The sequence below is a fragment of the Salmo salar genome, chromosome ssa17 (genome assembly GCF_905237065.1).
Source record: "Salmo salar chromosome ssa17, Ssal_v3.1, whole genome shotgun sequence".
NCBI lineage: Eukaryota > Metazoa > Chordata > Actinopteri > Salmoniformes > Salmonidae > Salmo > Salmo salar.
In genome coordinates, this window is record NC_059458.1 from 62410190 (window position 1) to 62482278 (window position 72089).

Sequence of the window (72089 nt, forward strand, 5' to 3'; positions counted from 1 at the left end):
GTCGTTCTCCAGAACCCTGGGACTGGCCTCCTGGATCTTGCTAGTCCCGTCCACTTTCCAGCTCATGGTCCAGTCTGAGGGGAAGCCCTTGTTGGCCAGACACGTCAGTGTGGGTGTTGTTGTACTGGACAGCTCCTCACTAGAGGGGGGCAGGACGGTGAGGGTGGGGACACTGTTACCTGGAACAAACAGAACACATCAATTACATCAAAGAAAACACTTTGGAAATTACTTCTAAAACTGTATATGAATATAAAAGTTAGATTTCTAAAAGATTTGAAGAAAACACAAACAGTAATATTATATAATGCAGAGTACAAGTATACAAGTAGAAAGCATTCAAGTATGCACCTACTGGGCAAAACTGGTTGAATCAACGTTGTTTCCACATCATTTCAACCCCAAAAATCTATGTGATGACATTGAATTAACATGGAAAACTGATTGGCTTTGCCAAAAGTCGTCAACGTAAAGGCAGTTCGTTTTTTTTAACCAGACTTTTAACTTAAATCCAATGACATTTTTGGTTGATTTCACATAGATTTTTCTTTAGTTTACAACTCAAACAAATTTATATCAAAACTAAACGTTGAACTGACGTCTGTACCCAGTGGGAAATGTTTAACTCTACCGTTACAAGTCATACAGATAATTTTAGGAATGTATCTGATCAGAATAACCTCATATTTATAGTATTTTACAGAATCCACATTAATAGTGTAGGCTATCATGAGACGACTACAATACATCATTACTTCATACTATAGTTATCATACCAGAATAAGAGTTATATAGTCTGCAATCATTCAAATCAAACATGCAAATAAATGGCTACAATTTAACAATTTGATTCAATAAACTGTTGAAACAAGGCACAGTCAAAGCAATATAGAACAATATTTTGGGGAAAGTAAAATATCTCAAATATAAATCTTTTAATAGAGATGAAAGAGTAAAAAAAATTGGAATCAGACAAACATCAAGAAACTTACTTCCAACATCTAGTCTGGTGCCACTACCAAAAGTGCACCACAGTGATACAATCCCTATTACTGCTCGTACAAAACCTCCTACTCATTGGGCAAGTTGAACACTTAATGAATTTTTTTATAAATCATGAACTCGTATGAATACTTGCCAAATATAACATTAGATTCTTTATTTTAAATCGTTTTTTGATTAAATTAAAAACAAATAGTATTATAATAAAATATTAATTTATTAAAAATAAGAATTGTTCAACATGTCACACAATTTACAGATACATTTGAGTAATATCAAAAAGTGAAAAAAGTTCTTAATTTTGGTGTTTACTTACTTCCAACATCTAGTCTGGTGCCACTACCAAAAGTGCACCACAGTGATACAATCCCTATTACTGCTCGTACAAAACCTCCTACTCATTGGGCAAGTTGAACACTTAATGAATTTTTTTATAAATCATGAACTCGTATGAATACTTGCCAAATATAACATTAGATTCTTTATTTTAAATAGTTTTTTGATTAAATTAAAAACAAATAGTTTTATAATAAAATATTAATTTATTAAAAATAAGAATTGTTCAACATGTCACACAATTTACAGATACATTTGAGTAATATCAAAAAGTGAAAAAAGTTCTTAATTTTGGTGTTTACTTACTTCCAACATCTAGTCTGGTGCCGCTACCAAAAGTCCAGCACAGTGATACAATCCCTTTTACCACTCATACAAAAACCTCTCTGTGATGTGATGCTGCAGCTGTAACAGTGAAGATCACTCATTCAGAATCATAATCAACACAAATACCATTTAACAACACAAATACCATTTAACAAGGTAGAAGAAACACTTCATATGAGCTGTTTATACAATTCATAAAACATATGAATTGCATTTTAAATAAAGATATTTGTCTTTTATATTTCTTCTGGGTGTCAGTTATCCTCTTAGGAACAGAACAGTCAGTGTTCAACATTAAATCTTACATTTGTGTTCCTCCATTTTGTCCATGTGAAATAGAGGAGCAAAAGCAACAGCAGTAATATTGATTCATGTTGTGTATATTCCTTGTTTATCTCAGATATATCTCTGGTTGTAAAGTCACAGAGAACAGACACCACTACCAGAGGAATCCTACCAGCTTTAGTTTAGAGAAGTGTTCACTAAATGATTTGAGGAACTTACATACGAGTCCAAGCATGATTGAACTGACAGTTAGGGCTGTATTCAATCTGTATCGCTGAAGACTTTACATTTTATTTGGGCTTTTGCGCTGAACTTCAGCAATACGGATTGAATAGAGCCCTTGATCTGATATAAAATTCGGAATGGTGTGGCCTAAATATTGTCATATACAATATAAACTCAGCAAAAAAAGAAACGTCCTCTCACTGTCAACTGCATTTATTTTCAGCAAACTTAACATGTGTAAATATTTGTATAAACATAAGATTCAACAACTGAGACAAACTGAACAAGTTTCACAGACATGTGACTAACAGAAATTGAATAATGTGTCCCTGAACAAACGAGGGTCAAAATCAAAAGTAACAGTCAGTATCTGGTGTAGCCACCAGCTACACCAGCTACACCAGTGCATTTCCTCCTCATGGACTGCACCAGATCTGACAGTTCTTGTTGTGAGATGTTACCGCACTCTTCCAACAAGGCATCTGAAAGTTCCCGGACATTTCTGGGGGGAATGGACTTAGCCCTCACCCTCCGATCCAACAGGTCCCAGACGTGCTCAATGGGATTGAGATCCGGGATCTTCGCTGGCCATGGCAGAACACTGACATTCCTGTCTTGCAGGAAATCAAACACAGAACGAGCAGTATGGCTGGTGGCATTGTCATGCTGGTCTGTCATGTCAGGATGAGCCTGCAGGAAGGGTACCACATGAGGGAGGAGGATGTCTTCCCTGTAACGAACAGCATTGAGATTGCCTGCAATGACAACAAGCTCAGTCCGATGATGCTGTAACACACCGCCCCAGACCATGACGGACCCTCCACCTCCAAATTGATCCCGCTCCAGTGTACAGGCCTCGATGTGACGCTCATTCCTTCAACGAGAAACGCAAATCCGACCATCACCCCTGGTGAGACAAAACCGCGATTCGTCAGTGAAGAGCACTTTTTGCCAGTACTGTCTTGTCCAGAGATGGTGGGTTTCTGCCCATAGGCGACGTTGTTGCCAGTGAGGTCTGGTGAGGACCTGCCTTACAACAGGCCTACAAGCCCTCAGTCCAGCCTCTCTCAGCCTATTGTGGACAGTCTGAGCACTGATGGAGGGATTGTGGGTTCCTGGTGTAACTTGGGCAGTTGTTGTTGCCATCCTGTACCTGTTCCGCAGGTGTGATGTTCGGATGTACCGATCCTGTGCAGCTGTTGTTACACGTGGTCTGCCACTGCAAGGACTATCAGCTGTCCGTCCTGTCTCCCTGCAGCGCTGTCTTAGGCGTCTCACAGCACGCACATTGCAATTTATTGCTCTGGCCACATCTGCAGTCCTCATGCCTCATTGCAACATCGTTCACGCAGATGAGCAGGGACCCTGGGCATCTTTCTTTTGGTGTTTTTCAAAGTCAGTAGAAAGGCCTCTTTAGTGTCCTAAGTTTTCATAACTGTGACCTTAATTGCCTCCCGTCTGTAAGCTGTTAGTGTCTTAACGACCGTTCCACAGGTGCATGTTCATTAATTGTTTATGGTTCATTGAACAAGCATGGGAAACAGTGTTTAGAGGTTTACAACCCTTTACAATGAAGATCTGTGAAGTTATTTGGATTTTTACGAATTATCTTTGAAAGACAGGGTCCTGAAAAAGGGGCGTTTATTTCAGTTTACAGTTTAGTCATTTAGCAGACGCTCTTATCCAGAGCGACTTACAGTAGTGAATGCATACATTTCATGTCTTTTTGACAGCTTTTTCCTGTTTGTTGTTATAAAAGCTAACATGTGCAGGATAAAATAAAATATGTTGTTCACTAGTTTACTCCAATTAGGGGAAGGGTGGTAGGGTTAGAAAGCAATAAGGGAAAATATATATATTTTTAAGATATGTATATACAGTGGGGAGAACAAGTATATGATACACTGACGATTTTGCAGGTTTTCCTACTTACAAAGCATGTAGAGGTCTGTAATTTTTATCATAGGTACACTTCAACTGTGAGAGACGGAATCTAAAATAAAAATCCAGAAAATCACATTGTATGATTTTTAAGTAATTCATTTGCATTTTAAACAGCGTTACACAGGCTGTGTAAGGACTATTTGATAAAGAAGGAGAGTGATGGATTGCTGCATCAGATTACCTGGCCTCCACAATCACCTGACCTCAACCCAATTGAGATGTTTTGGGATGAGTTGGATTGCAGAGTGAAGGAAAAGCATCCAACAAGTGCTCAGCAACTTCTTCAAGACTGTTGGAAAAACATTCCAGGTGAAGCTGGTTGAGAGAATGCCAAGAGTGTGCAAAGCTGTCATCAAGGCAAAGGGTGGCTACTTGAAGAATCTCAAATATAAAATATTTTTGGATTTGTTTAACACTTTTGTGGTTACTACGTGATTCCATATGTGTTATTTCATAGTTTTGATGTCTTCACTATTATTCTCCAACGTAGAAAATAGTAAAAATAAAGAAAAACCCTTGAATGAGTAGGTGTGTCCAAACTTTTGACTAGTACTGTATGTGGTAAGGGTCGTACAGCCCGTTCATTCATGCTCAAAGATTTGCCTAGTGAAAGTACACCCCAAGGGGCAACGTGAAAGCACTGTCAAGCTGTACGCTATACTAGACAACCAGAGCAACCGCTCATTGGCAAGACCAGACTTCTTCAATCTGTTCAGTATTCAGGGCAACCCATCTCCCTACTCTCTGAGAACCTGCGCTGGAGTCACGGAAACGTCAGGAAGAAAGGTGGACGACTTCCAGATCGATGCAGTGAATGGGGTAGTAAGCCTACCCTTCCTTCACTCATTGAGTGCAATGAGATCCTCAATAACAGATCAGAGACAATGACATGCCAAAAGGCATAATTGAGTAATGGATGAAGGTCCACGTCTTCGGTAACAGCCCATCTCCTGCCGTCGCCATCTACAGGCTCAGTCGAGCCACTCAAGAAGGTGAGCAATACCACAGAGCAGACACTTAACAGTTTGTGGAGAGAGATTTCTATGTGGATGATGGGCTCAAGTCTCTGCCCACAGAACACAGCACGCCGACCAAGGTTGGTTCAGTTTCCCAGCTCACCAGTACATCAATGTTTACGGGACCAGCGTTCTGTGACAAACCTAACCAAGCTCACCCAGAGATGCAAGTTCCCTTCGAAATGGTCAGTCCAGACTTGGATTGTGAAACCCGTCCCGCAGGTGACAAGCTACATCCCTCAAGTCAAAGACACACCACTTACCTCAGAGCACTTCAAACGCTTCTCCTCCTGGAAATCCCTACTGAGAGCTGTCGCATTCATCATCCAAGTTGCTTGCACTCTCAAGCCAGACCCCACGGGCCAGCCGAACAAACGCAGAGGTTGGTATCAGTGCAGCAAACTCCACACTCCAACAGAGCTGTCTCAAACCAATAATCTAATCATCAGGTCAGTTCAAAGAGAAGCCTATCCTGAGGTGTTCACTGCACACAAAGTGAAAATAAACATTTCTAAGAGCAGTTCATTTTCAAAGCTGAATCGCATCTCGAATGAAGGTCTCATTAAAATAGGAGGCCGTCTAAAGCATGCATGGCTGAACAGTGGCGAGAATAATCCACTTATCCTACCACGAGCAGGTGAAACACCAAGGCCGCCACTTCACAGAAGGAGCCGCTCATCAGCTCTGTCCTACACATGTGCTTCACATGCCAGAAAATCTGTGGGAAACAGGAAGAACAGAAAATGGCAGACATGCCACCCGAACGCCTCAGCACATTCCCCTCCCTTCACGTATGTGGGCTTGGATATCTTTGGCCCTTGGACAGTCAGTACTCGCCATACCAGAGGAGGTCAAGCTCAAAGCAAATGCTCGGCAGTGCTCTTCATCTACATGAGCACTCGGGCAGTGCACATTGAAGTCATAAAGTCCATGGACACCTCCAGCTGCATCAGGAGGATCGTCGCCATTCGTGGACCAGCAAAAAAGCTAAGATCAGATTGTGGAACAAACTTCATAGGAGCCTGTAAGGAGTTGGAACTCGGAAACGAGCAGTGTCAGAGGTCTAGAGTCCAGAGCTACCTAAGTGAACAAGGTTGCACATGGGAATTCAACCCTCCTCACTCTTCAAACATGGGAGGTGCCAAGGAGAGCATGATTGGAGTGGCACACAGAATCCTTGACTCCATGCTGCTACAGAACAAGTCTCCTTTCACATTAAGATAATTGTTATGTATTTTGTGAACGTTTATGCTGAGTAATTTAGTAAATTCACCGGAAGTTTTTGGTGTGTATGCTAGTTCTGAACATCACATGCTAATGCAAAAAGCTACCCCCTCCAGGTGTCTCCCATCTTCCCTATTTTCCCCAGTGTATTTATACCTGTGTTCTCTGTTTGTCTGTTGCCAGTTCGTCTTGTCAAGATTACCAGAGTTTTCTGAGTTCCTGTTTTTCCTAGTCTCTGTTTTTTTCTTGTCCTCCTGGATTTGACCTCTTGCCTGCCCTGACACGAAGCCCGCCTGCCTGACCATTCAGCCTGCCCTGACCTCGAGCCTGGCTGCAGCCCTGTACAATTTGGACTCTGACCTGGTCTATGAACTTTTGCCTGTCCTTGACCTGCCTCTTGCCTGCCCCTTGTTGTACAATAAATATCAGAGACTCAAACCATCTGCCTCCCGTGTCTGCATCTTAGGCTCGCCCTGTGTCGTTATAAGGTTTGCATCGGAGGGAGTTTGGTGACATTACCATGTGGCAAATTGGTTAATAGACCGATAACAGAGTTCCAAGTCTCTCTGCCAATAACAGCTAGTTTTTCATTTTCCCCTCTCAACTCAGACCACTCCCAGACAGTCTGTGCAAAATTCTTTAAAAAAGATAGGGGCGTGGATCAGAAAACCAGTCAGTATCTGGTGTGACCATCACTTGCCTCATGCTGTGCGACACATCTCCTTTGCATAAAGTTGATCAGGCTGTTGATTGTAGCCTGTGGAAGGTTGTCCCACTCCTCTTCAATGACTGTGCAAAGTTGTTGGATATTGGCGGGAACTGGAACACACTATCGTACACATTGATCCAGAGCATTCCAAACATGCTCAATGGATGACATGTCTGGTGAGTATGCAGGCCAGGAAGAACTGGGACTTTTTTAGCTTCCAGTAATTCTGTACAGATCCTTGCGACATAGGGCCGTGCATTATCATGCTGAAACATGAAGTGATGGCGGTGGATGTATGGCACGCCAATTGGCCTCAGGATCTAATCACGGTATCTCTGTGCATTCAAATTGCCATCAATAAAATGCAATTGTGTTAGTTGTCCGTACCTTATGCCTGCCTGCATACCATAACCCCACGGCACTCTGTTCACAACGTTGACATCAACAAACTGCTCACCCACACAACGCCATTCACATTGTCTGCAGTTGTGTGGCCGGTTGGACGTACTACCAAATTCTCTAAAATGACAATGGAGGCAGCTTATAGAGAAATTAACATTAAATTCTCGGGCAACAGCTCTGGTGGACATTTCTGCAGTCAGCATTTCAATTGTAAGCTCCCTCAAAACTTGACGCATCTGTGGCATTGTGTTGTGTGACATAACTGCAGATTTTGGAGTGGCCTTTTATTGTCCCTAGCACAGCTTCTTGATATGCCACACCTGTCAGGTGGATGAATGTTACGTTCCCCAGTTTCTGTGTTGTTTTGGGTTTGTATGTGTTTGGATGTGTATATGTTTCAGGATGACTTCCTGGATTCCAAGCAGCTGATTGGTCAGCCCCATTGCAGATTGGAGCTCTGACCCCGCCCTCTCGTCAGGAGATACAGCTGTCTGCAATTACAGACTCCTTCTGTAGCTTTAAAAGCCTGTGTTCCTTTGTTAGGAGAGAGAGAGCTTCTTTGTATGTCCTGTGTTGGTTGTTGATCTGGTAAAGTTGTTGTAAAGTATTTTGTAGCCTCTCCTGCAGAGGTATGTGTTTGCTATAGTACCTAGTGTTTTTGGTTTATTCAAATTGTTCACGGAGTTTGACTTATTCTGTTTCATTTGTTCCCAGGGGGGAAGGGGAAGGCACCTTGGGAGTGTTTAGGGAAGAGGCCTGCGGGCATACATATACCCGTAGTATGTACTCTGTCTATGCACCCTAGGTAAGACCTGGGCGGGTCACCCACTGTATTTTGGTTAGCGTGCCAGGTGGCGTTAAGAATAAGTAGTGGGTAGGTAGGAGGGGGGACTCTAACTTTTACTTTCTTTGCTTTGGTTCTGTCCAGAGCCTTTTCCCAACCTTTACCGTGTTAAGGGAATGAATTCCCTGTTAATTAACGGTAATATTCTCTACCTCTGTCATTCTTACCCGCACCTTCAATCCCATACCTTTTTCACTCCACAGGGAGTTGAGTTGTAGTGGGGTGTTGTGTTCCCTCCACCAAGAGGCGTACGTAATCCGTTATCTTGGAAAAGGAGAAATGCTCACAAACAGGGAGGTAAATGAATTTGTACAAAACATTTGATAGAAATAAGCTTTTTCTGCATGTGGAACATTTCTGGGATCTTTTATTTATTTCCCCAGGTAGTTGCTGTAAATGAGAATGTGTTCACAGTGGACTTACCTGGTAAAATAAGGGATAAATAAATGCATATTTCAGCTCATGAAACACGGGAACCAACACTTTACCTGTTGCGTTTATATATCTGTTCAGTATATTTCAATCTCACTTTGTAATGCAACAAAATGTGACACGTCAACGGGAGGTAGACTTTCTATAGGCTCTATAGCAGTGATGCTGACAATATGTCAAGTCATCCACCCTTATGTCAAAGCACTCCTAAAGTGAAAAGATGTCCTGGACAGTTAGACTTTATTAATAATTGCATCATTATTTTAATTGCTTTGAATGCAAATACTGCCTTAGCATGTCACACAATAAGTTGAATGAACTCCATCTGTTTAATTAAGCAATAAGGCACGAGGGGGTGTGGTATATGGCCAATATACCACGGCTAAACCCTGTTCTTAGGCACAACGCATAGCGGTGTGCCTGGACAGAACTTAGCCATGGTATATTGGCCATATACCACAAACCCCTGAGGTTCCTTATTGCTATTATAAACGTGTTATCAATGTAATTAAGCAGTAAAAATAACTGTTTTGTCATACCTGTGGTATACGATCTGATATACCACGGCTGTCAGCCAATCAGCATTTAGGGCTCTAACCATCCAGTTTATTTTTTATTTATTTTACCTTTAACTAGGCAAGTCAGTTAAAAACAAATTCTTATTTTCAATGACGGCCTAGGAACAGTGGGTTAACTGCCTGTTAACTATAATAGTAGATATAACATGATTATAACCCCCTAAAAGGTCCTGAGGTTTTGTCAATGTAAAATCTCTCTCCTGCATGCCACGCCATGATAGAACCGTCCAGCACCTTCCCAGCCTTTAATTGAGCTCTGCTGAGGTTCGTCAGTCTTTTACCAATCAAGGACATGGTAAGGCTCACCCTTTTAAAATGTTACTAATTATTATTTCTGAGCTCTGGAGATCTCCCACTTATAACAGAGTCGGGGGCGGCAGGGTAGCCTAGTGTTTAGAGCGTTGGGCTAGTAACTGAAAGGTTGCAAGTTCAAATCCCCGAGCTGACAAGGTACAAATCTGTCGTTCTGCCCCTGAACAAGGCAGTTAACCCACTGTTCCTAGGCCGTCATTGAAAATAAGAATTTGTTCTTAACTGACTTGCCTAGTAAAATAAAGGTAAAATAAAAACAGAAAGAAAAAAAAAAGTCGTCAGCATCACAGGCCACAGACAGACTGCAGTTACTGACCCTGACCAATGGAGGGAGACAGAAAGAAGATATTATCTGGTCTGATAACACTATTAATTATATGCTCCATTTGTAGATGTCTATAATCAATATATCAGTCCCCATTCAGCACTCATATCAGAAACCATTTCAGTGATTACATAGCTATCATGTTTCTACATCACATCAGTCTGACTGTCCAGGAAGACTATTTACATATTGGACTATTTCCATATAGAACACTTTGCATTGGTAACACATGCTTCAGTGGTCTGGGAGTGTTTATAGCCCTGAGTTTAACACTTCATGACTGAGAGCTGTCCTTCATGACAACAGAACCCACAACAACCATGACTTCTATCACCATCTTCATCTGGATATTCACCCTCTGTCTCCAAGGTAACATATTTTCATAGACAATTAAATCGACCATTGCAATATTAGGCTATATAACCTCATTACAGTTTGTTAATATGCTCTGAGGACAAATCAATGAACAATTGAATGCTAATACTACATGCCATCTCTGTTTCAGAGTCCAGAGGCCAGATCACTGTAACTCAGACTCCTGCAGTGAAAACTGTTTCAGTGGGTCACTCAGTCAGTCTCAGCTGTAAGACCAGCAGTGCTGTATTCAGTAACAGCAATGGACATTTTCTAGCCTGGTATCAACAGAAACCTGGAGGAGCTCCTCAACTCCTTATTTACTATGCTAAAACACTTCAGTCTGGGATTCCATCTAGATTCAGTGGCAGTGGAACTCGGAGTGACTTCACTCTGACCATCAGTGGAGTCCAGGCTGAAGATGCAGGAGATTACTACTGTCAGAGTGTACACTACTTAAGTCCCTGGGTGTTCACACAGTGATACAGAGCCGTACAAAAACCTCCCTCAGACTGCGCAGTCACTCTACTGTTAGAGCTGGGACTTACTCCAGGTGCTGAGGGAGAAGACAGTGACATGGAACACTGATCAGTAGAGGAGGTCAACTTAGAATAGGGTTAGAAAGCATCATTCAGATCACATGTTCTCCATCATCATCATGGCTGTAACTTGTTATATTGGTCATGAACTGAAAGTGTATATAAAAGTTATTTGTAGTTTTGGAACACATTACCAGTCCATATGTAGAGTAAGATCTACTGATGTTAAATCTGCATCAGCCCCCCCAAACCAAATCCCTACCTGCACTTCACAACCAATTACTGGTCATCATCTAGCATGTTTTAACCCTTTTCATGAGCTGTTAGATCTGTGAATGGACATGATGTTGGGCTCAAACCTGAGACGCATTTACCTAGAGACATACGCTACACACTATTATCATAATGTATAATATCTGTTTTATCTTTCATTAATTACATGGTTGCATATCTGTTATGTCTCCCTCTCTGAATCCCCCATAGAGGTTAAACCAGTCCACTCCCTCATATCTGGCCCAGTCCAGGGTATTTCTGGCAGCGAAACTGTTGAACTTCTAGACTGGTAGATTTCGGAGTGAAATTTGAGATTTTCATAGACAGGGCTGGGTGGTTCTGCTTGTTCCAGAATAGAGCAGCACTGTCACCAGATATTCACCAGGGGAAATATAATGAAGTGTAGACAACACATTGTTGAAAACCATTGCAAAACTATCTAATTTAATAAAATCATATTAGAAATTAAACATGATAAATATATATATGTTATGGAAAGCAACTGTTTAGCAGTGTGAGTTCTGAGAGCAGATCTTAGAGGTGTATTGTTTATTATTGCTACATAAGCTTGGTGGTATTCTCTCACTTCGATGACTCTGTCCTCTACTAATCTACCAATCTGTCCACATAAATCTCTAGAAAAGACATAGCCTGAAAGTCTTTCCTCTGGAGAAGATGATAACATCTCATGATGTTGTTCAATAGATTACTTTTTTTTTTGTAACAGTATCTTTATTGGAATTTCACAATTTTCTCCCATATTAAGTGATACAGTAACAAAGATAAAATAAGAATAACAAAGAAACAAAAAGCGTACAGAAATGAATAACAAAAGCTCAGTTTAAATGAAAGAACTAGGTCCAACACATGGAACGCACAGAGTAATCCTGAGTAAACAACCACTATTCTAAATAAATCCAGCATAACTGCTGATATATCAGGTTCTAGGTCATTTAAATAAGGTTTCCACACTTTGTAAAACTGATCTGTTTTAGAATGTAATGTACCTGTCAGATATTCTAAGATTCATTTTTTAAAACATTTTTTATGAGAGAATATACAAATATACTTATATTTCAGCACCAGTTTTGTGGCACTTCCAAAAGTGTACCACAAGGATTCATTCAAGTCCTTCACATAAGAGTGAGCACCTTCACTCACAGAGCACTCTCAGTACCACCCTAATAGTTCTGAAATACGAGTATAATACAATAGGGACTGATAATACTGAAGTACTAGTATAATACAATAGGGATTGATAGTATTGAAGTACAAGTATATTACAATAGGAACTGATAGTACTAGTACAATACAATAGGGACTGATACTATTGAAGTATTAGTATAATACAATAGGGACTGATAGTATAAATCAATAGAGACTGATATAGACCAGGTGTACTAGTACAGTACAATAGGGACTGACAGTTCTGAAGTACTAGTATAGTAAAATAGGGACTGATAGTACTGAAGTACTAGTATAATACAATAGGGACGATATCACTGAAATACTAGTATAAGGCAATAGGGACTGATAGTACTGAAGTACTAGTATAATACAATATGGACTGATAGTCCTGGTTTATGAGTATAATCCAATGAAGAACGCAGATAATAAAGTTTTCATTTTGGACCAATGGTTTACAGTAAAAGGTATTTAAAACATGATAAAATAATGTGTATAATCTGTATCATAGTTAACAGTTATAAATGTGGGTGCTAACCAGGAAGATGATTTACTTTTTTGATTATTCTGGAAAATACCAGAAGCTTATTTGCATAGTGATGATGCTCTGCATAGACAGCACATGCTTCAGTGGTCTGGGAGTGTTTATATTTTTTATCCGAGGCCCCTGTCCCCGCAGGAGGCCTTTTGGTAGGCCATCATTGTAAATAAGAATTTGTTCTTAACTGACTTGCCTAGTTAAAGAAAGGTTAAAGAAAATAAAAACTTTTTAAAAAGACTTCAAGACCACTGTATGAGTAAGAAAGGACTGGGAAGAAACTCAACCTAGCATATCTGATTTATTCTTTGATATTTGTAAGGAGGAGTCAACAATGGTTTAGGGATACGGGTGAGTGGATGGTTTGGGATTGGGCCAATCTTTCTCACATACTCTTTCCCCTTGACTCTGATCCATCCAGAGGCTGCGGTGGGCCTGCCAGAGGACAGGAAGAAGATCCCCTGGGTGGACGGCGAGACGATGATCCTCCTGGAGCTCTGGGGAGACGACTCAGTGCAGCAGGACTTGAAGCACTGCCCATACAACAGTCACATATACTCAGAGATTTCAGGAAAAGCTCAACTTCCATGGTTATTACAGAACTGCAGAGCAGTGCCACACCAGGATAAAGCGCTTGAAAGCCAGCTATCGGCAGTGTCAGGAAACAATCTGGTAATCATTGCGTTTCAGTTTCTGTTATTGATACATTTGTAACTTAGCTAATGTGAATTGGATTACAGATTGATTATACTTTTGTGATCTTTCTCTACCTGTGCTCTTCCTAGTTCATCTGGGTCTGAGCAGGTTGATTTGAAGTTATACGATATTTTGAAGCAAATACTTGAGAGGCAGCCTCCCTCCAGCACAGTGGTGATAGACTTGACAAATTACATATCAGAGGAATCAAACAGGTAAAAGGTAAAAGTTCAGCTAATTTCAAACTATGCAAACTTTCTAATGACACCCTGCATGGGTATGTCAGATTGAACCCTGTTTGTTATATCAAATTTATCTACGGGTTCTACTGTAGGTGCCGTCCCCTCAAAACAAGTACCTTTGCCAAGTCTAAACAGGGAAACGTTCTTGTTATTGAGCTGTTTTGTATTTAGAGTCTACAGAACTGGACAACAACACCACTTCTGAGAGGATCACACCAGGCTCATGGTCGGATCCTGAGACCCTGGCCCTCATTGACATCTGGGGGGAGGACGAGGTTCAGAGGGTGCTGAGAGACTTTATCCACAACGGCCCCGTCTACATGGACATATCAGAAAAGATTTATGACCAAGGGTACTCCAAGACCCCAGATCAGTGTCGTTGGAAAGTCAAGTCCATGAGGAACATTTTTCATCAGTGCTACGACAGGAAAATGTATGACTGTGCCCCACAGGTTTAAATTTGACACTTTCCAATGTTTATTTTATATTTAACTAGGCAAGTCAGTTAAGAACAAATTCTTATTTTCAATGACAGCCCAGGAACAGTGGGTTAACTGCCTTGTTCAGGGGTAGAATGACACATTTTTTCCTTGTCAAGGGGATTCGATCTTGCAATCTTTTGGTTACTAGTCCAACGCTCTAAACACAAGGCTACCTGTCACGTCCTGGCCAGTATATAAGGTTAATTGTTTTGTAGTTTGGTCAGGGCGTGGCAGGGGGTATTTGTTTTCTGTGGTTCGGGGTGGTGTGTTTGTGTAAAGGGTGTTTAATTTAGTAATTCCGGGTTTTGGTTTATGTTTAGTAATTCTATGGTTAGTCTAGGTTGTGTGTTTCTATGTTTGGTTGATTGGGGTTGGGACTCTCAGTTGAAGGCAGGTGTTGTCTATCTGCCTTTGATTGAGAGTTCCATATATTAGGGTGTGTTTGTATGTGTGATTTGTGGGTGATTGTTCTGTGTTTCGCCTTGTGCCTTACCAGACTGTTTTTGTTGATCGTTCGTGTTTTTGTTATTTTGTATGTTCGTTTTGAAAGATAATTAAAAATCAAGATGAGCATTCACGTACCTGCTGCATTTTGGTCCTCATTCACCGACAACAACCGTGACAGAATCACCCACCACCAAAGGACCAAGCAGCAGAGGAAGGAGCAGACGGAGTTCGAGTTGGACTGGCGGGAGAAGTGGACTTGGGAGGAAGTTCTGGACGGGGCCGGACCCTGGCATCAGGCTGGGGATTATCGACGCCCGCAGGGGGAAATGGAGGCAGCCAAGGCAGAGAGGCGGTGGTACGAGGCCAAGTACGCGCTGAAGGAGAAGCACGAGAGGCACCCCCAAGAAAATTTTTGGGGGGCACACGGGTAGTTTGGCTGGGCGTAAGAAGAGCCGGAAGCCAGCTACTCGTGGTTATATGGAGGAGCGTATGGGGTGGAGAGCGCTATGTTTCGCTGAGGAGCGCACTATCTCACCCATACGCACGCACAGTCCGGTGCGCGTTATTCCAGCCCCTCGCAGGTGCCGTGCTAGAGCGGGCATCCAGCCTGGTAGGAGGATGCCTGCGCAGCTGCATCTGGTCGCCGGTACGCCTCCGAGGACCAGGCTACCCAACTCCCCGCTCTACGCACGGCTACCATCAGGCCCCTGCACAGCCCAGTCTGCCCTGTACGAGCACCCCGCTCGTACAGGGCTACTAGTTCCATCCAGCCAAGGCGGGTTGTGCAGGAGGTAAGATCTAGACCGGCTGTGCGCCTCCATAGCCCTGGGTTTCCAGCTCCTGTCTCTCGTGCGGACCCGGAAGTGCGTCAACCCAGTCCGACTCGTCCTGTTCCCGCTCCCCGCACTAGCCTGGAGGTGCGTGTACATAATCTGGTAATCCCAGTACCAGCACCACGCACCAGGCTACAAGTGCGTCAACCCTGCCTCGCCAGTCAACAGTCATCATCAGAGCTGCCCGCCAGTCAACAGTCATCATCAGAGCTGCCCGCCAGTCAACAGTCATCATCAGAGCTGCCCGTCAGTCAACAGTCATCGTCAGAGCTGCCCGCCAGTCAACAGTCATCGTCAGAGCTGCCCGCCAGTCAACAGTCATCGTCAGAGCTGCCCGCCAGTCAACAGTCATCGTCAGAGCTGCCCGCCAGTCAACAGTCATCGTCAGAGCTGCCCGCCAGTCAACAGTCATCGTCAGAGCTGCCCGCCAGTCAACAGTCATCGTCAGAGCTGCCCGCCAGTCAACAGTCATCGTCAGAGCTGCCCGCCAGTCAACAGTCATCGTCAGAGCTGCCCGCCAGTCAACAGTCATCGTCAGAGCTGCCCGCCAGTCAACAGTCATCGTCAGAGCTGCCCGCCAGTCAACAGTCATCGTCAGAGCTGCCCGCCAGTCAACAGTCATCGTCAGAGCTGCCCGCCAGTCAACAGTCATCGTCAGAGCTGCCCGCCAGTCAACAGTCATCGTCAGAGCTGCCCGCCAGTCAACAGTCGTCAGAGCTGCCCGCCAGTCAACAGTCGTCAGAGCTGCCCGCCAGTCAACAGTCGTCAGAGCTGCCCGCCAGTCAACAGTCGTCAGAGCTGCCCGCCAGTCAACAGTCGTCAGAGCTGCCCGCCAGTCAACAGTCGTCAGAGCTGCCCGCCAGTCAACAGTCGTCAGAGCTGCCCGCCAGTCAACAGTCGTCAGAGCTGCCCGCCAGTCAACAGTCGCCAGACTGCGCTGAACTGCCGGAGTGGCCAGACTGCGCTGAACTGCCGGAGTGGCCAGACTGCGCTGAACTGCCGGAGTGGCCAGACTGCCCTGAACTGCCGGAGTGGCCAGACTGCCCTGAACTGCCGGAGTGGCCAGACTGCCCTGAACTGCCGGAGTGGCCAGACTGCCCTGAACTGCCGGAGTGGCCAGACTGCCCTGAACTGCCGGAGTGGCCAGACTGCCCTGAACTGCCGGAGTGGCCAGACTGCCCTGAACTGCCGGAGTGGCCAGACTGCCCTGAACTGCCGGAGTGGCCAGACTGCCCTGAACTGCCGGAGTGGCCAGACTGCCCTGAACTGCCGGAGTGGCCGACTGCCCCTGAACTGCCGGAGTGGCCAGACTGCCCTGAACTGCCGGAGTGGCCAGACTGCCCTGAACTGCCGGAGTGGCCAGACTGCCCTGAACTGCCGGAGTGGCCAGACTGCCCCTGAACTGCCGGAGTGGCCAGACTGCCCTGAACTGCCGGAGTGGCCAGACTGCCCTGAACTGCCGGAGTGGCCAGACTGCCCTGAACTGCCGGAGTGGCCAGACTGCCCTGAACTGCCGGAGTGGCCAGACTGCCCTGAACTGCCGGAGTGGCCAGACTGCCCTGAACTGCCGGAGTGGCCAGACTGCCCTGAACTGCCGGAGTGGCCAGACTGCCCTGAACTGCCGGAGTGGCCAGACTGCCCTGAACTGCCGGAGTGGCCAGACTGCCCTGAACTGCCGGAGTGGCCAGACTGCCCTGAACTGCCGGAGTGGCCAGACTGCCCTGAACTGCCGGAGTGGCCAGACTGCCCTGAACTGCCGGAGTGGCCAGACTGCCCTGAACTGCCGGAGTGGCCAGACTGCCCTGAACTGCCGGAGTGGCCAGACTGCCCTGAACTGCCGGAGTGGCCAGACTGCCCTGAACTGCCGGAGTGGCCAGACTGCCCTGAACTGCCGGAGTGGCCAGACTGCCCTGAACTGCCGGAGTGGCCAGACTGCCCTGAACTGCCGGAGTGGCCAGACTGCCCTGAACTGCCGGAGTGGCCAGACTGCGCCTGAACTGCCGGAGTGGCCAGACTGCGCTGAACTGCCGGAGTGGCCAGACTGCGCTGAACTGCCGGAGTGGCCAGACTGCGCTGAACTGCCGGAGTGGCCAGACTGCGCTGAACTGCCGGAGTGGCCAGACTGCGCTGAACTGCCGGAGTGGCCAGACTGCCCTGAACTGCCGGAGTGGCCAGACTGCCCTGAACTGCCGGAGTGGCCAGACTGCCCTGAACTGCCGGAGTGGCCAGACTGCCCTGAACTGCCGGAGTGGCCAGACTGCCCTGAACTGCCGGAGTGGCCAGACTGCCCTGAACTGCCGGAGTGGCCAGACTGCCCTGAACTGCCGGAGTGGCCAGACTGCCCTGAACTGCCGGAGTGGCCAGACTGCCCTGAACTGCCGGAGTGGCCAGACTGCCCTGAACTGCCGGAGTGGCCAGACTGCCCTGAACTGCCGGAGTGGCCAGACTGCCCTGAACTGCCGGAGTGGCCAGACTGCCCTGAACTGCCGGAGTGGCCAGACTGCCCTGAACTGCCGGAGTGGCCAGACTGCCCTGAACTGCCCCGAATTGCCAGACTGCCCTGAACTGCCCCGAATTGCCAGACTGCCCAGACTGTCCCGAATTGCCAGACTGCCCAGACTGTCCCGAATTGCCAGACTGCCCAGACTGTCCCGAATTGCCAGACTGCCCAGACTGTCCCGAATTGCCAGACTGCCCAGACTCTCCCGAATTGCCAGACTGCCCCGACTGCCCCCCGGCGAAGCCAGAGTGGCCCGACAGCCTGGAACGGCCGGAGCCAGAGCCACCTCCAGAAATAGGTGGGTTGGGGAGGGGGGGGTGTAGCACAGTGCCGTCGTTGACGGCAGCCACCCTCCCTTCCCCTCCCTTTAGAAAGGGGACTTTTTGTTGGTGTTGCTTGGGGTTATTTTTTGTTAAGGTGCTTCTGGGGTAGCACCTTTAAGGGGGTACTGTCACGTCCTGGCCAGTATATAAGGTTAATTGTTTTGTAGTTTGGTCAGGGCGTGGCAGGGGGTATTTGTTTTCTGTGGTTCGGGGTGGTGTGTTTGTGTAAAGGGTGTTTAATTTAGTAATTCCGGGTTTTGGTTTATGTTTAGTAATTCTATGGTTAGTCTAGGTTGTGTGTTTCTATGTTTGGTTGATTGGGGTTGGGACTCTCAGTTGAAGGCAGGTGTTGTCTATCTGCCTTTGATTGAGAGTTCCATATATTAGGGTGTGTTTGTATGTGTGATTTGTGGGTGATTGTTCTGTGTTTCGCCTTGTGCCTTACCAGACTGTTTTTGTTGATCGTTCGTGTTTTTGTTATTTTGTATGTTCGTTTTGAAAGATAATTAAAAATCAAGATGAGCATTCACGTACCTGCTGCATTTTGGTCCTCATTCACCGACAACAACCGTGACACTACCTGCCTAACTGATATTAACTTAGAGAAACATAGAAATAAGTGTACTCTAATCTAACCCCTAGCCATACTACTGTATCCCAAAACATTTTCGGCCCACAATTTTTTATCTCTTCAAAATGGCTTCCTTTTCCGTCTGCTATTCTCAGATGTGGAAGAAAGGGATTGGAATATAAGTTCTACAATCAGTTGGAGCGAATACTTGGTCATGAAGCGGTCTCCATTGATGAGTATGATGAAAGAGATGATCAAACAGTAGACCAGGACACAGGTACAGTGGTAGTACAGACGGTTATCTGTTTACACTGAAGACTCAGTCCATCCAATCAGCAGAGTCGTACCTACGATCTGGAGGTTTCCAATGTATATGTCTCCCGGAGCAGGTGCTGATGGGATGTGATACACCCCGTGGTCAGAGCCAGAGACGCTGGGCCTCAATGAGCTGTGGGGGAATGAGGGGTCCAGACGAGCCACCGAGGTTGCGTCCGCAATGGGCACATTTTCGCCGACATCGCGGAGAAGCTGGCCTCCATGGGGCATTTCAAAACGGCTGAGCAGTGCCACTCGAGGGTTAAGCGGCTGAGAATAACCTATCGACGGTGTCTCCACAGCAGGACGTAAGTGGAAAGCACAGATCATTTGTGGGTAAGGCGAGTCATGGTGCCTAAATTGAGAATTGTTACAAATGAATCCTTCATCTCCCACTGTTCTCCACCTCCCTCTATCTCTGCTCGTACCTACGGAAATGGAGGGGAGCCCTTACTCTTCAGATACTACAGGTTCCTGGAGCCGGTGCTAAGCAATGACACTCTCTACCTCGATGCAGAGATTGCTTATTTGTGTGATGACTTCAATCCAGATCCCACTGAAGGAGCAGATCAGGAAACATGTATGGTGCCTCCTCATCATCCTTACCCTCTATGTAAGTCTAATGTAGTTAGGGTCCTGTGTTTTTCCTGTGTCAGTGACAACAGTTCTTTGTCCTGGTCAGGTAAAATAAGAACCCTAGTCATAATCAATCTTCAAAAATGTACTTAGTAGCCACCTAAAGCCTCCCAAAAACATATAAACTTAGCAAAAAAAGATATGGCCTCTCACACTGTCAACTGTGTTTATTTTCAGCAAACTTAACATGTGTAAATATTTGTATGAACATAACACGATTCAACAACTGAGATATAAACTGAACAGGTTCCACAGACATGTGACTAACAGAAATGGAATAATGTGTCCCTGAACGAAGGGGCGGTCAAAATCTAGTAACAGTCAGTATCTGGTGTGGCCACCAGCTGCATTAAGTACTGCAGTGCATCTTTTCCACATGGACTACACCAGATTTGCCAGTTCTTGCTGAGAGATGCTACCCCACTCTTCCACCAAGGCACCTGAAAGTTCCTGGACATTTCTGGGGGGAATGGACCTAGCCCTCACCCTCCGATCCAACAGGTCCCAGACGTGGTCAATTGGATTGAGATCCGGGCTCTTCGCTGGCCATGGCAGAATACTGACATTCCTGTCCTGCAGGAAATCAAGAACAGAACGAGCAGTATGGCTGGTGGCATTGTCAAGCTGGAGGGTCATGTCAGGAAGAGCCTGCAGAAAGGGTACCCTGTAACGCACAGCTTTGAGATTGACTGGAATGACAACAAGCTCTGTCCGATGATGCTGTGACACACCGCCCCAGACCATAAAGGACCCTCCACCTCCAAATCGTTCCCGCTCCAGAGTACAGGCCTCGGTGTAACGCTCATTCCTTCGACGATAAACGCGAATCCGACCATCACCCCTGGTGAGACAAAACCGCGACTTGTCAGTGAAGAGGTCTGGTGAGGACCTGCCTTACAACAGGCCTACATGCCCTCAGTCCAGTCTCTCTCAGCCTATTGCGGGCAGTGTGAGCACTGATGAAGGGATTGTGCGTTCCTGGTGTAACTCGGGCAGTTGTTGTTGCCATTCTGTACCTGTCCCGCAGGTGTGATGTTCGGATGTACCGATCCTGTGCAGGTGTTGTTACATGTGGTCTGCCACTGCGAGGATGATCAGCTGTCCATCCTGTCTCCCTGTAGCGCTGTCTTAGGCGTCTCACAGCACGAACATTGCAATTTATTGCCCTGGCCACATCTGCAGTCCTGATGCCTCCTTGCAGCATGCCTAAGGCACGTTCACGCAGATGAGCAGGGACCCTTGGCATCTTTCTTTTGGTGTTTTTCAGAGTCAGTAGAAAGACCTCGTTAGTGTCCTAAGTTTTCAGAACTGTGACCTTAATTGCCTACCGTCTGTAAGCTGTTAGTGTCTTAACGACCGTTCCACAGGTGCATGTTCTTTAATTGTTTATGGTTCATTGAACAAGCATGGGAAACTGTGTTTAAAACCTTTACAATGAAGATTTGTGAAGTTATTTGGATTTTTACGAATTATCTTTGAAAGACAGTGTCCTGAAAAAGGGACGTTTCTTTTTTTCCCAGCCAGTTACGCTGTGACAGAGTCCAGCAGAAAGATGCCCTGGCCTGATCGGGAGACCCAGGCTCTGCTGGAGGTCTGGGGTGAGGACTATGTGTAGCTCTTCCTCTGCGGCTGCTTGAAGAACAGACACGTGTTTGAGTACATCTCACAGAGGATGACGGCACAGGGGTTCATCAGGACGGCTGAGCACTGCCACACCCCCATCAAACGACTCAAGCCAAGCTTCCACCATGACAAGTGTGTGAAAAGATTTATAACTACCATTTCACGTCTAATTATTTACTTTATAAATTACACCGCAACATCGGGTATAAATTGAGATGCTATATCTTTAATTCATCAAATCAATGCTTTACTTAATTTCTTCACATTAATAAACTATGTAATTGCAGTCTTGCTTTTGTCACTGTTATTGTTACATAGTACATGTGGTCAGAGGATATAATGATCCAACTGAAATTCCCTCTGAACAGTGTGTCTAATCTTTCGTTTCCTCAGAAGGGAATGTAAGTTCTACGACCAGATGGAGGAGATTTTCTCGAGGGAGCTCAACGTCCACAGTTTGGCCGAAGATTCGTTAGACAATGAGGAAGCTGCTGTCTGGGAGTCTACACATGAAGTTGACCAAAGGAAAGGTAAAGCAAAGCCATACCATACCTTGAAATGTTCATGAAACGTTCTATGAGTTGTCTTATTTCAACTAAACTAACCCCCTTCCCACTCTAAACAATGTCTTCATTGGGTGTCTGTCTTCAGCTAGCCCTATTTTAACTGACGGCTCCAAGTTCAACTGGAGCGACAGTAACCCAGGTCATCCTCAGTATCTGGGGGAGTGACGAGGTACAGGAGGGTCTGAAGGGCTGAACCAAAAACAGACACATTTTCACCGAGATCTCTCAGGCAATGGCCAACGAGGGCTACCTGAGGACAGCCGAACAGTGCCAGTCTAGAGTGAGCTGCTAAAGGCAACTTCCGCCAGCTCTGTGAGAGCAAACAGTAAGCCGTGGGGGATAAGATATGGATCTGAAATTGATAACCACTATTTATAATTCTGAATTGATTATGATGACTCCATACTGATGGATCAGTTTTGTATTCAAGGTTAGAGGTTTGCCATGCTCATGTTAGTAAAACAAAGCTAATTAACTAACCAGATATGAGGAATAAGCATTGTGTCAACAACCAAATATTCTGTTTTATTTTCCCAGGATTGGAGGGGAAAAGGTGGAGTGCAAATTCTACGATCAGTTTGTGCAAATATTCGGGAACAAGTATATATCCTGTGACTCTCTGGCTGAGGAACCAAATGACGCCACAGACGTGGGAGAGGTCCCAGGTGGCCAAGTCCAAGAAACAGGTAAGGAAACAATCTCCTAATCTTTCATTATACTATAAACGTTGGGCCTTTGTTTTTTTTGTATTTATTTCAGGCTCTCCAGAATCAGGCAGCTGTCCATCACCATGGGAACTAGATCTCCCCTGGAGCATTGAGGAGACTGAAGCCCTCCTCGACATATTGGTCAGTGACAGAATCCAAGTGGACCTGAGGGGAAACACTGAACTGGAACACATTCATACAGAGATCTCTCAAATGATGGCTGACCAGGGCTTCATGAAAACAGCAGAGCAGTGCCAGACAAGGTCAACGCAACTGAACCTGAGTATTATTTCATTCTTACGACGAGGAAGCATTTGTTTTACATTTTTTATTCAACCTTTATGTAACTAGGCAAGTCAGTTAAGAACAAATTCTTATTGAGGACCAGGACGAGGCTGGGCCAATTGTGTGCCACCTTATGGGACTCCCAGTCACGTCCGGATGTGATGCAGCCTGGATTAGGGATCATCTGAAAGACAGTTTTGTAGCGCCACAGGAAAGCTGCAATGACTCAACAATGACTTTGGAAAAGAGGTTTATTAACAATTACAAAGACCTGTCTCCTGCGTTGTTTTAAGAGAGGTACTGTATTCTATCAAAGAGGCACTGTTGCTTTGTTGGATATTGCTGAAGGGACTCAACATCCATCCTACGTTTTCTGTTGGAAATCAGACACATGTATTTAACCTTTGTATAGATGCTTAAATCTAAGTGAAATGGACTATCTGAATGTTCTTTGTCATGTATGTCACAGTAAGTGCACATGTGTTGTGACATAAGGTCCTTTTCACTAAACGTAACAAAACCTTTTTAAAGGGATTGGCTTGAGTGAATCCTCTAACGAGAATTGTTCAAAACCTCATGACGTTATGAACATCTTGCATTATGATTTACCAAACAAAAGGCTGGCTATTATGTATATATTTGTGTATTTTATGTACATTTGTGTTTTAGCAAACTCACTGTACTTTTAGGGCTATTTTCAAGTGAACTAATTTAGATAAAATTCCTTTGAGTGGAGTTTGATTGCCTGACTGTTTGGGTACTGTATCATCTCTGTTACTGTGGGATATCTTTCTCTCAATGTGTTTTAACCAATATCTTGGTTCACCGAAACACTGAGGTTTGTGTTGTTACCAGCTTTAACCACTGGGGGAGACTGTGAACAAATCCTATTTTTATCCTCAACATGTCTTGAGGATAAACCACTAGAATTCTGGAAGCACAGGCACCTAATTATTCCTTAGTCATACGTTATTGTTATATACCACGGTGAAATAGCCGTTGCAACAAATCCTGCTCTCAGCATTGATGGTGTTCGTTGTTCATAGGAAGACTATTTGCATAGAGAGGACACTTTGCATAGACAGCACATGCTTCAGTGCTCTGGGAGTGTTTATATCCCTGTGAGTTTAATACTTCATGACTGAGAGCTGTCCTTCATGACAGCACAACCCACAACAACCATGACTTGTATCACCATCTTCATAGCAATTTAGATTAAGAATCCATTATATACAGAAAATACACGAGCTCTGAAGCAAGCTTCCAGAAAATTGGAACGGAAATGGCGCCACACCAAACTGGAAGTCTTCCGACTAGCTTGGAAAGACAGTACCGTGCAGTATCGAAGAGCCCTCACTGCTGCTCGATCATCCTATTTTTCCAACTTAATTGAGGAAAATAAGAACAATCCGAAATTTCTTTTTGATAGTGTCGCAAAGCTAACTAAAAAGCAGCATTCGCAAATGGAGGATGGCTTTCACTTCAGCAGTAATACATTTATGAACTTCTTTGAGGAAAAGATCATGATCATTAGAAAGCAAATTACGGACTCCTCTTTAAATCTGGGTATTCCTCCAAAGCTCCATTGTCCTGAGTCTACACAACTCTGCCAGGACCTAGGATCAAGGGGGATACTAAAGTGTTTTAGTATTATATCTCTAGACACAATGATGAAAATAATCATGGCCTCCAAACCCTCAAGCTGCATACTGGACCCTATTCCAACTAAACTACTGAAAGAGCTGCTTCCTGTGCTTGGCCCTCCTATGTTGAACATAATAAACGGCTCTCTATCCACCGGATGTGTACCAAGCTCACTAAAAGTGGCAGTAATAAAGCCTCTCTTGAAAAAGCCGAATCTTGACCCAGAAATTATAAAAAACTATCGGCCTATATCGAATCTTCCATTCCTCTCAAAAATGTTAGAAAAAGCTGTTGCACAGCAACTCACTGCCTTCCTGAAGACAAACAATGTATACGAAACGCTTCAGTCTGGTTTTAGACCCCATCATAGCTCTGAGACTGCACTTGTGAAGGTGGTAAATGACCTTTTAATGACGTCAGACCGAGGCTCTGCATCTGTCCTCGTGCTCCTAGATCTTAGTGCCGCTTTTGATACCATCGATCACCACATTCTTTTGGAGAGATTGTAAACCCAAATTGGTCTACATGGACAAGTTCTGGCCTGGTTTAGATCTTATCTGTCGGAAAGATATCAGTTTGTCTCTGTGAATGGTTTGTCCTCTGAGAAATCAATTGTAAATTTCGGTGTTCCTCAAGGTTCCGTTTTAGGACCACTATTGTTTTCACTATATATTTTACCTCTTGGGGATGTCATTCGAAAACATAATGTTAAATTTCACTGCTATGCGGACGACACACAGCTGTACATTAGAAGCCAGAAGCCTGTGTTTCAGCAATAAAGACGTGGATGGCTGCAAACTTTCTACTTTTAAACTCGGACAAAACAGAGATGCTTGTTCTAGGTCCCAAGAAACAAAGAGATCTTCTGTTGAATCTGACAATTAATCTGGATGGTTGTACAGTCGTCTCAAATAAAACTGTGAAGGACCTCGGCGTTACTCTGGACCCTGATCTCTCTTTTGAAGAACATATCAAGACTATTTCAAGGACAGCTTTTTTCCATCTACGTAACATTGCAAAAAATCTGAAACTTTCTGTCCAAAAATGACGCAGAAAAATTCATCCATGCTTTTGTTACTTCTAGGCTGGACTACTGCAATGCTCTACTTTCCGGCTACCCGGATAAAGCACTAAATAAACTTCAGTTAGTGCTAAATACGGCTGCTAGAATCCTGACTAGAACCAAAAAATGTGATCATATTACTCCAGTGCTAGCCTCCCTACACTAGCTTCCTGTTAAGGCAAGGGCTGATTTCAAGGTTTTACTGCTAACCTACAAAGCATTACATGGGCTTGCTCCTACCTATCTTTCCGATTTGATCCTGCCGTACATACCTACACGTACGCTACGGTCACAAGACGCAGGCCTCCTAATTGTCCCTAGAATTTCTAAGCAAACGGCTGGAGGTAGGGCTTTCTCCTATAGAGCTCCATTTTTATGGAATGGTCTGCCTACCCATGTGAGAGACGCAGACTCAGTCTCAACCTTTAAGTCTTTACTGAAGACTTATCTCTTCAGTAGGTCCTATGATTAAGTATAGTCTGGCCCAGGAGTGTGAAGGTGAACGGAAAGGGTGGAGCAACGAACCGCCCTTGCTGTCTCTGCCTTGCCGGTTCCCCTCTCTCCACTGGGATTCTCTGCCTCTAACCCTATTACAGGGGCTGAGTCACTGGCGAACTGGTGTTCTTCCATGCCGTCCATGGGAGGGGTGTGTCACTTGAGTGGGCTGAGTCACTGACGTGGTCTTCCTATCTGGGTTGGCGCCCCTCCCTCTTGGGTTGTGCCGTGGCGCAGATCTTTGTGGGCTATACTCGGCCTTGTCTTAGGACGGTAAGTTGGTGGTTGGAGACATCCCTCTAGTGGTGTGGGGGCTGTGCTTTGGCAAAGTGGGTGGGGTTATATCCTGCCTGTTTGGCCCTGTCCGGGGGTTTCATCGGATGGGGCCACAGTGTCTCCTGACCCCTCCTGTCTCAGCCTCCAGTATTTATGCTGCAGTAGTTTATGTGTCGGGGGGCTAGGGTCAGTCTGTTACATCTGGAGTATTTCTCTTGTCTTATCCGGTGTCCTGTGTGAATTTAAATATGCTCTCTCTAATTCTCTCTTTCTTTCTTTCTCTCGGAGGACCTGCGCCCTAAGACCATGCCTCAGGACTACCTGGCATGATGACGCCTTGCTGTCCCCAGTCCACCTGGAAGTGCTGCTGCTCCAGTTTCATCTGTTCTGCCTGCGGCTATGGAACCCTGACCTGTTCACCGGACGTGCTTGTTGCACCCTCGACAACTACTATGATTATTATTATTTGACCATGCTGGTCATTTATGAACATTTTAACATCTTGACCATGTTCTGTTATAATATCCACCCGGCACAGCCAGAAGAGGACTGGCCACCCCTCAAAGCCTGGTTCCTCTCTAGGTTTCTTCCTAGGTTTTTGGCCTTTCTAGGGAGTTTTTCCTAGGGAGTTTTTCCTAGCCACCGTGCTTCTTTCACATGCATTGCTTGCTGTTTGGGGTTTTAGGCTGGGTTTCTGTACAGCACTTTGAGATATCAGCTGATGTACGAAGGGCTATATAAATACATTTGATTTGATTTGATTAAGATACTGATCTGTAGTTATAATCGTGATGAGAAAGTTAATACCATATGTTGATATAAATGTACATTCTGCCAGTGTTGATGTGTACTAAGTTGAGGGTTTTAACTTTGAGTGCTAGGACCAATGTAAATCACTGAAGCATTGTCATTCTAATTTTGGGTTGGATAATTAATTTGATTTTTATTATGATTTGGAAACGGAATGATTTTTTGAAAACTGACCAATTGATTTGAGTAAGTTCTTAGTATGTTAATAACTATATGAATGAAGCAATTCATGTATCATGGGTTGTTTTGATTGTTATGCTAATTGTGACATGGGAAAGAAGTTGTGTAATAAAGATGTTGACACTATTCTCAGCATTCCCTGGTGAATGGAGAGGGTGAACTCTGATCCTGAGAGTGAAACTGATCCTAATCTATTTGACCTACATCCATTACCAAATTACGTTTTGATAATATTGATCCAAACCCTGAGTAGAGGGCCCAAATTGATCTGACGGCCCTTTTTGGTTTGTAAACGTTGTCCTAAGAGTTGCAACTGCAGATGGTGTTCAAAGGGAAGACGTGAGTCGATGGTCATTTCCACCATGCTGACCCTTATTATTGTGCTAGTGTGACGATTGTCCTGTGTGTTGTAATGAAGCTTGTGTGCTATGTGCCAAAAGAATGATTGTTGTATTTGTTCCACATTCCCATGCGAGCCACAATAACTAAAGGTGTAATCAATGGTATTGGAGGTTGTACCTCCAAAGGGGGGAGTGTAAGGATTTTTATCATATATGTACATTACAGGAAGACGCTTGTGCATGGAAAACTCTCACGTCACCCCGCTCCTCCGCTCTCTCCACTGGCTTCCAGTCGAAGCTCGCATCCGCTACAAGACCATGGTGCTTGCCTACGGAGCTGTGAGGGGAACGGCACCTCCGTACCTTCAGGCTCTGATCAGGCCCTACACTCAAACAAGGGCACTGCGTTCATCCACCTCTGGCCTGCTCGCCTCCCTACCTCTGAGGAAGCACAGTTCCCGCTCAGCCCAGTCAAAACTGTTCGCTGCTCTGGCACCCCAATGGTGGAACAAGCTCCCTCACGACGCCAGGACAGCGGAGTCAATCACCACCTTCCGGAGACACCTGAAACCCCACCTCTTTAAGGAATACCTAGGATAGGATAAAGTAATCCTTCTAACCCCCCCCCTTTAAAAGATTTAGATGCACTATTGTAAAGTGGTTGTTCCACTGGATATCATAAGGTGAATGCACCAATTTGTAAGTCGCTCTGGATAAGAGCGTCTGCTAAATGACTTAAATGTTAAATGTTAAATGAAAAGACATAGTATGCATGAACTGTTACTTAGGAACACCTGTAATTACAAAAGTACAATGCTTGATGTTTTGCTTTAGCTTGCGATTAAGGATCAGTGTTAAACACATTACAAGTGCATTAAGAGGTCAATTGTCTAATTCATATGCCTGTGTGTTGAACTATACTGTTGGTAACAGATGGATAAAGAGAACTAAGCCAGTTCCTGTTGATGCTATGTTCCAGTCTTACTTCTGCTAGCACATGATAGCAATAAGAAGGATTGGGAAACTAACTGCCAATGACAACATAAGCTAAACTCCGCCTAACAGAGACAACTTTGTATTAGCAACTGATAATTATGAGCTTATATGGTATTAAAGTTAAGGGACATCACCCTGGGCGGGGTGATCCTCAGTAGGGGATAAAAAGGGAAAACACCATCTTTAGAACTGAATGTCTTGCTTGCAAATTACTGTAAGTGTATACTCCAGGTTGCAATTATTATTAAACAAACTAACCACTGATCAAAAAGTTTCATGTAGTCTCTTATGTGCACATAGGGCAGAATTCCCATACTAGACCTAATGCAGGTGCTGAGGGGAGGAGATGATCCAGTACAATGACACAGTGTGTAGTAGAGCTGAACAACAATAGAGTCAAACTAGAGCTATGTCTAGAAGACCTTAGATCATAACTGATCACTAAATGTTTCTCCTGATCATTAACTACATGTTGACTCTGTTGAGTAACTCAAGGAAAACCACCAACCAATCTGAATAGAGATGATGTGAAATGGTTAAAGCTGGAATCCATAGCGGTGAAACTTTCAAGTTTGTTTGCAACATTACAACAACAAAGACTTTACTTCAAACATCCAACACTGTTTTTTTCCCTTGGACATCATTGCATGAGTGATAGAACAGCAGAGTATGTTCAAAGATAATTTTTTTACCATGATGCAGGATGGTCCTGGCCCCGTTTATAAAAACAAACAAAAACAATCACATATGCGCCTGGGGTGACTAGTGGCAGTTTCACCCTATGCGATCTCAGCTTTAAAACCCCTCAGGATTGTATTTTGAATAGCTAGAATTGAATCAACATGATTCAAACACATACAATAAAGCCCCTAAACATTACCCAGACATCCTCCCTCACACCACTGTGGTAGTTCCAGAGATCAGCAGGTGAAGCAGGAGACTGGATACATCAGAGCTCTGGAGATCTCCCCTTTAGAACGGTCAGTCAGCAGCATCACACAGTCCACACACAGACTGCAGTTACTCACCCTGACCAACTGAGGAAGGCAGAAAGCAGATACTATCTTGTCTAATAACACAGTAATAACAATACGTTCCATTTGTAGATGTCTATAATCAATATATCAGTCCCCATTCAGCACCTATATCAGAAACCATTTCAGTGATTACATAGCTACCAGGTTTCTACATCACATCAGTCTGACTGTCCAGGAAGACTATTTACATATAAGACACTTTGCATTGGCAGCACATGCTTCAGTGCTCTGGTAGTGTTTATATCTCTGGGAGTTGAACACTTCATGACTGAGAGCTGTCCTTCATGACAACAGAACCCACAACAACCATGACTTTTTTCACCATCTTCATCTGGACACTTGCCCTCTGCTTTCAAGGTTACAGTGTTAAGATATTGTTTTATATCGTAGAAAGAAATCATTCAAGATGCACAAAATATTAATATATATATGGCTTTAATATGTATATTCCAAACTATTTATTACAATATGTAGTTAATAATTAAATGTGTTTTTAATTCATTTTCAAGTGGACAGTACGCTGTGACTCAGACTCCTGCAGTGAAAGCTGTTCTCCCAGGACAGTCAGTCTCTCTAACTGTAAAACCAGCAGTAATGTGTATAACAATAACCATCTATACTGGTACCAACATAAACCTGGAGGAGCTCCTAAACTCCTTATTTACTATGCTACAACACTTCAGTCTGCGACCCCATCTAGATTCAGTGGTAGTGGAACTCATAGTGACTTCACTCTGACCATCAGTGGATTGCAGGCTGAATATGCAGGAGATTACTACTGTCAGAGTTACCACAATGGTCCAGTATTCACACAGTGATAAATAACCTGACAAAAACCTCCCTCAGTCAGACTGCACAGCAACTGTACTGCTACAGCTGGGACGTACTGTAGAGGAGATCAACTCTGGCATTTGACAATGTGATTAGAAAGCAATAATTCGGACAAAATGTTCTCTGTTATCATTATCATCATCATCAGTATCCTGATTAAATTACAGATGATTATTGCTATATTGTCATGACACCTCAGTGTAAATATAAAAAGTAACCCCACCGAGTCGCAGAAGTCCAAAAAATGTGAAACATTTCAGCCTCCACTTCCCTCCGTGTATGAAATAAAAAGATGTGGAGCTCAGACATTAGACTCATGTCAGTAACTGTCAATGCCTGTCCTTAGTAATACCAATCTTATGTCATCTATTAAATGGTGGTTTATTCAGTGTAAGAAAGTCCCCTTCCTTGAATCCACCTCAGAGGTTACAGTAAAACTAGTTCACCCACTCACATCTGGCCCAGTCCAGGCAGTGAAACTGAAACTAGACTGGGAGCTGTGGGAGTGAAACAGATTTGCATAGACTGGGCTCGGTGGTTCTGCATGTCCCAGAATAGAGCAGCACTGTCACCAGATGTTCATTCTGCTCCCAGGGGCTTGGAGGTAGAGAAGACCCCCCATTGTTGAAAACCATAGCAAAAACATTGAATTTAGTAAAATCATATTAGGAATAAAACATGACAAATATATATGTTATGGAAAGTAACTGTTTGGCAGTGTGAGTTCTGAGAGCAGATCTTAGAGGTTTATTATCAAATATCACTAATTATCATCACTGGTATTGGTGCTACAGTATAACAGGATCATTCAGTTGTAGTAATGATTGCAGAGTTCTTGTTGGATCAGATGCCTTTTTTATTCTGTTTGAAAACATGAGAGTAGCTATATGCTACAATGCTGAAATGATAGAACCTGATTGATCTAAATTAGTATGAAATGTGCTGCATATTCATGAGATAGTGATCACTGGAGTGATGATTAAATGAACTATTGGGGTTAGTTTTCAATCAAAACAAGCTTTATTTTAATTCATAGGCAAGAAGACATGAACAACTGAGTCTCAAAATAGTTCATTTATCATACAGCACTACTGATATTATTCACTATTATACTGTAACATTCAGCTCTAAAATACTAATGTTTCCAGAACTATGTGGGGACTCTCTAACCCCTTACAATGGCTTCTCCGGTCTCTAGACACTACAGTGACTTTTACGTAAGTCTGCCGCATCACTGGTGTCATCATGGGCGACCCTACAGGTGTACACCTCTCCCTCTTCCCAGGATGCCTTGCTTAGGGTCAGGGTGCTGCTGCGGCTGTAGCGGCCACCCTTCTCTTCTTCTGTGGTGGTCAGGATCCCCTCCTTCACCTCTGCTCCGTCCACCTCCCAGCTCACCATCGCCCCCTGGGGGGAGTAGCCACTCAGCAGGCAGGCCAGTGTGGCCGAGCCCCCAGAGAGCTGCTCAGAGGACGGGGGGAGCAGAGACACTGTGGGCCTGACAGAGGGACCAGCTGGAGAAGAGAGGAGAGAGCAGGGTCAGCTAGTACTACTCCATAATGGAATATATTAGGAGAGGAGATGAGAGGATATGAGAGAGAGAGAGAGAGAGAGAGAGAGAGAGAGAGAGAGAGAGAGAGAGAGAGAGAGAGAGAGAGAGAGAGAGAGAGAGAGAGAGAGTAAGGAGAGGCAATACACACAGGATAAACAATTAGATACAGTACCGAGAACAACTGACAACAACAAAACAAGGAATCTATGTTACATTCATGCTCTACAGTATAGCCCATCAAGAGAAACAAAACACTAGGAGGGGGTTTCGAGGACACAGATGAAGCCTTATCCAAGACTAAAAAGCACTTTCAATTAAGATTTTCCATTGAGCTTACTTTTTAGTTCAGGACTAGTTTTAATGTGTCTGGCAAACGGCCCCTATTTCTACAGAGACATGCAGTAAACAGATATCACATATTCAGATTTAATAATCAGATTGACTATTCACTGTGTAAATCTCCATATCAAGTTCGTCAGGTCTACTCTGAGACACAAGCCACAATGACCTCAAAATACTATTCAAAACTATAGATGACGTTCAACTTTAAACCATGTCAGTGTTAACATCGACTATGATGACAACACAAATTGTTGCTTTTATTATAGAAATAGTAGTTGCTATGTCTTGACAGAACAGTGATGTGATATTTAAGCAATACTGTATATCAAAATGTGCTCTTTTTAAATCGTATGTCAGAAAACTTTATTGCCAAATAAACTTGGTGATATGTGAACAATTCTCTCACTTCTCTGCCCTCTACCAATCTGTCCACAGACATTTCTAAAAAGATATAGCCTAAAAGTATTTCCTCTGGCGAACATAACTTTTCATAACGTTGTTCAATAGCAAGATTACATTTTGTTGTATGATAGAAGACAAAAAATGTACTTACTTTTCAGCACCAGTTTTGTGCCGCTTCCAAAAGTCCACCACGGTGATACATTCTGGTGAATTCGCCGTACCAAAACCTCTTTCACACAAGAGTGAGCACCTTCACACACAGAGCACTCGCAGTACCACCCTAATAGTTCTGAAGTACTAGAATAATATAATAAAGACTTATAGTACTGAAGTACTAGTATAACACAATAGGGATTGATAGTACTGAAGTACCAGTATAATACAATAGGGACTGATCGTCCTGAAGTACTAGTATAATACAATAGGGATTGATAGTACTGAAGTACTAGTATAATACAATAGGGACCGATCGTCCTGAAGTGCTAGTATAATACAATAGGGACTGATTGTACTGAAGTACTAGTATAATACAATAGGGATTGATAGTACTGAAGTACCAGTATAATACAATAGGGATTGACAGTCCTGGGTTAGGAGTATAATCTACTGAAGATAATTAAATTTTCATCTTGGATCACTGATTTACAGTATAAGGTATTTACAACAGTATAAAATAGTCTGTCTGTATAATCTGTAAATAGTTACATGGTTAACAGTTATGACTGTGGGGCCTTAACAGGAATATTATTTACATAAAACACTTTGCATTGTCAGCACATGCTTCAGTGGTCTGGGAGTGTTTATATCCCTGTGAGTTTAACACTTCATGACTGAGAGCTGTCCTTCATGACAACAGAACCCACAACAACCATGACTTTTATCACCATCTTCATCTGGACACTGGCACTCTGCTTTCAAGGTTACAATGTTAATATATATGGCTTTAATATGTATATTCAGAACTATTTATTACAATATGTATTTAATAATTCATTGTGTTTTTAATACATTTTTCAGAATCCGGAGGACAGATAAGTGTAACTCAGACTCCTGCAGTGAGAGCTGTTCTCCCAGGACAGTCAGTCTCTCTGAACTGTAAAACCAGCAGTAATGTGTATGATAATAACTTCCTAGCCTGGTATCAACAGAAACCTGGAGGAACTCCTAAACTCCTTATTTACTATGCTAAAACACTTCAGTCTGCGACTCCATCTAGATTCAGTGGTAGTGGAACTCATAGTGACTTCACTCTGACCATCAGTGGAGTCCAGGCTGAAGATGCAGGAGATTACTACTGTCAGAGTTTACACTATCCCAATAGTAAATATGTGTTCACACAGTGATACAGAGCCGTACAAAAACCTCCCTCAGTCAGACTGCACAGTGACTGTACTGCTACAGCTGGGACCTACTGCAGGTGCTGAGGGGAGGAGATGATCCAGTACAGACCTTAGATCATAACTGATCACTAAATGTTTCTCCTGATCATTAACTACATGTTGACTCTGTTGAGTAACTCAAGGAAAACCATCAAGAAATCTGAATAGAGATGATGCAATGATCAAAACCCCTAAAGATTACCTGTGTTTATAAGGGCACAAGGCGAGACCCAAATGCTGACTCAGGAGGCAGATGGTTGATCTCTGATATTTATTACACCAAAGGGGTTGGCAAAAGGCAGGTCGGGGACAAGCAATTGTTCAAAAACCAGGTCAGAGTCCAAACAGTACCAGGCGATAGGCAGGCTCGAGGTCAGGACAGGCAGGGGTTCAGTGAACAGGTCAGTCCAAACAGTACAAGGGGATAGGCAGGCTTGAGGTCAGAACAGGCAGAGTGGTCAGGCAGGCGGATTCAGTCAGGACAGGCAAGGTTCAAAACCAGGAGGGCTAGGGGAAAACAGAGACTGGGAAAAAATAGGAGCTAGAAGAAACGCTGGTTGACTTGGCAAAACAAGACGAACTGGCACAGAGAGACAGGAAACACAGGGATAAATACACCGGGGACTAATGTGGAAAACAGGAGACACCTGGAGGTGGGTGGAGACAATCACAAAGACAGGTGAAACAGATCAGGGTGTGACAGTGTTTTGAAATACACTCCTGGGCAGTCAGAGTCAGGGTGCTGCTCCAGCTGTACAGGACTGACCTGCTTCTTGCTGGTCTCGTCCACTTTCCAGCTCATAATCCAGTCTGAGGGGAAGCCCTTGTTGGCCAGACATGTCAGTGTGGCTGTGTTCTTACTGGACAGCTCCTCACTAGAGGGGGCAGGACAGTCAGGGTAGGGGAACTGTTACCTGGAAGAAACACAACACATTAACTACATCAAAACAATGTACTTTGGAAATGACTTATAAAACTGTATATGAATACCAAAGTTAGATTGCTAAAAGATGTGAAGAAAGCACAAACAGTAATATGATATAAAACAGATTACAAGTATAAAGTAAACAAGCAGAAAGCATACAATTATGACATGTTTAACTTCAGCATTACACTGTGATATCTTTTTTAGGAACGTATCTGATCAGAATTCTCATATTTATAGTATTAGCTGAATCTAATAGGCTTGATACAAACATAACGGAGACCCTTTGTCTTCACATTAACAATGTGGCTATCATAAATTCAGTGCAATGATGACTACAGTAACAGATACATTACCATAGTTATCATACCAGAATAAGAGTTATATAGTCTGCAATCATACAGATAAAGAACTATAATTTAACATTTTGATTCAATAAACGGTTATTTGAAAGAAGGCTCAGTCAACAGCAATTTAGAACAATATTTTTGGGGAAATATATATATCTCAAATAGTAATATTTTAATAGGGACAGAGTTTAAGAAAGTGAAATACTAAAACTGTAATGAGACATTTACATTTACATTTACATGAATATCAAGAGAGCTTGTGATCCAATTTTTCCAACATCAAATCTGGTGCCGCTGCCAAAAGTGTCCCACAGTGATACAATCCTTATTACTGCTCATAATGTACATAAACCTCCCACCCAGTTAAATACTTTAATTTCTTTAGACTAAACTCATACTTTATGAATACTCGTCAAATACCATTTTAGTTCTTTATTTTAAATATTTTTTAAAGTGTAATCACATAGTTATTATGTTCATAATGCTCCAATATGTAAATACCAAATAAAAAATGCTCATTATAAAGTGAGGTAAAACTTTATTTAGATAATCCGTCTGTAGATGATCAAATCACATCATCAAATCACATGTTATTGGTCACATACACATGGTTAGCAGATGTTATTGTGAGTGTAGCAAAATGCTTGTTCTTCTAGTTCCGGCAGTGCAGTAATATCTAACAAGTAATATAACAATTCCACAACAACTACCTAATACACACAAATCTAAGTAAAGGGATGGAATTGAATATATACATATACAGTGTCAAGAAAAAGTATGTGAACCCTTTGGAATTACCTGGATTTCTGCATAAATTGGTCATACATTTTGATCTGATCTTCATCTAAGTCACAACAATAGACAAACACAGTCTGCTTAAACTAATAACACACAAACAATTATACGTTTTCATGTCTTTATTGAACACACCGTGAAAACATTCACTTGCATGGGTGGGAAAAGTATGTGAACCCTTTGTATGTGAACTAGTTGACCCTTCTTTGGAAGCAATAACCAAATGTTTTCTGTCGTTGCGGATCAGACCTGCACAACGGTCAGGAGGAATTTTGGACCATTCCTCTTTACAAACTCTTTCTGTTCAGCAATATTCTTGGGGTGTCTGGTGTGAACCGGTCTCTTGAGATCATGCCACAGCATCTCAATCAGGTTGAGGTCAGGACTCTGACTCGGCCACTCCAGAAGGCGTATTTTCTTCTGTTGAAGCCCTTCTGTTGTTGATTTACTTCTGTGTTTTGGGTAGTTGCCCTGTTGCATCACCAAACTTCTGTTGAGCTTAAATTGGAGGACAGATAGCCTTACATTCTCCTGCAAAATGTCTTGATAAACTTGGGTATTCATTTTTCCATTGATGATAGCAAGCTGTCCAGGCACTGAGGCAGCAGTGCATCCCCAAATCATGACACTCCCATATTTTACATTTGGGATGAGGTTTTGATGTTGGTGTTCTGTGCCTTTTTTTCTCCACACATTTCTCCTTCCAAACAACTCAACTTTAGTTTCATCTCTCCACATAATATTTCGCAGTAGCGCTATGGAACATCCAGGTGCTCTTTTGCGAACATCAAACGTGCAGCAATGGTTTTTTTGGACAGCAGTGTCTTCTCCGTGGTGTCCTCCCATGAACACCATTGTTGTTTAGTGTTTTACGTGTCGTATGCAAGTCAACACTTTTTAATCTTAGGTCTTCTGAGATCTCTTTTGTTCGAGACATGGTTCACATCAGGCAATGCTTCTTGTGAATAGAAAACTCAAATTTTGTGAGTGTTTATTATAGGGCAGGGCAGCTCTAACCAACATCTCCAATCTTGTCTCATTGATTGTACACCAGGTTAGCTGACTCCTGACTCCAATTAGCTTTTGGAGAAGTCATTAGCCTAGGGGTTCACATACTTTTTCCTACCTACACTGTGAATGTTTAAATGATGTACTCAATATAGACAATAAAAATACAATAATTGGTGTGTTATTAGTTTAACTTCTCTGGGCTAGTGGGACGTGACCGTCCCACCTGCGGGGGACACTATTCAACAGCCAGTGAAATAGCATGGCGCGAAATACAAAACAGCAAAAATCTAATAATTTAATTTTCTCAAACAATCAACTATTTTACACCATTTAAAGACAAACTTCTCGTTAATCTAACCACATTGTCCGATTTCAAAAAGGCTTTACGGCGAAAGCATAAAATTAGATTATGTTAGGACATAAACTTCACAAGAAAAACCACACAGCCATTTTCCAAGCAAGGACATGCATCACAAAAACCAAAAATACAGCTAAAATATTCACTAACCTTTGACGATCTTCAACAGATGACACTCCTAGGACTCAATGTTACACAATACATGTATGTTTTGTTCGATAAAGTTCATATTTATATCCAAAAAAACCATTTTACATTGGCGCGTGATGTTCAGAAAATATTTTGCCTCCAAAACTGCCGGTGGATCAGCACAACAATTTACAAAAATACTTATCATAAACGTTGATAAAATATTAAAATGTTATTCAAAGAATTATAGATAAACATCTCCTTAATGCAACCGCTGTGACAGATTTCAAAAAAGCTTCACGGGGAAAGCACACTTGGCAATAATCTGAGTACGGCGCTAGGAAAAAACATCAGGCAATACAGATACCCGCCATTTTGAAGTCATCTAAAATCATAAATAGCATTATAAATATTCACTTACCTTTGATGAACTTCATCAGAAGGCACTTCCAGGAATCCCAGGTCAACAATAAATGTTGTTTTGTTCGATAAAGTCCATAATTTATGTCCAAATACCTCCTTGTTGTTTGCACGTCCAGTAAGCTACTCCAAATGTAGGAAGCGCGCCGAAAATGTCATGACAAAAAGTCAAAAAAGTTAGATTTACGTTCGTAGAAACATGTCAAACGTTGTATAGCATCAATCTTTAGGGACTTTTAAACATAAAACGTCAATAATATTCCAACTGGACGATTCCAATGTCTTGAAAAACGTTATTGAACACAGCTACCTCATCACGTGAATGTGTGCCAATGAACTCATGTCATTTTCTGAGTCACCAACTTCCCGGCCTTCTTGTTTGCTCTCTGTTCACTGCATAAGCCTGAAACAAGGTTCTAAAGACTGTTGACATCTAGTGGAATCCTTAGGAAGTGCAAAATGAACCCTAAGTCACTGTGTGTTAGGTAGGCAATGACTTGAAAAGACTACAAGCATCAGATTTCCCACTTCCTGGTTGGATTTTTCTCAGGTTTTTGCCTGCCATATGAGTTCTGTTATACCCAGACATCATTCAAACAGTTTTAGAAACTTCAGAGTGTTTTCTATCCAAATCTACTAATAATATGCAAATATTTGACTCTGGGCCCGAGTATTAGGCAGTTTACTCTGGGCACGCTTTTCATCCGAAATCGAAAATACTGCTCCCTATACCCTAAAAAGTTAAAATAATGTCTGTGAGTATAACAGAACTGAAATGGCAGGTGAAAATCTGAGAAAATCCATCCAGGAAGTGGGATCTTTTTATGTTTGTAGTTTTCCATTCAGCCTGTACAGATTCCATTGACTTAGGACTCAAATTGCACTTCCTATGGCTTCCACTAGATGTCAACAGTCTTTAGAAATTGTTTCAGGCTTGTATTCTGAAAAATGAGAGAGTAAGACCACTCTGAATGAGTGGACACTGCAGTGTCCCAGAGGTTTTTCATGTGCATGACCGAGAGCACGCCTTTCTTGTTTTCCTTTTATATTGACGAAGCTTTTGTCCAGTTGAAATATTATTGATTATTATGACTAAAAACAACCTGAGGATTGATTATAAACATTGTTTACATTTTGTTTGACATGTTTCTACGAACTTTACTGATACTTTTCTGATTTTTCGTCTGCCTGTTGTGACTGCCTTTCAGCCTGTGGATTACTGAACAAAACGTGCGAACAAAACGGAGGTTTTTGGATATAAAGAGGGACTTCATCAAACAAAACAAACATTTATTGAGTAAATGGGAGTCTTGTGAGAGATCCTTTGTTTTGGATAGAGATGACAAAGAAGGCCAAGAAATGGTCAGACAGGGTACTTCCTGTACAGAATCTTCTCAGGTTTTGGCCTGCCATTTGAGTTCTGTTATACTCACAGACACCATTCAAATACTTTTAGAAACTTTAGAGTGTTTTCTATCCAAAGCTACTAATTATATGCATATTCTAGTTTCTGGGCAGGAGTAATAACCAGATTAAATCGGGTACGTTTTTTATCCGGCCGTGAAAATACTGCCCCCCTATCCATAACAAGTTAATGAGCCATATCTGTTTATGGTCCAATAACATATTTACAATCATCCATCTACCTTGAGGATCTGTTTGGACAATTTTGACATTCGAATCAAAATTACTGTTAATTAACATCATCACTCCTATCATCACTGTTATATCTGGAGTATTTCTCCTGTCTTATCCGGTGTCCTGTGTGAATTTAAGTATGCTCTCTCTAATTCTCTCTCTCTTTCTCTCTCTCTTTCTCGCTCTCTCTTTCTCTCGGAGGACCTAAGCTTTAGGACCATACCTCAGGACTACCTTGCTTGATGACTCCTTGCTGTCCCCAGTCCACCTGGTCGTGCTGCTGCTCCAGGTTCAACTGTTCTGCCTGCGGCTATGGAACCCTGACCTGTTCACCGGACGTGCTACCTTGTCCCAGACCTGCTGATTCAACTCTTTAGAGACAGCATGTGTGGTAGAGATACTCTGAATGATCGGCTATGAAAAGCCACTTGACATTTACTCCTGAGGTGCTGACCTGTTGCACCCTCTACAACCATTGTGATTATTATTATCTGACCATGCTGGTCATCTATGATCTTGGCCATGTTCTGTTATAATCTCCACCCGGCACAGCCAGAAGAAGACTGGCCACCCCTCATAGCCTGGTTCCTCTCTAGGTTTCTTTCTAGGTTTTGGCCTTTCTAGGGAGTTTTTCCTAGCCACCGTGCTTCTACACCTGCATTGCTTGCTGTTTAGGTTTTTAGGCTGGGTTTCTGTAAAGGACTTTGTGACATCAGCTGACATTTGATTGATTGATTGCTTTTGAATTTCTTTGCCGATGGGAGAAATATATTTTGCCCCTCCAGTCTTTTTTCCACAGAACTTTATTTAAAATTGTTGAATGTGTTTCCTGTAAACAACAGATATTATATTCCTTCTCTTTTAGCCAGGTAAATACTGATCGTCTTTTCTTATTATCTGCTAAGCCATTACAATTACAACTGGCTATACTTATTTCACCATTTACCATAATGAGACACACGTTTGAAATCTATTTATCATAACATATGTTTGTAAACTCACCATTAAAAAGTAGCATAGTGATTGAGTATCAGCTATACCATGATATTTGCATTGCTACTAAGTAAACCTACAATTGTTCCCCACTATTCCACCCACTAAAACCCCTCCCCATTCTAAGTTGGGTTGTCATCCCAGTGACCAGCAGACCACCCCCATTCCCCCGGGTCCCAGGGCCCCCCTTAGCGACCGGCACTAACGGTTCTGAGGGGGGGCAATGCCCCTGTGACAACAATTTTGGACCCCTTTGTGGCCCCCCTAAATGTGGATGAAATAATTTTTACATAACTAATTTTTGCTATCATTCTTTTTTAACATCCGTTATCAGACAGTGGCAATGTGGAACATGGTCTTTTGCCTGCTAATGCCTACAATGCTGTGAAGAAAATGATATGACAACAATAACGTCTAATGTAACAGGCCCCTCTAACAGTACACCTGGCCCCAGCTTGGCCCCTCCACTTGAAATGGTCTAGACCCGCCACTGGCGACCGGGACCCATCCTTCGAAAAGAGCACACAGTGCCACCCACAGAACAGAAGCAGATCAATCGCCAAAATAATTTCCATCGCCCTTACATCGATTTGTATTATATATAGCTATTAAAAAAATATATTAATATTAAAAATCCTGCTTATCTTAATTTCCATAATTAACTAATAATTTTCGTAATAATGTAGGCAGTTCATGCTAAGAATTATTACTTGTAACCAGGATTGCCATTACAAAAATTAAATTTTTGGCAAGAAATTATTATTTTAGCAAACAATTATTGTGATTCATCCTATATTGTCCCTAACATCTTTACTCCCTAGCAACAGTTGTGGGATACATACACACACACAAACACTCATACACACTCAACCCCTTTCCCCCACAAACAACCATAAACTCAGATGCTCAATAGTTGTTCCATTTGAGAGCCCAACTCAAGAAAGGACTTGATTTACAAATGCATATACAGTGGCAGATGTTTGAGAAGGCATGCAAAATTTAGCAAAAACTGGAGAAAATTGGGAGATTTGATTAACCACTGTCAAGTCCTAGGTAACTGAGATCAGATACACCCTCGTCCCCTGAAACACACACACACACAAGAGTCCCCTGTTGTGACCATTTTCTCAAGCATCTCTGTGCAGTCAGGCCTTTGATTATTTTGTGCCACCAGGGCCACAAAAATATGCCCCCTCTCTGAATGTCCTAGTGTGACAGCCTCCCCATGGGTTACTGCAGATAGTGTTGCCAGCACTGCCACTACCTGGGTGGGGGCACCCCACCGGAATCCCCACCGGCTAGGTACAAGGTCGTAAAGGTTCTCATTATCAGCTTTGAGAATTTCCTTGTATATTATGCTCTCCCATCAAGGGGCTTTGGCTTTGTAGGACCAACCCTGCCAGGCAGGCTCAGAATCTTGAGGGGGCGGTGTTGCTTTAGTAGGTCTCTGACCACATTCATCTTTCTGATTTGGCTGTGAATAGGGTACTTACAGCAGGCCCATAAAACAGATAAGGACTTTTCCTTAGTGTATGGGTTGCTCATTCCATCAGGATAGAAGAATAAATAAATAAACAATATTATAATTTATTTTCAAATGTATATCTCATATATGCACAAAATGGAAAGCTCTCTGGCACAACCTCTGCTCACAAACACACATGGGCTCTGGGATTTACAACCTTTATCCTTTTTCACTCAATTAACACTTTTCCAAACACGAAAATACACACCCCACCTTCCATCACAATACATCTGCACATACCCACATACTGTGCCTTCTATGTCCTCTGTTAGCTGTGTTTTATCTCTACCATGTTGATTGAGTACTTTTGTGTTCCAGTTTCTTATATTTAAAAATGCATTATTTCGCTGGTTATCCTTTCTTTTAATGCTGTCTTATCAATTTATGAACTACTATAAAAAGAGTCTAATACTAATTATTTTCCAACATTCCCCCTATCTAGAATGGTGTAGCGTAGTTTATTATTAGCCATGGAGTAGTCTTTGTGTCTCGGAACATTTGGTTAACAATATACAGTTTATCGACTACGGGAGCTACATGATCTGAAGCGCTGTAAGGAGGAACTCCCTCACTACACCCTCAGGAGTTTCTCCTTCTTTCTCTTGGATACCAGTAAGTACCAGATTTTCTCTCATAGTTCTAGTCTGTATGTCAAGTAAGGCTTCTCACTGAAAGATATTCTACTTTTTAATTTCATTAACGTCCATTTCAATCTTATTGACTGTCCCTTTTAGCTTGTTTGTTTCTTTCTCCATTGTCACAGCTTTTTCGTCACTCATCTCGAGGCTCGCCTTCAACTCATTTATATCATTACTGGGTAGTTCAATTATGCCCACTTTGTCATTTATCGATTTTAACCTCTTGGGGCTAGGTGGGACGCTAGCGTGCCACCCGTGGTGCACTCCATCAACAGCAGGTGCATTTCAAGAGCGGCAAATTTGAATCCAAATAAATGTCAAAATTCAAATTTTTCAAATATACAACTATTTTACACCATTTGAAAGATAAACATCTCCTTAATCTAACCACGTTTTACGATTTCAAAAAGGTTTTACGGCGAAAGCATAAATTTAGAGTATGTTAGGACAGTACATTTACAAGAGTTGTGTGTAATGTTTTGTCAAGTCAAAGACAGGGTCACCAAAACCATAAAACCAGCTAAAATGATGCACTAACCTTTTACAATCTCCATCAGATGACACTCCTAGGACATTATGTTAGACAATGCATGCATTTTTAGTTCTATCAAGTTCATATTTATATCCAAAAACAGCGTTTTACTATGGCATTGATGTTGAGGAAATCGTTTCCCTCCAATAACCGGCAGTCAAGTCAGCGTAACAAATTAAATAATTAAAATTAGAAAACATTGGTAAAATATTATATTGTCATTTAAAGAATTATAGATTTACATCTCTTGAACGCAATCAACTTGCCAGATTTAAAAATAACCTTACTGGGAAATCACACTTTGCAATAATCTGAGCACTGCGCCCAGAAAAATACGCGTTGCGATACAGACTAGACGTCATGTTGGGGAGATCTAAAATCGAAAATACTATGTAAATAATCCATTACCTTTGATTCTCTTCATCAGATGTCACTTCCAGGTATCACAGGTCCATAACGAATGTAGTTTTGTTCAAAAAAGCTCATCATTTATGTCCAAAAATCTCCGTCTCGTTAGCACATGATGTAAGCCAGCCGGACTTCTCGTCATGAACGAGGGGAAAAAATATATTTCCGTTCGTTCAAACATGTCAAACGTTGTATAGCATAAATCATTAGGGCCTTTTTTAACCAGAACATGAATAATATTCAAGGTGGACGAATGCATACTCTTTTATAACGTATTGGAACGAGGGTACCCAACGTGAACTCGCGCCCAGGTGTCTAATGGGACATCATCGTTCCATGGCTCTTGTTCGGTCAGATCTCCCTCCAGAAGACTCAAAACACTTTGTAAAGGCTGGTGACATCTAGTGGAAGCAATAGGAAGTGCCAAAATATTCCTAAACCCCTGTGTTTTTCAATGGGATAGGTTTAAAGTCAATACAACACATCAGGTATCCACTTCCTGTCAGAAAATGTCTCAGGGTTTTGCCTGCCAAATGAGTTCTGTTATACTCACAGACACCATTCAAACAGTTTTGGAAACTTTAGAGTGTTTTCTATCCATATATAATAAGTATATGCATATTCTAGTTACTGGGTAGGATTAGTAACCAGATTAAATCGGGTACATTTTTTTTATCCAGACGTGCAAATGCTGCCCCCTAGACCCAACAGGTTAACCTGTTGAGGACCCCTTCGAGATAGGATGCCGTTAATGGGATTGATTTTGACAACAGCCAGTGAAAAATCAGAGCAATCAAAACAACAAAAATGTCATAATTCTAATTTCTCACACATACAAGTATTATACACCATTTTTAAGATAAGATTTTCCTTAATCTAACCATATTGTCCGATTTCAAAAAGGCTTTTCGGCGAAAACAAAACATTAGATTATGTTAGGACACCACCTAAACAAGAAAAGCCACACAGCCATTTTCCCAGCAAGGAGAGACGTCACAAAAAACAGAAGTACAGCTAAAATTAAGCACTAACCTTTGATGATCTTCATCAGATGGCACTCACAGGACTTCATGTTACAGAATACATGTATGTTTTGCTCGATAAAGTTCATATTTATATCCAAAAACTCCATTTTACATTGGTGCGTAATGTTCAGAAATGTTTTCCCTCTAACCCTCCCGGTGAATGGGCACAATGAGCACACATATTACAGAAATACTCATCATAAACTTTGATCAATATACAAATGTTATGCACAGAATTATAGATAACCTTCTCCTAAATGCAACCGCTTTGTCAGATTTCAAAAAAGGTTCACAGTGAAAGCACAATTTGCAATAATCTGAGTACAGCCCAGAAAACACCAACAACAAGCAAACAGAAACCCGCCATCTTGGAGTCAATAAAACTATGAAATTACATTATAAATATTCACTTACCTTTGATGATCTTCATCAGAATGCACTCACAGGAATCCCAGCTCCACAATAAATGTTCGATAAAGTTTATCTTTGTGTCCAAATACATCCATTTTGTTCGCGCTTTAGGTTCACTATCCAAATCCACAACGCGCGTGCTTACTTAGTCCAGACGAAAAGTCAAAAAGTTATACTACAGTTTGTAGAAACATATCAATCGATGTATAGAATCAATCTTTAGGTTGTTTTTAACGTATATCTTCAATAAAATTCCAACCGGACCTATCCGTTCTCTTTAGGAATGAATATGAACTCAGCTCGCTCCCAAAGGCGACGCGCGTGAATGAACCCATGCCTTATAAAAGGACACCTACTTCCTTGGGCTGTTATTCCCTTCAAATTCAGCATAGAATCCTCAAAGAATGTTCTAAAGACTGTTGACATCTAGTGGAAGCTTTAGGAAGTGCAAAATGAATCCTAAGTCACTGTACACTGTAAAGGCAATCACTTGAAAAAAACTACAACCTCAGATTTCCCACTTCCTGGTTGGATTTTTCTCAGGTTTTTGCCTGCCATGTGAGTTTTGTTATACTCACAGACATCATTCAAACAGTTTTAGAAACGTCAGAGTGTGTTCTATCCAAATCTACTAATAACATGCATATCCTACCTTCTGGGCCCGAGTAGCAGGCAGTTTCATTTGGGCACGTTTTACATCCGGCCGTGAAAATACTGCCCCCTATCCCGAAGAGGTTTTAAGAAACTCAAAATCCATCCCACTTTTTTGTCTGAAATCAGACACTAATTTAACCTGCTTAAATCTAAGAGTAATGGACTATCTGAATGCATTTGTCATGTATGTCACTAAGTGCATGTGTTGTGACAAAGGGAACTGAACTTTAAAAAAAACCTTTCAATGGGATTGGCTTGAGTGAATCCTTTAACGAGAATTGGTCAAAATCACATGACATTCTGGACATCTTGATTTTGCATTAAGATTTGCAAAACAAAAGGCTTGCTATTATGCATATATTTGTGTATTTTATGTACATTTGTGTTTTAGCAAACTCTGTGCTTTTTGGCCTATTTTCAAATGAACTAATTCAGATTTAAATTCCTTTGAGTGGGGTTTGATTGCCTGACTGTGATGCTACTGTATAATCTCGGTTACTGTGGGATGTCTTTCTCTCAATTGGTTTTTATCTCCATCTAGGTTCACTGAAACACTGAGGTTTCTGTTGTTACCAGCTCTAACCACTCGGGGGAGACAAACAAAATCCTTTTTTATCCACAACAGATTGTCTGGAACCACAGTAAGTAGCCATTAGAATTCTGGAAGCACAAGCACCTACTTTTTGCTTACGCATATGTTATTTTTTAGATAACACAGTAAGGTAGCCGTTGAAACAAATCCTGTTCTCAGCATTGATGGTGTTGGTTGTTCTTCGGAATACCATTTGCATAGAGAGGACACTTTCTATTGGCAGCACATGATTCAGTGGTCTGGGAGTGTTTATATCTCTGTGAGTTTAACACTTCATGACTGAGAGCTGTCCTTCATGACAACAGAACCCACAATAACCATGATTTTTATCACCATCTTCATCTGGACACTGCTTTCAAGGTGATGATTGTATTTGCTTAGTTTTATGTGAAATTATTTTGGTATAGTGAAATTATGATATGATTTACACAATAAGACGTGCTAAACGATTAAATGAGGTACTTGCTAATTGTTTGATGTCTTTTTTCAGAATCCAGAGGGCAGTACACTTTGACTCAGACTCCTGCTGTGAAAGCTGTTCTCCCAGGACAGATGGTCTCTCTGGGGTGTAAAACTAGCACTGATCCAGGTGGGAATTGTGGTGGTTCAGGTAAACAGTGTCTAGCTTGGTACCAACAAAAACCTGGAGGAGCTCCTAAACTCCTCATTTACTATACAAGCACCCTTCAGTCTGGGATTCCATCTAGATTCAGTGGCAGTGGATCTGGGAGTGACTTCACTCTGACCATCAGTGGAGTCCAGGCTGAAGATGCAGGAGATTACTACTGTCAGAGTTTAAACTGCAATCCATGTGTGTTCACACAGTGATACAGAGTCGTACAAAAGTCTCCCTCAGATTTCTCAGTGACTGTACTATTTGAGTGTGACTGCAGGTGCTGAGGGGGAAGAGACAGTGACTTGGAACACTGACTGAACTAAAATAAACTGAGATAAATATATCAGTGAAACTTAATCTGTTGTCATGACGTTGGCCTGTGGGTAAGGTTTATGACCCCCCCCCCCATAAATACCTTTCTCCCTTCCCCTCTCTGAATCTACTGAAGGACTTGAATAGCCTGTGTTAAATATAGAGAGTCTGGGAACATCAAACAAATGGGGAAAGGTACCACATATTTTGTTAATAAAACCAGTTGGAAATATGCTTGGGAACGTAATGAGTATGTATGTCAGTTCGGTTGTCATCTGAGACATTATGACTGATGACAGGACAACATAAACTGTACCTGAGAAAGTATACGCCCTCTAGTTATCAGAGTCACATGGAATTGTTATGCAATTGAAATGTTTGATATTGAAAATGTTTGTTAGGAGATGAAATGTAATTTTAGCTTCCGAATGAGAGATTTGGGTTTTCATAAGGAAAGTGCCCTGCTCGATCAGTGGCCCAACCCTGTGAAGAGACAGGGGTTATAAACGATGAAACACCTCCCTCCCCCTCTCCAGGTGTTGTTCCAGTACGGGAGGTCTGCAGCCTCTACGTTAGAAGGACACACATGTCAAGTACAGAACTAAGCCAACCTCGGCGTGAGCTCTGGTATGAACTGGTATGAACTTTGAGCTTATTCACTACAGAAGTGGTACTTCCTAGCCGTTGAGTTAGCAGCGGCCGCTGTAACGTGGGCTAGGAAAGGACGGACGACGGATCCAGTCTAACAGACGGACGAAGATACCACCACGTACCCAATTTACCACCATTGACATTCTTGCGAGGACAGGAAGGTCTGTTGGCCAACCCGGCCAGCATCTACGACCAATCTACCGAAGCGCAGCTCAGAGTAAATATTTATTGCATTTTCCTTTTCCAAATGGGCGGTAATTTAGAATGCATAAGATAATGTATTTACGATAGCATAGCTGCTGTTTCTGTGTTCCTAAATCTTCCCGCTCTTTCATTCAAGCCCAACCCCCTTTCCTTTGTGTAACCAGCTTTCATACAGGTTCCGTCCACCAGGACATTTACTGTATGACATCATTGTATTCTGTGTATTTGTAATTCTGTGTGATTAGTTAGGTATTTAGTAAATAAATAATTGAACCCAATTTTGTATTGCTGATTCAACTTGTTAGCCAGGGTTCGTGAAGATAACCAAGAATTTACAACTTTCATTATGAGACTGAAAATAAAACAAGGGTTAATATTGACTGCTATCGATGTAAAATATTACAAAGTATTTTAAGAGTTTATTCGGAAGATAACGGCTCTATAAACGTTCTTCCGTGGTGCCCCGACTTTCTAGTTAATTACATTTACATGATTAGCTTAATCAGGTAATATTCATTACAGAGAAATCATTTTATAAATTAGCATGTCATATCACTTAATCCGGCATAGCCAAAGACACGACACTGTCAACCCATTTACTGTTATCAAAGAATTCCTGAAATGGCAACTCATACTGTCACCAAAGCATTCCTGAGGTGGCCACCCATATACTGTCACCAAAGCATTCCCATTCATACTTATACATGTCTAGGAATTATATTATCTGTTGAAAGTATTAACCACCTTGAACGTTTTCCCCTAGATCCTACACATTTGACCAATTTGATCATTGATTATTCCACATCTGCTTTGAAAAATCTGGATTATTTTGAATGCAAACACTTCATTACATGCAGGAATGTGCAATACATTGAATGGACTGCATAATTATGTGTGTAATAATAATGTCTCACATTGTTTCAGAATAAATACCCCAGTCATGTCCCCCTGCTGAATAGAGCATTTCAAGCAATATTTCAACCATATTTATTGATGTTATAAATTAGTAATAAACTCCTTAAACCAGAGTACAAAGACCCTCAAGTCTAAACATCACCTGCACACTAAATAGCCACCCTCTGGTTCCGGGATTGTCCATGTAGGAAGAAATGAACTGGTCCTGTGTGGCTCAGTTGGTAGAGCATGGCGCTTCCAACACAAGGGTTGTGGGTTCAATTACTATGGGGGACTAGTATGAAAAATGTATACACTCACTACTGTAAATTGCTTTGAAGAAGAGTGTCTGCTAAATGACTAATGTATCTGTTGCTCTCTCTCTTCACAGATCCCAGGTTCAAGCCTAAAGTTTCTACAGTTTCCCTGTGGGACCAAGAAAGTCTGTTTGCATAGAGGACATGTCATTGGCAGCACATGTTTATAGCCCTGTGAGTTTAACACTTCATGACTGAGAGTTGTCTCTCATGACAACAGAATCCACAACAACCATGACTTTTATCACCATCTTCATCTGGACACTTGCTCTCTGCCTTCAAGGTAATATCATTTACAGAAAATTACCCTGACAATATAGAGTCATTATTTTATACTGTACTGGACAAATTAATGAACAATTAAATTCTAAATATACATGGCATCTCTGTTTCAGAGTCCAGAGGCCAGGTCACTGTGACTCAGACTCCTTCAGTAAAAACTGTGTCATTGGGTCACTCAGTCAGTCTCAGCTGTAAGACCAGCAGTGCTGTATACAGTTACAGCAATGGACACAATTTGCACTGGTATCAACAGAAACCTGGAGGAGCTCCTAAACTCCTAATATACTGGGCTAAAACCCTTCCGTCTGGGACTATAACCATCAGTTATAACAATAACCAACTATACTGGTACCAACAAAAAGCTGGAGGAACTCCTAAACTCCTTATTTACTATGCTAAAACACTTCAGTCTGGGACTCCATCTAGATTCAGTGGTAGTGGATCTGGGAGTGACTTCACTCTGACCATCAGTGGAGGCCAGGCTGAAGATGCAGGAGATTACTACTGTCAGAGTTACCACAGTGGTGGAGTGTTCACACAGTGATACAGAGCCATACAAAAACCTCCCTCAGTCAGACTGTACAGTTACTGTACTGCTACAGCTGGGATCTACTGCAGGTTCTGAGGGGGTCAACTTTGAAAACAGTTGAAAGTATCATACAAATCACATGTTCTCCAACGTCTTTGTCATCGTCATCATCATCATCATTATTATCATCATCAAGATCATGGCTGTAACTTGTTATATTGGTTGTGAACTGAAAGTGTTATTTGAAGTTTTGGAACATATTATCAGTCCATATGCAGAGTAAGATCTACAGAAGTCAAAAGAAAAGTGATTTGTGTCACACGCTGTTCTGTTTCACCTGTCCTTGTGATTGTCTCCACCCCCTCCAGGTGTTGCTTATTATCCCCGGTGTATTTATCCCTGTGTTTCCTGTCTCTCTGTGCCTGTTTGTCTTGTTTGTCTAAGTCAACCAGCGTTTTTTCCGTTCTCCTGCTTTTTCTATTTCTCTTTTTTCTAGTCCTCCCGGTTTTGACCCTTACCTGTTTCTGGACTCTGTACCCGCCTGCCTGACCATTCTGCCTGCCTTGACCTCGAGCCTGCCTGCCACTCTGTACCTCCTGGACTCTGATCTGGTTTTGACCTTTTGCCTGTTCACAACCATTCTCCTGCCTACTCCTTTTTGGATTATTAAACATCTAAGACGCCAACCATCTGCTTCCTGTGTCGGGCAACGCCAGCATGGTGTGTGCAACGCCAGTGTTGTGGGTTTGATTCCCACGGGGGGCCAGTACAATTTTTTTTTTAAATAAATAAATAAAATAAAAAATGCATGAAATGAAATGTACGCATTCACTATTGTAAGTCGCTCTGGATAAGAGCGTCTGCTAAATGACTAAAAAATGTAAAAATGTTAATGTGTCTGCGTCTGGGTCTCGCCTTGAGTTATGATATGTTGAATCATCATCAGCCCCTCAAACCAAATCCCTTCATGCAACCAATTATTGATGTGATCAACTAGCATGTATTAACCTTTTTCTTGAGCTGTTAGATCTGTGAATGAGACATGATGCTGGGCTCAAACATGAGACACATTTATGTAGAGACATACGCTACACACTATTATCATGAAGCATAATATCTGTTTTATCTTTCACTAATTACATGGTTTCCCTCCCTGAATCCACCATAGAGGTTAAAACCAGTCCACTCCCTCACAGCCGGCCCAGTCCAGGGTATTTCAGGCTGTGAAACTGTTCAACTGATAGCTGTAAGAGTGAAACTGAGATTTGCATAGACAGGGCTGGGTGGTTCTGCTTATTCCAGAATAGAGCAGCACTGTCACCAGATGTTCACTCTGTTCCCAGGGGGTTGGAGGTAGAGAAGACCAAGGGGAAAATAATAGAGATTACACATTGTTGAAAACCATTGCTAAAACATCTAATATAATAAAATCACATTAGGAATTAAACATTATAAATACAGTGCATTCAGACCCCTTGAGTTATTCCACATCATATTACGTTACAGTCTTATTTTAAAATTGATTAAATGATTTCCCTCATCAATCTACACACAACACAGAGCTTCCTGCCATCCAAGACCTATATAATAGTCGGTGTCAGAGGAAAGCCCATAAAATTGTCAGAGACCCCAGTCATCCAAGTTATTGACTGTTTTCTCTGCTACCGCACAGCAAGCAGTACCAGAGCGTCAAGTCTAGGACCAAAAGGCTCTTCAACAGCTTCTACCCCCAAGCCATTAGACTGCTGAACAATTCATAAAAATCGCCACCGGACAATTTACAGTGAGGGGAAAAAGTATTTGATCCCCTGCTGATTTTGTATGTTGCCCACTGACAAAGAAATGATCAGTCTATAAGTTTAATGGTAGGTTTATTTGAACAGTGAGAGACAGAATAACAACAACAAAAACGCATGTCAAAAATGTTATAAAATGATTTGCGTTTTAATGAGGGTAATAAGTATTTGACCCCTCTGCAAAACATGACTTAGTACTTGGTGGCAAAACCCTTGTTGGCAATCACAGAGGTCAAATGTTTCTTGTAGTTGGCCACCAGGTTTGCACACATCTCAGGAGGGATTTTGTCCCACTCCTCTTTGCAGATCTTCTCCAAGTCATTAAGGTTTCGAGGCTGACGTTTGGCAACTCGAACCTTCAGATCCCTCCACAGATTTTCTATGGGATTAAGGTCTGGAGACTGGCTAGGCCACTCCAGTACCTTAATGTGCTTCTTCTTGAGCCACTCCTTTGTTGCCTTGGCCGTGTGTTTTGGGTCATTGTCATGCTGGAATACCCATCCACGACCCATTTTCAATGCCCTGGCTGAGGGAAGGAGGTTCTCACCCAAGATTTGACGGTACATTCCATTGTCCCTTTGATGCGGTGAAGTTGTCCTGTCCCCTTAGCAGAAAAACACCCCCAAAGCATAATGTTTCCACCTCCATGTTTGACGGTGGGGATGGTGTTCTTGGGGTCATAGGCAGCATTCCTCCTCCTCCAAACACGGCGAGTTGAGTTGATGCCAAAGAGCTCCATTTTGGTCTCATCTGACCACAACACTTTCACCCAGTTGTCCTCTGAATCATTCAGATGTTCATTGGCAAACTTCAGACGGGCATGTATATGTGCTTTCTTGAGCAGGGGGACCTTGCGGGCGCTGCAGGATTTCAGTCCTTCACGGCGTAGTGTGTTACCAATTGTTTTCTTGGTGACTATTGTCCCAGCTGCCTTGAGATCATTGACAAGATCCTCCCGTGTAGTTCTGGGCTGATTCCTCACCGTTCTCATGATCATTGCAACTCCATGAGGTGAGATCTTGCATGGAGCCCCAGGCCGAGGGAGATTGACAGTTCTTTTTGTGTTTCTTCCATTTGCGAATAATCGCACCAACTGTTGTCACCTTCTCACCAAGCTGCTTGGCGATGGTCTTGTAGCCCATTCCAGCCTTGTGTAGGTCTACAATCTTGTCCCTGACATTCTTGGTGAGCTCTTTGGTCTTGGCCATGGTGGAGAGTATGGAATCTGATTGATTGATTGCTTCTGTGGACAGGTGTCTTTTATACAGGTAACAAGCTGAGATTAGGAGCACTCCCTTTAAGAGTGTGCTCCTAATCTCAGCTCGTTACCTGTATAAAAGACACTTGGGAGCCAGAAATCCTTCTGATTGAGAGGGGGTCAAATACTTATTTCCCTCATTAAAATGCTAATAATTTTATAACATTTTTGTGGATTTGTGGATTTTTTTGTTGTTGTTATTCTGTCTCTCACTGTTCAAACAAACCTACCATTAAAATTATAAACTGATAATTTCTTTGTCAGTTTGCAAATGTACAAAATCAGCAGGGGATCAAATACTTTTTTCCCCTCACTGTATACGCTACAATGCTGAAATGATAAAAGCTGATTAATCTAAATTAGAATGAAATGTGCTGCCTATTTATGAGATTGTGATCAACAGAATGATCATTAAAGTAACTCTTGTGATTATATTTAAATTAAAACAAGCTTTATTTGAACTATTGAATGGAAGCGTTTCTAATGTCAAACATGCAAAGTGTGGTGTACCGCCAGACAGCTCTCTAGGCCCTCTACTCTTTTCTATTTTTACCAATGACCTGCCACTGGCATTAAACAAAGCATGTGTGTCCACGTATGCTGATGATACAACCATATACGCATCAGCAAACACAGCTAATGAAGTCACTGAAACCCTTAACAAAGAGTTGCCGTCTGTTTTGGAATGGGTGGCCAGTAATAAACTGGTCCTGAACATCTCTAAAACTAAGAGCATTCTATTTGGTACAAATCATTCCTTAAGTGCTAGACCTCAGCTGAATCTGGTAATGAATGGTGTGGCTGTTGAACAAGTTGAGGAGACTAAATTACTTGGTGTTACCTTAGATTGTAAACTGTCATGGTCAAAACATATAGATTCAATGGTTGCAAAGATGGGGAGAGGTCTAGCCATAATAAAGAGAAGCTCTGCTTTTTTGACACCACACTCCAAAAAGCAAGTTCTGCAGGCTCTAGTTTTGTCTAATCTTGATTATTGTCCAGTCGTGTGGTCCAGTGCGGCAAGGAAAGACCTAGTTAAGCTGCAACTGGCCCAGAACAGAGCGGCACGTTTGCTCTTAATTGTAATCAGAGGGCTAATATTAATACTATGCATGTCAGTCTCTCTTGGCTAAGAGTTGAGGAGAGACTGACTGCATCACTTTTTATTTTTATAAGAAACATTCATGTGTTGAAAATCCCAAATTGTTTGCATAGTCAATTTACACACAGCTCTGACACACACACTTATCCCACCAGATATGCCACCAGGGGTCTTTTCATAGTCCCCAAATCCAGAACAAATTCAAGAAAACGTATTATATATAGCCCTTATTGCATGGAACTTCCTTCCATCTCAATTGCATTTTATAGTATATGAATTTTCTAACATAGTACCTGAATGCGTCCGGTAATGCACGATTGTGTTGACCAGCCATTCGTTGATTTTGGTACAGCTCGTCAATTTATCTGATTATCAGCTGTTGCCAAACACATGAGTCGGAAAAGATGAGTGAATTCTACTTGATCAAACACAAAATGAGTATGCAGTTTAAATATGTCCACAGTTTCGGCCCCCCTCACATTCTCTGGAAGTCTATTCCAGAGGCTGTGGGTGTAATAACTAAAGGCTACCTCTTCATGCCTCTTGGTCCTAGGCTTTGGGATAGTCAAAAGGCCAGTACCAGAGGACCTGAAGGACCTACTGGGTACATAACTTAAAAGCATGTCTGACATGTATTGGGGTGCACCATCGTGGATTGATTTTAAAACTAATCTCAAAATGAATTTTCAAACTCAGACAGCCAGTGCAGAGACCTTAAAACCGGTGTAATGTGTGCTCTCCGTCTGGTCTTGGTCAATACCTGTGCTGTAGCATTCTGACTGTTTTGCTGTTGACCAATGGCTTTCTTTGATAGACAAAGCTATTTTGGTCACATTCCTAATGTGTGATTTGAAATTTAGTTCAGAATCTAAAATAAACCCTAGGTTTTTTACCTGGTGTTTTATCTTTATTGCCTGTGAATTAAAATGTGTGGCTAGATTCTCTCTCTGGGCGTTGGCTCCAACAATAAGTGCCTCAGTCTTTATTTAGATGGAGGAAGTTGTGAGCCATCCAAGTATTTAGATCACTAGTACAGTCTAATAATATATGCATGTAGCGAAAATCCTTGTGTATCGTCTGTGTAGGCAGTGAAAATCAATGCTGTGCTTTCTGATAACGCTGGCAAGGTGTAATGTAAATAAGCTGAAGCAGGAGACTGGCGTCGTCAGAGCTCTGGAGATCTCCCCTTCAGATCAGAGTCAGTCAGCAGCATCACGCAGTCCACACACATACTGCAGTTACTGACCCTGACCACTGGAGGGAGACAGAAAGCAGATACCATCTGGTCTAATAACACAGTGATTACAATCTACTCCATTTATAGGTGTCTATAATCAAAATATTAGTTCCCATTCATCACTTATATCAGAAACCATGTCAGTGATTACATAGCTACCAGGTTTCTACATCACATCGGTCTGACTGTCCAGGAAGACTATTTACATATAAGACACTTTGCATTGGCAGCCCATGCTTCAGTGCTCTGGTAGTGTTTATATCTCTGTGTTTAACACTTCATGACTGAGAGCTGTCATTCATGACAACAGAACTCAAAACATCAACGACTTTGATCATGATCTTTCTGTGGATATTGATGTTCTTAAATCAAGGTAAGATTTGACAAATTGTTGGTCTAAAAATGTTTTCTTATTGAAATCTTTATTCTTAATTTTGCCTCATATTTGACTCAAGAGAGACATGACCAAACGTTGACAACATGAACAACTGTTATTACATAAATAATGATGAGATCTTAAATGTATCTGTTTCAGAATCCAGAGCACAGGTCACTGTGACTCAGACTCCTGCAGTGAAAGCTGTTCTCCCAGGACAGACAGTCTCTCTGAACTGTAAAACCAGCAGTGATGTGAATGGCGCAGGAAGCTCTATTCCCCGTCTAGCCTGGTATCAACAGAAACCTGGAGGAGCTCCTAAACTCCTTATTTACTATGCTAAAACACTTCAGTCTGGGACTCCATCTAGATTCAGTGGCAGTGGAACTCATAGTGACTTCACTCTGACCATCAGTGGAGTCCAGGCTGAAGATGCAGGAGATTACTACTGTCAGAGTGAACACTACATTAATAGTAAATATGTGTTCACACAGTGATACAGAGCCGTACAAAAACCTCCCTCAGTCAGACTGCACAGTGACTGTACTGCTACAGCTGGGACCTACTGCAGGTGCTGAGGGAGAAGAGACAGAGACATGGAACACTGATCAGTAGAGGAGGTCAACTTTGAAAATGGTTGAAAAGTATCATACAAACCACACGTTCTCCAACGTCGTCATTATCGTCTTCATCATCATCATCATCATCATGGCTGTAACTTGTTATATTGGTCATGATCTGAAAGTGTATATAAAAGGTATTAGATGTTTTGGAAGACATTACCAGTCCATATGTAGAGTAAGATCTACTGATGTTAAATCAGCATCATCCCCCAAACCAAATCCCATCAGCCCCTAAACCAAAGCTTCACAACCAATTACTGATGTGATCATCTAGCATGTATTAACGAGCTGTTAGATCTGTGAATGAGACATGATGCTGGGCTCAAACCTGAGACACATTTATGTAGAGACATAAACTACAAACTATTATCATTAAGTACATTCATTTTATCTTTCATTAATTACATGGTTGCATATCTGTTATGTCTCCTTCCCTGAATCCACCATAGAGGTTAAAACCAGTCCACTCCCTCACATCTGGCCCAGTCCAGGCTATTTCAGGCAGTGAAACTGTTCAACTGCTAAACTGGCAGCTGTGGGAGTGAAACTGAGATTTACATAGACAGGGCTGGGTGGTTCTGCTTGTCCCAGAATAGAGCAGCACTGTCACCATCTTTAGAATGGAACATAAAAAATATACATGTTATGGAAAGAGACCGTTTAGCAGAATGGGTCCTGAGAGAATCATTGGTATTGGTACTATAGTATTACAGGATCATTCAATTGTAGAAATGATTGCAGAGTATTTGTTGTATCAGATGCCCTTTTAATTCTGTTTGAAAACATGAGTAGCTATTTGCTACAATGTTGAAATTATAAATGAAGCTGATTGATATCAATTATTATGAAATGTGCTGCATATTCATGAGCTAGTGATGATTGGAATCTTGATTAAATTAACTATTGGGGTTATATCTCAATCAAAACAAGCTTTATTTGAACTTTATTTGAAGTCAAGAAGACATATACAACTTAATCTCAAAATAGTTCATTTAGCACACAGCACTACTGATATTATTCACTATTATACTGTAACATTCAGCTCCAAAATACTAATGTTTCCAGAACTAGCACCATGTGGGGACTCACTAGCCCCCTACAATGGCTTCTCCAGTCTCTAGACACTACAGGGATTTCACCGGAAGGCAGACGAATCATTGGTGTCATCATGGGCGACCCTGCAGGTGTACACCTCCCCCTCTTCCCAGCGTGCCTTGCTCAGGGTCAGGGTGCTGCTACGGCTGTAGCGACCACCTTCTCTTCTTCTGTGGTGGTCAGGACCCCCTCCTTCACCTTCGCCCCGTCCACCTCCCAGCTCACCATCGCCCCCTGGGGGTGAGTAGCCACTCAGCAGGCAGGCCAGTGTGGCCGAGCCCCCAGAGAGCTGCTCAGAGGACGGGGGGAGCAGAGACACTGTGGGCCTGACAGAGAGACCAGCTGGAGAAGAGGAGAGATGGAAGAGCAGGGTCAGCTACTACTATTGTATAATGGAATGTATTAGGAGGGGAGGGGAGGGCTAGGCTTAATGTGTCTGGCAAACAGCCCCTAAGTCTACAAAGACATGCGGAAATACCATATAGGAATTGTATTTTTATTTTTTTAATCGCACGTTATTATTGCCAGATAATCTTGGTGGTGTGTGAACAATTCTCTCACTTCGGTGACTCTGCCATTTACCAATCTACCAAGGTGTTCATAGAGATCTCTAAAAAGATACAGCCTGAAAGTATTTCTTCTGGAGAAGATGATAACATCTCATAACGTTGTTACAGATGATTACTACTGTTGGAGTGAACACTACCCCAACAGTGTCTGGGGTTTCACACAGTGATATAGAGCCATACAAAAACATACCTCAGATTTCACAGTGACTTCACTAGTTGAGTATGACTGCAGGTTTATTTTTTTAGTTCACCTTTGTAACTAGGCAAATCTGTGTAGAACAAATTCTTACAATGACAGCCTACCCCGGCCAAACCCTAACGCAGATGACACTGGGTCAATTGTGCACCGCCCTATGGGACTCCCAATCACAGCAAGTTGTGATACAGCCTGGAGTCGAACCAAGGTCTGTAGTGATGCCTCTAGCGCTGAGATGCAGTGCCTTAGACCTCTGCGCCACTCGGGAGATCCTAAACTCCTGAGTGGGAAGAGACGTGCTGAGTGGGAAGAGACAGTGGCCAAACTGGCCATGTCCGAATACTAGCATACTAAATAGTAATAGTTTTATACTATGTGAAATTTGGAAAATAGCAGGCCTACTCCATATGCGTCATCTAATGCGATATTCCATTGACTCCCGTTATTCATTCATTTTGGTACAGCGCGTCAATTTATCTGATTATCAGCTGTTGCCAAACATGTGAGTCAGAAAAGAGTAGTGAATTCTTCTAGATCAAATGCCGAAAATAGTGTAAGTATGTAGTAATAGTTTAAGTATGTAGTACGCTAGTATGGATATATTTATACACGGCCACTGACCTGGAACACTAACTGAACTAAAGTACACTGAACTAAATACAATATATGAGTGTACAAAACATTAGGAACACCTTTGTAATATGGAGTTGCACCCCTTTTTCCTATAGAACAGCCTCAATTTGTCGGGGCATGGACTGTACAAGGTGTCGAAAGCGTTCCACAGGGGCGCTGGCCCATTTTGACTCCAATGCACCCCACAGTTGTGTCATGTAGGCTTGTCCTTTGCGTGGTGGCCCATTCTTGATACACACGGGAAACTGTTGAGAGTGAAAAACCCAGCAGCGTTGCAGTTCTTGACACGAACCAGTGCCCCGGCACCTACGATTATACCCTGTTCAGAGGAATGTCGTGGAAAATTGCAAGATTATGTTATAATGCTTGTATTGTATTATAATGGCTGTTTTATTTGACAGAATAGAGTATTCTGTTGACTATTGTGTGTGTTTTACGAAGGATGGGCCTCTACGAGATAGCACTGACAGAGGAGATTTACGATGTCTTTGGGTAATAAAGTCTAAAGAGCATTCCAGAGAACATGAGCTAATGGTTCTGTTCTATACCGTACCAGGGAGAGACGGTTCCAGTTTAGAGTAGGAGGACCAGACACTGGTCTATACAATGAAAACTGTTGACACAGCAGTTGCAGTCTGCTATGTTTTATAGATATCTTTCATACAAATCTTAACCTTGTGACCATTCTATGTATCTGTTGTTCGTCATGTACGTTGAGTGGGGTGTATCTTGGCTATAAAAGATCTTAGTACTTCTTTGTTGTCACTTTTCAATGGCGCATCATTGAAAGTCAAGTGCTATTGCAAAGCTCTTATTATTAAAGATGTAGTTTAAGTATAACTCTGACTGGTGTGTGAAGTGTGTAACTTTAGTAATGCAGAAATTAGCCACCACATTTGGCGACGGGGATGGGATGTGAATCTTCACTTGGTTACCGCTCCCGACGATCTGGGCAAATCGTGCACGAGGGATCCCTCAAACTTGGGATTTCGAGGAAACCACACTTCGGGAACGAAGCAGATTGACCCACCTTTGATCTGAGAGGCAGCAAGCCGAGTGGATAGCACATCTCGAACTTAGGTTTTTTTTAGAAAGAGGTGAGCAAACCACACTTGAAGTTGAGTTTTTAGAAAAGCCTCTGTTACGTGAGCACTGAGTGTGTATTCCTTTGTGAGGGGGGCACCTTGGAGGCGTAAGCAGGGCCGAGTTAGAGGAGAGTAATCTGAGAGTTTGCGGACTCAAAGATACTCTGCCACTGGTCGTTGCGGGCGACCTAGAGCCGTCCTGACACTGAATTGATCACAGTGGGGATTGGTGCGGTCTGTGGGGGTGAGAGGCCAGGGTGACTGTGTGTTCTGTGTGAAACACGGTACTTGGTGAAACCCTATTGGAAGAAAGACCTCGTTCTGAAAGTGTCTGTGTGACTGTCTAAGTGACCCTCAGAGGTGGTGAATTCCAATTATTTTAAATATGCTAGCCAGGTATGCCCTGGGTTACTCTGTGTGAGTATTTTGTTTTGGGACCACTAGGACCACTAGGTAATCTCTGTGTGTGTGCGCGGTAGGTTGACTCTGTGTGGGTCACCTTTCAATTATGTTCTGATGTTATGTGTGGACATCTGACCAGTTCTGTGTGAGCATCTGACCAATCCTGTGTGGGTGATCCTTAAAGTTCTGTGTGAGTGCCTAAGAATTTCTAACGTTTTATATGGATTCTGTGAGTATATGAAAATATGATCAATTGTATGTGTGTATAATCGATTACTAGAGATTTGATAAAGTAATGCTGAGAATATAATTAGATACAATTTAAACCACACATTCGTAGACGTACGTAGGTTTTTAGTTGGTATCTTTAATGGATAATTTGATAAAGATGAGGTTTTAAGCATTATTAAACTGTCTACAATGTCTGGGAAATTGTGCTCTAGAAACTGATTGGAGTGTGTCCACTTTTGGTTATCTTACCTTAACGATGTAACTATAAATGCATGTTGGATTATCTCCGTTTGGGTACAACAGTTGAAATAAAACTCCCCTTAAGGTCTGAAACTGTTTTATTTTTTCCTGCCAGTATGAGAAGAGTTGCTGGATTTATTGAATAAACCGTTTTCCATAAAGTTAGAGCGAATTAACCTCTTACATCTAGACGTTCCGCTAGCGGAACACCTGCTCCAATATCCAATGATGGGCGTGGCGCGAAATACAAACTCCTCTAAAATCCGAAAACTTCCATTTTTCAAACATATGACTATTTTACAGCATTTTAACCTGTTATGGCTAGGGGGCAGTATTTTCACGGCTGGATAAAAAACGTACCCGATTTAATCTGGTTACTACTCCTGCCCAGTAACTAGAATATGCATATAATTATTGGCTTTGGATAGAAAACACTCCAAAGTTTCTAAAACTGTTTGAATGGTGTCTGTGAGTATAACAGAACTCAAATGGCAGGTCAAAACCTGAGAGATTCCTTTACAGGAAGTGGCCTGTCTGACCATTTCTTGAACTTCTTTGCCATCTCTATCTTTTACAAAGGATCTCTGCTCTAACGTGACACTTCCTATGTCTTCCATAGGCTCTCAGAGCCCGGGAAAAAACAGAATGTCGTCATCCCAGCCCCAGGCTGAAACACATTATCGCCTTTGTCAAGTGGCCGATCAAGGGACTGTGGGCTTAGGCGCGTGCCCTGGCTGCCCCCGTCTTTGTGATTTTTCCTCTGTTTGCCGAAAAGGAGATTCCCGGTCGGAATATTATCGCTTTTTTACGAGATAAATTGCATAAAAATTGATTTTAAACAGCAGTTGACATGCTTCGAAGTACGGTAATGTAATATTTAGAATTTTTTTGTCACGAATTGCGCCATGCGCACGACCCTGATATACCATTTCGGATAGTTTCTGGAACGCACGAACAAAACGCCGCTATTCGGATATAACGATGGATTATTTGGGACCAAACCAACATTTGTTATTGAAGTAGCAGTCCTGGGAGTGCATTCTGACGAAGACAACAAAAGGTAATCAAACTTTTATAATAGTAAATCTGATTTTGGTGAAGGCTAAACATGCCGGGTGTCTAAATAGCTAGCCCGTGATGGCTGGGCTATGTACTTAGAATATTGCAAAATGTGCTTTCACCAAAAAGCTATTTTAAAATCGGACATATCGAGTGCATAGAGGAGTTCTGTATCTATAATTCTTAAAATAATTGTTATGTTTTTTGTGAACGTTTATCGTGAGTAATTTAGTAAATTCACCGGATGTTTGCGGGGGGTATGCTAGTTCTGAACGTCACATGCTAATGTAAAAAAGCTGTTTTTTGATATAAATATGAACTTGATTGAACAAAACATGCATGCATTGTATAACATAATGTCCTAGGGTTGTCATCTGATGAAGATCATCAAAGGTTAGTGCTGCATTTAGCTGTGGTTTTGTTTTTTGTGACATTATATGCTAGCTTGAAAAATGGGTGTCTGATTATTTCTGGCTGGGTACTCTGCTGACATAATCTAATGTTTTGCTTTCGCTGTAAAGCCTTTTTGAAATCGGACAGTGTGGTTAGACTAACGAGAGTTTTGTCTTTAAGATGGAATCTCGATGTAATTTATAATGTCGTACAAAGCCTAGGGTATCCATCAAACGAATTATCATTGCGTGATTAATATGATGTAGTAAAGTAATTGAAATACGTTGCATGAGAAAACATAATCTACTTTTATTATAAGGCGCAAGATCTGTTTCCTAGTCTATGAATGTCGATTTTACTCGTTGACTGCTAATCTATTAATTTGGCATGTGAGAATCATTGCCGGAGTAACGCTTGGACCTTTAAATTAGGGTTATTTTCTGGGAATTGTCTCGGTAGTAAGTGCCTGATTTTACGACTACAGACAATTGTAAATTGGTTTATTTGCGGGGAGTCTTAGTCATTTAAATAGCATTGGTGGTTCAGTGGTAGAATTCTCGCCTGCCACGCGGGAGGTCTGGGTTTGTTTCCCGGCCAATGAAATCTGGGTTTCTGATTGTAATTCAACTATTGATATGTTTTGCCTGGAAAGACACGGTCGCTAGTGTTTGTTTAATATATAAACTTAACATTTTAATAGCTTGTTTGGTTCAAATTGAAAGACGAATTCATTCAACATAAATAGTTTTGATATAATTTTGATATAATTCGTTGTCTGTTGCCTAAATGGCCTGCTGAAATAACATATTGCGAATAGGAGTCGTATTTAAATAACTGAATCAAGGAAGAGACAGTTACCTAAATCTAATGAATTATAATAATAGCGGAGAGGTAATTGCGATAAAGTTGAGCCCACCGAAATGTGTTTTTTATTCTTATGGATTAACTGATGTATTTTATACATTTGGCTCTTTACATGTTATTTTTAAAGTCTTGGACATTTCATAAGTGTGAAGCCAAAAGAGAAGAGAAAGTTGTAAAGTTTGGTTTTAATTTTACGATAGAGGTAAGGCAGAACGTTGTTTGAGTAGGGGTTATATTTTTGCCTGCTGGTAAGGATAGGAGAGTTGGTTATGTGCGCTGGGCTATGTTGGGCTATGTTTGGCTGTAAGGGATTCAGGTGTGAATAAGGAAACATTTTGTGATAGTTTCTGGTTATTGATTCTTGGTTTGAATGTTTAGGTAACACCAGTGAATTTGAACAGGAAGTTAATGTATTCTAACATTATAATCTGTTTCCATTACATGGAACAATGTCAGGTCAGTAAAGTGAATTGCAGGTTGAGTTAATTTTATTTTACAGGGACAGTGCACATTAATCACAGTTGTGTGTGTGTCTAATGGCAGGGTATTCCAGACATGGGAAGCTCTCACACTGAAAGCAGATTGATTAAAGGTGTTTTTCCTTAAGAGAACTATACAGTCATATCTCATGGCGGACCTTGTGGATCTGCTGCCATAAGGTTTGGGTTTTCTGTTTAACAAAAGTACTGAGTGGAGGGGGAGCCTGGACATTTAGAATCTTGAATACAAGATATGTGTCAGTGTATTGCACAAGATTTTTTTTCCAACTTAGGAGTTTATGCTTTCTATAGCTATTGGGCTTCCTATCAAGCACTTTGAGAGCCTGTTTGACATACTGAATGGGTTTTAATGTTGTACAGCAAGCTTGGGCCAAACTAGTAAAGTAGTATGTTAAGTGGGGGAGTATCTTAGATTTGAAGTATAGTTTTGTTAACTATGTAGTCAAACAATTTCATATGTTTTGGAAATTAGCTAGGTTGAATTGGTTATTTGAGTTACCTTTTTCATTTGCTTTTTAAAAGAGAGGTTGGAATCAAGTATGGTGCCGTGGTACTTAAAATCAGATACCACCTGGAGCTTTTCCCCTGATACATAGACATCTGTCTTAGGGGCATCAGTTGTTTTCTTTGTGAGGAACATGCAGACTGTGTGTTTTTTCAATTTTTATTGAGATGCAAAGATGAGTCTCTGAGCAACTTTGTCATCTTAACTATTACAGTAGTGAGTTCTTGTGTAGCTTGTTGTTTGTTATTTGCATGCATTTATCACTGTATCATCTGCAGACATTGGAACTTCAGACCCTGTACAGACAGAAGGTAGATCATTAATGTACGAGCTGAACAGCATTGACCTTTGGGTTATGAAAACATTGTATATTATGAGTGGAAAAAAGTTAGTTTTGATTCTTACACTGATGAGACAGCACCAACTTTTGAAAGGTTTTAGATTTGTTAAACAACAGGTTTGTTTTTACCAAATTTATGCAACAGGTTGAAATGATTAGATTGCTGGAAAGGGGTTATGGGTTTGTTTATTGTTTACTGTTTATTGTTTAAAAGTTAACTTTTGGGTTTCTGAATCGGTGTAGTATAATGAATGCTGACCAAGTGTTTGTGTTTCTTTCTCTGGGAAAACAAGTGTTTCATTGTCTCTCTTTGGAATGTTTCCTAGAGTCACGTTTATACACACATGGAATGTTCAAAGTTTTATTTTCTGAGTTTTAATAAAAAATGTGTTCTTTTGATAAAGAAATGTTCTGGGAACCTGGGATTGTCACGACTCCCGCCGAAGTCGACCCCTCTCCTTCTTCGGGCGACGTTCGGCGGTCGACGTCACCGGCTTACTAGTTGCCACCGATCGATGTTTCACTGTTCGTTTGGTTTTGTCTTTATTGTGTACACCTGTTTTGAGTTTCCCTAATTATGTTCATTATTTAAACCTCTGCATTTCCTGTTTGTCTTGTCGGTGATTGTTTGTTTGTTTTGTGTAGTTGGAGGTGTTTCTCCTAACTATGTATTTTTTATGAGAAGATGGATTGATACATTTTAGTAAAGACGTTTTGTTTACCTTCATCCCTGTGTCCTGCGCCTGACTCCTCCACTTCTCTAAGAAAATCCGTTACAGAATCACCGACCAGCAAATGGAGTCAGCAGGAGCAGCCAGTTCTCCTAGTCATCTAGAGGAGCACGTTCAGCTGCAGGCTAAAATGATCCAGGATCTAATGACGGCCATGGATTGCGTGCTGCTGACCATGGAGAGAGTGGAGAGGAAAGGCTGTCCCGTCGACCCAGCCACACCACCGCCCGGCACAACTCTGGATCCTATCCAACCGCCGTCTGGATCCGGTGGGATTCGACGGAGCAGCTGCCGGGTGTCAGGGGTTCCTACTCCAGCTAGAGGTCTACCTGGCGGCTGTCCAGCCGCCGCCCTCCGGACGCGAGAGAGTGAGCGCCCTCATCTCCTGTTTGACTGGTAAAGCCCTAGAGTGGGCCAACGCTATCTGGGAGGTGGAAGACCCGACTCGGGAAAACTACGAGGACTTCTCCCGCCGCTTTCGGGCAGTGTTTGATCATCCAGCAGAAGGAAAAGCGGCGGGAGAGCGCTTGTTCCATTTAAAGCAGGAGATGAGGAGCGCTCGGGAGTTTGCACTGGATTTTAGAACTCTGGCGGCTGGTGCAGGATGGAATGAGCGGGCCCTGATCGATCACTACAGGTTTGGTTTGCGAGAGGACGTTCGTAGGGAGCTAGCCTGCAGGGACACCACCATCCACCTGGACCAGCTGATGGACTTATCTATCCAGCTGGATAACCTGCTGGCCTCCCGCGGACGTCCGGATCGGGGTCCATTGGTTCCATCCTCCAGTCCCTTAGACCCAACACCAATGGAGTTAGGCGGGGCTGGTACTAGGGAGACCGGAGGGGAAACCGTTCCATGCACCCGAGGTGACCGCAGAGGACACACTGCTGGTCGGTGCTGGGGAGGTTTTCCAGGTAGTCGAGGTGGTAGGCGGAACACTGGTGGTTCATCTCAGGTGAGTAGGCACACGACTCACCCAGACTCCCCTGTTGCTCACATGTGGTTATCTATAAGATTTCCGGGGTTTTCCCCGCATTCCCAGCATAAGGCGCTAGTAGATTCAGGCGCAGCTGGGAACTTTATAGATCGGTCTTTGGCCAATAGATTAGGGATTCCTATTGTTCCCGTTGATGTTCCCTTCCCTATTCATGCCCTAGATAGTCGTCCTTTGGGGTCTGGGCTGATTAGGGAGGTCACAGTTCCCATTGCTATGGTGACGCAGGAGAGTCATGAAGAGAGTATTAGTCTCTTTCTGATTGACGCTCCTGCGTTTCCCGTTGTATTGGGGCTTCCCTGGTTGGCTTCTCATGATCCTATTATTTCGTGGCAACAGAGGGTTCTCAAGGGATGGTCCTGTCAGTGTTCAGGGAGGTGTTTAGGTGTTTCCTTAGGTGCCACTACGGTGGAGAGTCCAAACCAGGTTTCCACCATGCACATTCCCCCCGAGTATGCCGATTTGGCAATCGCCTTCTGTAAAAGGAAGGCGACTCAATTACCACCCCATCGACCAGGGGATTGTGCGATAAATCTCCTGGAGGGTGCTGCACTTCCCAGGAGTCACGTGTATCCTCTGTCACAGGAGGAGACGACGGCTATGGAAACATATGTCGCTGAATCTCTGGGACAGGGATACATTCGGCCCTCCATTTCACCTGTCTCCTCGAGCTTCTTTTTTGTGAAGAAGAAGGATGGAGGTTTACGCCCGTGCATTGACTATCGAGGTTTGAACCAGATTACTGTGAAATACAGTTACCCGCTACCTCTGATCGCCAGTATGACAGAGTCATTGCTCGGGGCGCGCTTCTTCACAAAATTGGACCTCAGGAGCGCGTACAATCTGGTGCGTATCAGGGGAGGGGATGAGTGGAAGACGGCATTTAGCACTACATCTGGGCACTATGAGTACCTTGTCATGCCGTATGGGTTAATGAATGCGCCATCCGTCTTCCAATCATTTGTGGATGAGATCTTCAGGGACCTGCACGGGTGGGGTGTAGTGGTGTATATAGATGATATTCTCATATACTCCACCACCCGCGCTGAGCATGTGTCCCTTGTGCGTACGGTGCTTGGTCGACTGTTGGAGCATGACCTTTACGTCAAGGCGGAGAAATGTCTGTTCTTTCAACAATCCGTCTCCTTCCTTGGGTACCGTTTGTCCGCGTCAGGGGTGGAGATGGAGACTGACCGCATTTCAGCCGTGCGTAATTGGCCGACTCCAACCACGGTAAAGGAGGTGCAGCGGTTTTTAGGGTTTTCCAACTACTACCGGAGGTTTATCCGGGGCTTTGGCCAGGTGGCGGCTCCCATTACCTCCTTACTGAAGGGGGGACCGGTGCGGTTGCGGTGGTCGGTTGAGGCGGACAGAGCTTTTGGTAACCTGAAGGCTCTGTTTACCACGGCTCCAGTGCTGGCGCATCCTGATCCCTCCTTAGCGTTCATAGTTGAGGTGGATGCATCCGAGGCTGGAATAGGGGCTGTGCTATCTCAGCGCTCGGGTAACCCACCAAAACTCCGCCCCTGTGCTTTCTTTTCGAAGAAGCTCAGCCCGGCGGAGCGAAACTATGACGTGGGGGATAGGGAGTTGTTAGCTGTTGTCGGGGCTCTGAAAGCGTGGAGACATTGGCTTGAGGGGGCTAGACACCCTTTCCTCATTTGGACTGACCACCGAAATCTGGAGTATATTCGGGCAGCGAGGAGACTGAACCCTCGCCAGGCTAGGTGGGCTATGTTTTTCACACGCTTTTCTTTCACTCTTTCTTATAAACCAGGTTCCCAGAACGTCAAGGCAGACGCACTGTCCCGGCTGTATGATACAGAGGAGCGGTCCACAGAGCCCACTCCCATAATTCCAGCCTCATGCCTGGTGGCACCGGTGGTATGGGAGGTGGACGCGGACATTGAATGGGCGTCACGTGCAGAACCCACTCCCTCCCAGTGTCCCGTTGGGCGCGTGTACGTGCCGTTTGATGTTCGCGATTGTTTGATCTGTTGGGCCCACACATCACCCTCCTCTGGTCATCCTGGTATAGGTCGGACGGTGCGCTGCCTTACGGGGAAGTACTGGTGGCCCACGTTAGCCAAGGACGTGAGGGTTTATGTCTCCTCCTGTTCGGTATGCGCACAGTGCAAGGCACCTAGACATCTGCCCAGAGGGAAATTACAACCCCTTCCCGTTCCGCAACCACCGTGGTCACACCTATCGGTGGATTTCGTGACGGATCTTCCACCGTCACGGGGGAACACCACGATCCTGGTCATTGTGGATCGGTTTTCTAAGTCCTGCCGTCTCCTTCCTTTGCCCGGTCTCCCTACGGCCCTACAGACTGCGGAGGCCCTATTTACCCATGTATTCCGGCACTACGGGGTGCCTGAGGATATAGTCTCTGATCGGGGTCCCCAATTTACATCTAGAGTCTGGAGGGCGTTTATGGAACGCCTGGGGGTCTCGGTCAGTCTTACCTCAGGGTTCCACCCCGAGAGTAATGGGCAGGTGGAAAGAGTCAACCAAGAGGTGGGTAGGTTTCTGCGGTCCTATTGCCAGGACCGGCCGGGAGAGTGGGCATCATTTATCCCTTGGGCAGAGATGGCGCAAAATTCCTTACGCCACTCTTCCACTAACCTTACCCCTTTTCAGTGTGTGCTAGGGTATCAGCCGGTCCTGGCACCATGGCATCAGAGCCAGATCGAGGCTCCTGCAGTGGATGAATGGTTTCGGCACTCGGAGGAGACATGGAACGCTGCCCATGTACGTCTTCAACGAGCCATCAGGCGGCAAAAGGCGAGTGCCGACAGCCACCGCAGTGAGGCCCCGGTTTATGCACCGGGGGATCGGGTCTGGCTCTCGACCCGAAACCTGCCCCTTCACCTGCCCTGCCGGAAGCTGGGTCTGCGGTTTGTGGGGCCATTTAAAGTCCTGAGGAGATTGAACAAGGTTTGTTATAGGTTACAACTTCCCCCTGATTATCATATTAACCCCTAGTTCCATGTGTCTCTCCTCAGGCCGGTGGTAACTGGTCCGCTCCAGCAGTCGGAGGTACGGGAGGTTCCTCCGCCCCCTCTGGACATCGAGGGGGCCCCGGCATATACCGTACGAGCCATTATGGACTCCAGGCGTCGGGCGAGGGGCCTTCTGTACCTCGTGGAGTGGGAGGGGTATGGCCCGGAGGAGCGAATCTGGGTACCGGCGGAAGACATCCTGGATCCATCGTTAATCCAGGATTTTCATCGCTTCTGTCCGGATTGCCCTGCTCCCCGTCCTCCGGGTCGTCCCCGAGGCCGGTGTCGGCGCGCTGCTGGAGCCGCGCGTAAGGGGGGAATACTGTCACAACTCCCGCCGAAGTCGACCCCTCTCCCTGTTCGGGCGACGTTCGGTGGTCGACGTCACCGGCTTACTAGTTGCCACCGATCGATGTTTCACTGTTCGTTTGGTTTTGTCTTTATTGTGTACACCTGTTTTGAGTTTCCCTAATTATGTTCATTATTTAAACCTCTGCATTTCCTGTTTGTCTTGTCGGTGATTGTTTGTCTGTTTTGTGTAGTTGGAGGTGTTTCTCCTAACTGTATTTTTTATGAGAAGATGGATTGATAAATTTTAGTAAAGACGTTTTGTTTACCTTCATCCCTGTGTCCTGCGCCTGACTCCTCCACTTCTCTAAGAAAATCCGTTACAGGGATACAACATGTAGAACATGTTTGACGGTTTTTCTTTCACTGAAATACTAGTATAAGACAATAGGGACTGATAGTACTGAAGTACTGAAGTACTAGTATAATGCAATAGGGACTGATAGTATTAAAGTACTAGTATAATTCAATATGGACTGATAGTCCTGGTTTATAAGTATAATCCAATAAAGAACACAGATAATAAAGTTTTCATTTTGGACCAATGGTTTACAGTAAAAGGTATTTAAAACATGATAAAATAATGTGTATAATCTGTATCATAGTTAACAGTTATAAATGTGGGTGCTAACCAGGAAGATTATTTCCTTTTTTTTATTATTCTGGAAAATACCAGAAGCTTATTTGCATAGTGAGGACACTTTGCATAGACAGCACATGATTCAGTGGTCTGGCAGTGTTTATAGCCCTGTGAGTTTAACACTTCATGACTGAGAGCTGTCCTTCATGACAACAGAACCCACAACAACCATGACTTTTATCACCATCTTCATCTGGACACTTTCTTTCTACATCAAGGGTAAAACATTTTTTCGAAAGTTCTATGTTTATTTAATGAAAATTCAACAATGAGTAAACTGAAAGATTGTTTTATTAATTCCTGGTTATTAATTCCAATTGTTGGTGTTATCTATGTTTCAGAATCCAGAGGACAGGTCACTGTGACTCAGACTCCTACAGTGAAAGCTGTTCTCCCAGGACAGACAGTCTCTCTGAACTGTAAAACCAGCAGTGATGTGTATCCTAACTGTGGTTCATCTATGCCCTGTATGGCCTGGTACCAACAGAAACCTGGATCCATTCCCAAACTCCTTGTTTATCGAGGTAGTACTCTTAACTCTGGGACTCCATCTAGATTCAGTGGTAGTGGATCTGGGAGTGACTTCACTCTGACCATCAGTGGAGTCCAGGCTGAAGATGCAGGAGATTACTACTGTCAGAGTTTACACTATCCCAATAGTAAATATGTGTTCACACAGTGATACAGAGCCGTACAAAAACCTCCCTCAGTCAGACTGCACAGTGACTGTACTGCTACAGCTGGGACCTACTGCAGGTGCTGAGGGGAGGAGATGATCCAGTACAATGACACAGTGTGTAGTAGAGCTGAACAACACGAGAGTCAAACTAGAGCTATATCTAGAAGACCTTAGATCATAACTGATCACTAAATGTTTCTCCTGATCATTAACTACATGTTGACTCTGTTGAGTAACTCAAGGAAAACCACCAACCAATCTGAATAGAGATGATGTGAAATGGTTAAAGCTGGAATCCGTAGCGGTGAAACTTTCAAGTTTGTTTGCAACATTACAACAACAAAGACTTTACTTCAAACATCCAACACTGTTTTTTTCCCTTGGACATCATTGCATGAGTGATAGAACAGCAGAGTATGTTCAAAGATAATTTTTTACCATGATGCAGGATGGTCCTGGCCCCGTTTATAAAAACAAACAAAAACAATCACATATGAGCCTGGGGTGACTAGTGGCAGTTTCACCCTATGCGATCTCAGCTTTAAAACCCCTCA

At 42.8% G+C, this 72089-nt stretch overlaps 2 long non-coding RNA genes and 2 gene segments (V, D, J or C); 2 read left to right on the forward strand and 2 right to left on the reverse strand.

Moving 5' to 3' along the window:
- The window catches only part of LOC106576337 (Ig kappa-b4 chain C region-like), a 2389-nt gene extending 403 nt beyond the window's left edge, over window positions 1-1986 (reverse strand). Inside the window, 3 exon segments of the C gene segment in view lie at window positions 1-179; window positions 1645-1698; window positions 1971-1986. The exon segment at window positions 1-179 is cut by the window's left edge and continues 403 nt beyond it. Of these exon segments, the coding sequence occupies window positions 1-179; window positions 1645-1698; window positions 1971-1986 (249 nt within the window).
- Window positions 1987-18955: 16969 nt separating this feature from the next.
- LOC106576303 (uncharacterized) lies at window positions 18956-23600 on the forward strand. 2 transcript variants are annotated; one of them, XR_006760147.1, is made up of 6 exons: window positions 18956-19221; window positions 19334-19872; window positions 21395-21650; window positions 21912-22048; window positions 22170-22409; window positions 22622-23600. It is a non-coding gene; the product is annotated as an uncharacterized lncRNA (long non-coding RNA). The 2 variants fall into 2 exon arrangements; XR_006760148.1 differs by having other exon boundaries at window positions 21416-21650.
- Window positions 23601-31746: 8146 nt separating this feature from the next.
- LOC106576339 (uncharacterized) lies at window positions 31747-33731 on the reverse strand. The gene is made up of 2 exons (XR_006760149.1): window positions 33197-33731; window positions 31747-32263 (listed from the first exon to the last, which is right to left on the reverse strand). It is a non-coding gene; the product is annotated as an uncharacterized lncRNA (long non-coding RNA).
- Window positions 33732-33838: 107 nt separating this feature from the next.
- LOC123728242 (Ig kappa chain V region K29-213-like) lies at window positions 33839-50830 on the forward strand. The segment is given in 3 exon segments: window positions 33839-33964; window positions 34063-34159; window positions 50429-50830. Coding segments are annotated over 3 exon segments (390 nt in total).
- Window positions 50831-72089: the final 21259 nt, after the last annotated feature.